The sequence below is a fragment of the Ochotona curzoniae genome, unplaced genomic scaffold, assembly GCF_017591425.1.
Source record: "Ochotona curzoniae isolate NIBS_2020 unplaced genomic scaffold, NIBS_Ocur_1.0 contig_3350, whole genome shotgun sequence".
Taxonomy (NCBI): domain Eukaryota; kingdom Metazoa; phylum Chordata; class Mammalia; order Lagomorpha; family Ochotonidae; genus Ochotona; species Ochotona curzoniae.
Genome location: NW_024465827.1, coordinates 1 through 60,664, shown reverse-complemented (window position 1 = coordinate 60,664; position 60,664 = coordinate 1). Strand labels below are relative to the sequence as shown.

Here is a 60,664-nt window from a genome sequence, read left to right as displayed (position 1 = left end):
CTCTATTTAGATTGCACCAGTAGGAATAATCAGCCCAGCCTGGCTTTTCCCTGATCTGGTCCACATGAGGCATACAGGTGCTCTAGCCCTGCCTAGTCTGGTCTACCCCCATCCCAGCCCTAGCTTTCCAGTGGGAGTAGCTGTTCAGCAAGGGAACCCTCCCTTATTCCCCTGACAGTTCTGCCCCCTCCCTTCCTGGTTCTCACATGTGCTGGTTGGGCACTGCGGTCACACCTAGTACAGGCAACCTCACCTTGGCATTCTGTGTTGTGTACTGCTTTTGTTGCGGACAAACCTGGCTTGAGCCACACTCTGTTCTGGCGTTCAGATTTGCCAGTGGATGACGTGAATTCAACCTGGTCCTCCCCTGACCCCTGCCAGTTGTATGCCAGTGGGACACTTCCCTGACCTCTTGGCTGTTTCCTTCCATGCTTCTTGTGCTTATCCGCCATGTCTGTGTCCTGCCAGAGGAGTTGCCTGGGCTCCTCCATCAGAACCCCTCCAAGTGCCAGATTCTGTGCATACCAGTGGGTACATGAGCCAGTACCACTCAGTTTGCCTCCCGCCCTAGCAGGAATAGTGGCTTTTCCTGACCGGCCTTCAACCCATTCTGGTTCTTGCTGTCGGATGTTTCAGCCCAGCCACGGCTCAGCCATACCCACATATAGCTCATATATGGCTCAGTTGGTGTTGAGACCTAGCCTAGTCCATCCCACATCTACCCTGGTCCTCCAGAACACCAGAAGATGTTGCAGTCTGGCCCGGCCTGGTGCATCTTATCCCAGTCCACACTTGTGCCAAGGGAGACTACAGGTCCAGACCACCTATTCACCAGTGGGAGCTATAACTCGCCAGGGGAGCTTCCCAAGTTTCTCCCCCTGGTCCCCCCCCCCAGACCCAATTCTCATACATGCCACTGGGCTTTAGGCCAGTGCCTGGCACAGTCCGGCCCTCCCCCTTGGCTTTGCATGAGCTGGTGAATGTTGCAGTCCGGCCCACCCCACACCCCACTCAAGATGCACACTTGAGCGCCACTGCCCTGACTAGCCATCAGTTCAATCTGTGATCAATGGCAGGCTCCCCGGTTACACCTAGATTAGCCCACCATGACTCCATCTCTTGAAGCAACCTGTAGGGCTAGAATTTCCACAGGGTTTGGCCAGCACATCCCCCACAGAATCTTCCCCCAGATATGGTTCTCCAGCGTGTTTGTTAATCTCATGGCCCTGCTTAATGTAACCGGTCTCCGCTGGGTCAGCTCTGTTTCTAGCTTTGTTATCCACTTGGACCAATGGGTATTATGGTCCAGTTCGATCCTACCCACTTCATACTCAGTCCTCACGCAAACCAGTGGGAGCTGCAGCCCAGCTGGGGAGACTCTCCATAACCCCCACCAGACCTGCTCCCCTCCCTAGTTCCCATGTGTGTGAGTATGTACCGCAAGCTTGTTCAGTCTGTCCCACCTCCCATTAAGCTCCGGTACTTATCAGTGGGCATTGAGGCCTAGTTCGACTCAACCAACCTACTATCCAGCCCGCATATATACTGGCAGGCACCTTTCTGTTTAGCCACTCTGCCCCTGTCCTGGTTTCTTGCTCTCCAGTGGGAATAGTTACCCATGAAGGAGGTGGCCACTATCTCCCTACGAGGTCTCTCCAACTTCTGGATTGCACACTCTCCAGGTGGTTCTAGCATTTGACCTAACAGAATTTGCCCCCAGTGCCAGTGTCTGCCATCTGATGATTTGGCAAAGCCCTACCAACACTTGCCCACTCTAATTTTGCTTGCACCATTCAGAAGAGTCAGCCCAATCAGGCCCTTCCCCGATCTAGCTCACATGAGGCCCGCAGGTGTTACCCCCATCTGTTTCAGCCTTTGCCTTCAATACTGTGGCACAGTATCCCTACCTCCTGTAGACCAGTTGTTGTTAGAGCCTGGGTTGGAATGACATGTGCTCCATCCTGATTTCTATTCTTTTTATTTTGAGTTGAAATTTGTTTGGCCCTGCCCAGTCTGCCCCCTTCCAACTGCAGCTTGGCCCACTCCACATCCTGTTTTAGGATGCTCCTTCGGGTGATGCTACCCTGACTTGCCCAGACTGCCATTGGTTCCTTTACCTATAAGTGATGACAGGTGCCATGGTCACTTCTAGCTTAGTCCCTTGCCACCCCAGCTCGTGAGCTAAACTGCGGTATGTGTATTTCCACAGGGTTAGGTCCACACTTCCCCTGTAGAGTTTACCCCTGGACCAAATTCTATCGTGTGCTGGTAAGTGTCTTGAACCTGTCGAATATGACCAGTCCATTGTTTCACCACCCAGTCAAGTTATGGTGCCCAGCTAGACAGGCCCCTCTCCATAGTTTGGTGTGGACCAGTTTGTGGAAGTCAGTGCACTCTATTCTAATAGCCATTCTCAGGATTCCTAACTTGTCTGGTGTTTCAGTCTGGCTCAAATAGATCTTATGGGTGCTCTGCTTCAAACGTTCGGGTCTCAGTCCCATTCCTGCCCCAAAGTTTCATGTCCCTGTTACTGGGAATCACCAGGAATTCATGTCTCACTTACACTAAAGCTGGTCTTATTCATCGGTGTCCCTAAGCAGCTATTTCCATATCATAAAAATCCCAGAGCTCACCACTTAGTGCACTGGCTGCCCAAAGCCAAGGACTCAACCACTGCCTTGCAGAGGTGGCTTTGGCCTGAGTCCCCAGTGTTGGATTCTGCCAGGCAGGGAAGCCAAACTCTTAAAAAGAAAAAGAAAGAAAAGAGAAAGAGAGGAAGAGAGAGAGAGAGAAAGAAAAAAAGGCCTTCTGCATCAAGAGTAATATAGCCAGCAAATGCATCCTTTATAAATGAAGGAGAAATAAGATATTCCCTAGATACACAAAAATCGAGAGAATGTACCATCACCAAAAAAGTCTTACAAGAAATTCTAGAGTTCTGTATAAGAAGCAAGCATTATGAAAATGCATGACACAATCAAATATACTAACAGACTAGGGATGCTCAGTAACAAAGCAGGCATCAGTTCTTACCTATCAATACTAACCTTGAATACAAATGTATTAAATTTTCCCAGCCAAATAAATAAAAAATGCCATCCTGTATACTTACTGAAAGAAACTGCACACTTCATATTTCACATAAATACAGTTATGAACTGAAGATGAAGGGCTGGAAAAAGAGATAACAGGAAAATAGAAACAAAAAAAATAGGAGTAACTATCCTCACACAACATAAACAGACTTTAAAGAAGAAAATATAAAAAGAGACCGGACATGGTGCTCTGATAAAGAGAACGACTCAACAAGAAAGCAAAACCATTGTTAATATATTTTATTAAGAATATCATCAATATTTTGGTATGGATGGCACTGTAGATTGCTTTAGATAGGAAAGAAAATTTAATGATACAAATTCTGGGAAAGCAACTGTCATGAGATATCACTGAAAACATACTGGATGAAATCATTAAACACTGAGCCCTGCATATATTTGTTGTTTAAATCAAATACTGACCTTCTTATGGTGAATATTATATCAAGTTAAAATCTTTACTGTACTAGCCTGTTATGGAAGCAGCATTTGAGTTCAGAATCCTTTGAGTTCATTCAAAATTGTCGAAAAAGGCTAATGTTTCTTTTGTTTATGTGTAAAACAATGCTTATGATGATTTTAAAATAGCAGGGATTAGCTCAATCTAAATAAAAGCAATTATCCCCATGTTTTCAGGTGATACATGGAAATTTTTTTATGACATTATTGAAGTGGACTATATTTTCCAGGAGCCTTTCATACCTGAATCCATTTTCCATAATAAATGAAAAATTTATCATTTCATTAAAATGTTACAAAACTGAAAAAGAATGACATTCACAAGGGAATTGCTATAATCATCTCTTTGTAAGAAATCTCCCCAGAGGCTTGTTATCTTATGGAGCACAAAATCCCACAGCTATACAAAGAGAGTGAACGCCTTCCTTATTTATTCCTGTTGGGTAAAATAGGCATCAGCTTTTATAATATCTGGGATACTTCAAATCAAACAAACAAGTAAGCAGTAAGAACCTATAATAAGACATAAAGCCGCTAGATACAGAGACAATATTTAATCCTGAATCTCAATTGGATTCTGATGAGAAGAGAAGGTATATATTTATGTGTATAAATATATACATATATATTTTTAAAGATAATGACATATCACTTTAGACTGTCAATATTCATTTAAGGTGGGTATTTTAAAAATTATGTATTAACTGCTTCATTTAATCTTTGAAAAGTTATGTGCAAATTATATCTATGTACAAAATTACATACTAAAATCATATAAATAAATTAATACCTTTCTTTTTAAAATGTTTATTTATTTAACTTGAAAATTAAAGTTAGAGGAGATGGAGTGAGATAAGAGGAATGAGATCTTCCATCTGCTTGTTCACTCCCCAGATGAAGGCAATGACCAGAGTTGAGCTGATTGGAAGCCAGGGATAAGGAGCTTCTTCAAGGTCTCTCATATGGATTCATCTGGAAAAGACCTTAGGCCACCCTTGCTGCTTTGTGTAATCACAAAGGTGGATCAGGAAGTGGAGCAGCTAGGAAATGGACTGTGCCCCTATGGGATGAAGGGACTGCAGGCAAAAGATAAGCCTAATATACCACCTTTTCAGCCCTGATGTTCTTTAATATTAACACATGTGGTTATAAATTAGAACATTGAGATATTTTTAAAAAATGGTGTTCTATTTATGTTTCTGGACATCAAAGTTAATTAAAATAAATATTCAGTGGCATAAATTCTTGAGAATACTGCAGTGTAATTCAGGCAAGAGAAGAAAATTCAGTCCTATGCAGACTTATTGTAGAAAGACAAGAGTATTGTTACTATTTGGAACAACCTGAAAAAAAATTATTTGGTAGATATAGAGTCATAACCAATGAGGTATTTTATGAAAATATCTGATGCACTATTAAGCACTGCTTAAGAAAGTTTCGTTATATACTACAATAATATTCCTGACACAGAAAAGTTGATAAGGCAGATTCTAAATATTTAAGCAATGACTAAAAGACTTGTACTAATTATCACAGTGGTCCAGACTGTTTCTACCTGTTTTGTACTATCTAGTGTTTTCCAAATTTTTATAACCAACTCTAGTAAGAAATATATCTTACATCATAATTAGGGTCATACAAAGTATATACTTAGTCACATTTATAATGGACATAAATAGATGAATAAAATAACATGTAACTGTTCAAATGTGCAGTTACAACTTATAGTAAGGAAAAAATAACATAAAATCATGGCGTTTATATATCCATGCCCTAAGAATCATTCATCATCAGGATGGGAACTCTCTTATGATATCTTGTCTTTCCATTAATGAACATGTTAAGTGGTACTTTTTGTTTTATGATGAAATTGTTATCTTTGCAAAAGACTTTCTATGGTTTAAGGAATTGACACAAGGAACAGTAAGATGTGCTAGTTTAAGACAAACAGAGCAATCCTCCAGGAGCTCAATGACTTCTGAATCCACGTGAATACATCAAAGAATCCAACAGGAGCACACCCAGGACCTGAAGATTATGAACGAATTTAACGTGCACATGAGGTAAGTCACAAGGACTGGGTCTGAAGCACGTATTCCTCCAGTTCATAAACTTTCTGGAATAAAGTCACTTGTGAAACTTCCTCCCAAAGAACACTTTATAAATAATTGCTGTATAGAATTCTTAGGAAAAAATGTAATTTTGCTTGGCAATTTTTTTAGAGTAGATGCAGAAATCATGTTTTCAGGACAATTAGACTCATATTTTTTCATATCTATGAGTCACTAGAGCTAAGTTGCAAATCAAACCTCTACATGACTCCCTCTGTTTTAAATCATTAGATGGGCCACCAGAGAAGCTCAGTGCTGACAGAATCCTTGTTGTCACCTGGATCCACCAATAAGGCAAACCAGAGCCATGCATCCAGGAAATGCAAGTTCTCCACACGTCTTCATTCTCTTGGGCTTCTCTGACTATCCCTGGTTGGAAATGCCCCTATTCGTGACGGTGCTCGTGGCTTATGCGTTCACACTCCTGGGCAACATCTCCATCATTGTGGTGTCTAGGGCAGATCCTCGTCTTGACAGTCCTATGTACTTCTTCCTTTCCAACCTCTCCTTCCTGGACCTGTGTTTTACCACAACCACCATCCCTCAGCTTCTGCGGAACCTCTGGGGACCAGATAAATCTATCAGTTATGGAGGCTGTGTGACCCAGTTTTACATGTTTCATTTCCTGGGAGCCACGGAATGCATCCTCTTAGCTGTCATGTCCTTGGATCGTTACCTTGCCATCTGCAAGGCCCTGCGGTACCCAGCAATCATGAATAAGCGACTTTGCATCCTCCTCGTGGCCATGACATGGCTGAGTGGCTTGGCTAACTCCTTACTTCAGGCATCTCTCACGCTCCAGCTTCCACTTTGTGGTAACAACAAGGTAGACAACTTTCTGTGTGAGGTCCCGGTGATGATCAAGATGTCGTGTGCTGACACCACGTTCAACATAGCTCTGCTCTCTGTCGTGGGAGCGTTCTATTCTCTTGTTCCCTTGTCACTTATCCTTGTGTCCTATGGGTTCATTGTAGCTACTGTGCTCAGGATTCGGTCCTCAGAAGGGAAGAAGAAGGCGTTTAACACATGTGGTTCCCATGTCATTGTTGTGTCACTGTACTATGGGCCAGCAATTGTTATGTACGTACAACCCTCCTCTACTGTTTCCCAGGACAAGAACAAACTCATGTCTCTTTTCTACAGTTTGGTGACTCCTATGCTTAATCCTTTTATCTACACTTTGAGGAACAAGGACATGAAAGGGGCAATGAGGAGGCTTGTAATCTCATTGTGTCATCAGGGAACAGAAGAACCATAGCTATCATTGTGCTGTGCACTGCCCACATGTAATTGTGCATATCTCCTGTTTTGAAAATACCTTTCAGCTTAATCTGCAAAGTGTTAGCATTCATTAGCACCTATGCTAACTACAAGTACTCTTTTGTGGACATTGTTGTAGTTTGTCTGATATCATTTTATGTATGATTCTTAACATTGCATTTTCCTGCAATTAGCAAGAGAGTGAGGATCAACTCACTAAGTTTGTATCCAAATGGAGAGTCTATTGTGGTAATCCTAAAAATTCACAAGCTAGTTACATACTCATATAGTCAGACATAAAGCCAAATCCCATGCTTTTATGTGTTATTTAGAAAAAGAAATAGAAATAATTACATTGAAATTTATCATTTTACTGTTGTGGATATAATCTGAGGTTAATCTTTTATTTGAAAATCAATTCTTCTTAAAAATTAGCAAGAAGCTTAAATGAGTTAATTGCTCAAATTTTTAGGTGGGTCTCTCAAATCTATATTCTCTCATCTTTTGCAACTAAGACAATTAAAAAACACTATGTTCTCTCTCTTTTCTCCAAAAATCAATAAGTTTCCTTCTCTTAGATGTATCCTACTGAATTAAATCTAGGACACCAATGAGAAAAATAAAAAACTTGAAATTCAGAGAAACTTCTTTGTTGCCACAGGTATTAAGTCACCCAACCATTAATGTGGAGATAAACTACCCAGAATTAGAAAATTTGGAGCATTTTACACTTAACTGAGAGATGGAATGGTTCAGTTATTGAGGATTCAGAACATTACGTGGTTAGCAGAAGAAAAATAGGGGATGTGGAGGATAATATAGAGAACAAATGCAAAAATAAATTGACAATGAAATTATCAAGCTTGACTTAGAAATGAATTCGAATGTATGATAATGGTATGAGAAATGATTATTATGGTTATGTTATCAACAGAGTATAGTCTTCACACTATGAACCTACTGAAAAATATTTTAAAATTCACATACAAAAAGGATCTTTTTATAATAATCTTTCCCATGTGCAGGCATATTTGATGTGCAGGTCATACCTTATCTAATTCCCTTGCATCTCCCTAGCCTTTTTTACAAACTAGAGTTTTTATCAGCTATTTTAAATAATACATTCGATGCCATGTGGCCTCTTTGTATCAAAATCTTCATTACTTATGTTCAGAATACTATTTTGAAATACTGCCCTTCAATTTTGATGTGCATGCAAAATTAATGAAAGCTATAACAAAGAAAGCATTTAGAGACATATAGTAGAGGAAGATAGACAGTGAGGAAGTGTGCATGCAAAATTCATGCCAGCAGGTGTTATTAGAGTTCTGAATGTTGTCTAGCTTCAATGGGGTTTTCATTTTTATGTCGCTGACAGCTAATGAGCCTGAGCATTTATACACATGTCTATTACTCATTTAAATGTGTTCTTTAAAAATTTTTTTTATGAAGTGACAGGTGAAATGATTCTGTAGGGCACTTGTGTGCTTAACTCTGCGTGACTAAGCAACCAGCAATTTGTATGGAGAACTGGGGGTTGTGACCTGTTGAGCCAGGATGAACCAGAGACTCACTTGGTCATCCTCAGAGTTGGGATTTGGAGGATACTGGATTGGGACAGGCTGCAGCATCTGCTACCACATTGCAAGCAGGGCCACAGCACCCACCAACATTCATGAGATGGGGACTAGGATCAGGCCTGATAGGGGCAGGGTGAACACCCCTGCAAGGCTGCAGCTTCCACTGGGGAACAAAATAGCTGCAGCTGGGTCAGGCCATGACAGCCAGCATTGTAGCACTCTTAGCATTTGTAAATGCTGAGTCTTGGTGCAGGCCGGGGTAGACCATGCAGTAACATCTGCTAGCATGAATTAGAGGCAGGACAGGGTGTGAGCTGTACTCAGATAGACTTGTCTGGAACACCTGTCCACAATAGCTGAGACAGTAGGTGGGCTGTGACAGATAAGTAGAAATACTCACCATTGCATGCCATACCTGGGGCTGGGAACAGTCTAGGTAACAGAACTCTGAGGCTTTCTTGCTGCGCTGCAGCAACCAATGGTGAGTATTAGGGAGCCAAGGCTGTGGGCAGTCCTGGCTATAGAAAGCTGACGCACCTGTTAGCCTGTATGTGGGCTGTGTCTAGGAGTAGGTCAGACTAGGATAGGCTCCAGCACTGACTGTTGCTCATGAGAGCCAGAATGGGTGTTTGACAGACCAGTCTATGCCACAACACTCACTAGGTTATACGAGAACCATGTCTGGAGTGGGCCAGCATGGGCTAGGCTGTATCGCTCATCAGTGAGAGCAGGAATGGGTAGGATAAGTGGACTAGGCTTTATTACGTGCTGGTGAGTGCCAGGAATGGAGGCTGGTCATTTTGGTTTGGCCATAGTGCCCAATGGCACATGTGATGTCCATTACGAAGAAGGGGCCTAGTTGAGGAAATTGGGGGGACTCCTAGGGACACTTTCCACTAGCAATACAGGAGAGCTGGTGCTGGAACAGGCCAGTCCCGGCACTCATTGGCATTTTGTGAGCCAGATCTGGAGCTGAGCCTAGCTGTTTCAGTGCACAACACATTGTTACAAACAAGTAGCAGGTCAGAGGGCAGACCAGGCTATGTAGGGTTGTAACAACCACCAGTTCTAATGTGGTCTGGGCTGAGCAAGACTGAGTACCTCTGGCAAATGCTGACACTGGAGTTGGCCATCTCATACTCGCCCATGATGACTGAGTCTGTGGTGGACTTGTCTGGGCTAGGCCCCAACAACCATCAGTTTGTGTGAGATAGATCTTGGAACAAAACGGACCAGGCAGTTGCACCACCAATACGTGTGTTGGCTGGTGCAGGTAACAGTCTGAACCTGACCCTGTATTAGCTGGTGCACACAAAATAATCAAGCCTGAGTTCATGCCAGGTGAGATATCTTATGGGACTCCCCAGCTAGACCACTGCACTCAGACAGCAGCCACAGGAATAGTCACAAGATTTGTGAACTGACCTTGTAGTATATTTATCAAGACTGAGTCTCTTCAATTGTTGATGCTTGTACAGTGTACAGCATGCCCATATGCACATGAAGGATACAACAGCCAGATCATCTTGGGTAGCAAATGACATCAAGTGCCTCATCAGTGGATGGAAAGTAAAACAGAGTGGATAACTCTTCTTAGTTAAGCTTGCAGATTTTCTAGGTCTGTGGATGCATTAAGATGGACTTGATGAACCAATAGACGTTGGAAAGATTTTTACAGCACTTGTGCAATGAGGCAAGCATGTTTTCAGAATTATCAAAACCACTCATGTAACACCCTTGAAACATTCTACCACACACTGAGGTTTCTGAGGCATCATTGAATGACTGTCCCTCATCCCCAGGTACTGGTGCAGTTTGACAGCAAAGAGCAGCTCTCTCCCTTTCCATGCCTGTGACATATAGAAAACATTTGTCCCTTCAACCTTTCTCCATACTTACACCTTCCCTACACTAATTGGACCCACATAGGCATGCGCCACTCTTGATCATGTAAAGGATATTAACAATAAATTAAAAAGAGTCAAATCTCAAAATGTTAATTTCACTGATACAAATTACATTTTTGTAATTTGTTATTTAGGTATCACAAATCAGAGAAAAATGTAACATTTGTGTTTTGGGAACTGACATTTTACTAAGCCCAATGGTTTCCAGTTGCATCTATTTTATTGCAAAAGACAGATTTTCACTTTTTTTCATAGATTTGTAGTATTCCATAGTGTTTTTATACCACTCAGTATGATGTTGGTTCTAGCTTTATCATATAGAGGCTTTATTACTTACGGTTGCTTTGCTTGTATGTCTAATTCATTGAGACTTTTCCTTTGTTATGAAGGGATGCTCAACTTTTTTTTTTGCATTTATAAAGATAACCATTCATGATTCATAGAATGCAGCTGTAACCATCCAGCTATGGTTTTTTCTTTGATGAAATACTTTCATTATTTTTCCAAAGTCATTACTCTTTATTGATTTGTTTAGATGTCTATAAAAATTTATTGGCATGTTTATTTTTAAAGTAATTTCTTACGTTCCTTTTGTATAACATTTTCTTTCCATCCCTAATGTATTTTTCTCCTTCTGAATATTATCTCAAAGACTGATTCATTTACTAAATGAAAAAGGTAGAGCAGTGGACACAAGCCCTGTTGTAAAAGGAGAATATAGCAGCACATTTGGTGCTGTAGCAGAAGAACAGAACTAACTGGACAAAAACCCCAAACAAACAATGACAGCAAAAAATCTTGATGAAGGGAACCAACGAACATTGAGAGGGTGACATCATCCTTGGATCAGTGAAATCAGCAGCATTTCAGAATTATCCAAACCACTTGGACAGAATCCTATGCATATGTACATATTGAGGCTCTGGGTTGATATGAGATGGCGGTTCCTCACCACCTGGAATGCTGAGACATGTGGAAAGTTGTGAGTGGTTTCCCCCTTTGTTTCTCCTCTTCCTCCAGGAACAACAAGCAGAAGTAGCCAATTTGGGAGCAATGAATTAACCGTGTTTTCCCTAAACCTCCATCTTTCCCACCCTGATCAAACATGTAATCATTATTTTTAAAAATTAGTTTAAAAGTTTTGAAAGGAAGGAAGAAAGAAAGGAAAGAAGGAAGGAAGGAAAGAAGGAAGGAAGAAAAGAAGCAAGGAAGAAAGAACCATCCCCATCATGAGTATTATATGCAGTAAAGCAATCAAGTAGACGTGAAAAAGAAATAAGATATTCCCCAGATACACAAAAATCAGGAGAATGTACCATCACCAAACAAATCTTACAAGAAATTCCAGAATTCTACATTAGAAACTAGCATTATGAAAACGCATGGCATGACCAAACTTACTAAAAGTTTAGGGATACTCAGTAACCAATCAGGTATCAGTTCTTACCTATCAATAATAACCTTGAATACAAATAAATTAAATTCCCCAAGCCGAAAGAAAAGAATTAACTAAGTGAATGAAAAAAAGACTCTCCTATATACTTCCTGAAAGAAGCTCACTTTATATTTCACATAAATATGGTCATATGAAGGGGTGGAAGACAAGGATAACAAAGTAGAAACAGCAACAACAACAAATAAAAGTGCTTATCCTTATACAACATAAAAAGACTTTAAAAAAGAAAATATAAAAAGAAACAGGACATGGTATTCTGATAGATATATCAATTCAGCAAGAAGATAAGACTATTGTAAATATATTCTGTCAAGAATGCCATTGATATTTTGATAGCAGCTACACTGAATCTGTAGATTGCTTTAGATAGGAAAGACAATTTAATGATACAAAATCTGAGGAAGCAATTGCCATGAGATATCACAAAATATTGGATGAAATAATTAAATACTAAGTTATACAAATAGCTGTTTAAAGCAAATACTGAACTTAATATGGTATATATTACATCAAATTAAAATCTTTACTGTGCTAGTATGTTATGGAAGAAGCATTTGAGTTCAGAAGCCTTTGAGTTCATTCAAAACTGATAAGGCTAATGTTTCTTTTGTTTATGTGTAGAATAATGATTATTATGAGTTTAAAATATCAAGGATTGGCTCAAACCTAATATTCTTAAAAAATGCAAATAATATAAAATAGGATGCTGATAGGCAAAGCAATTATTCCTGTGTTTCAGGTGATGCATGGAAACTTTTTATGACTTTATTGAAGTAGGCTATATTTTTCAGGAGTCTTTAAGACCTAAATCCATTTTCCATAATAAATGGAAAAATTATAATTTCATTTTCTTGGCACAAAACTGAAAATGAAGGCCACTCACAAGGGAACTGCTTAAGTCATCTCTTCCAAGAATTTCCCTTGAGGTTTATTATCTGTATGAAGTACTAAGGCCCCCAACTTTATAAAGAAAGTGACTGTCTTCCTCAATTATTATCATAGGGTGAAACAGGCATTATACTATTTGGGATATTTCAATTCAGACAAAGAAGTAAGTGATAAAAATTATAATAAGACATAAAACCACTGAATAAGGGCCAATATTTAATACTGAATTGGATTCTGATGGGAAGAGAAGGTATATTTATATGTATAAATATATACATATACATTTTTTAAAGACAATGACATATCACTTTGGACTGTCAATACTCATTTAAGGTGAGTATTTAAAAGTTAGAAAATTGATTCATTAACTCTACTTCATTTAATCTTTGAAAAACTATGTGCAGATTGTATTTCTTTTGTGCAAAATTACATACTTAGAACAAATTAAGACATTTTCGTTTATTAAACTTGAATGTCAAAATTACAGAAAGATGGAGTGAGAGAAAGGGAGAAAGAGATATTCCATCCACTGGTTCACTCTCTACATGTCCACAATGGCCAGAGCTGAGCTGGTTGGAAGACAGGAGCCAGGAGCTTCTTCATGATCTGCTGAAGGCTCAGAGGTTAAGGCTTCGGAGAATCTTTTGCTGCTTTCCAAAAGCATAATCAGGGAAGTGGAGCTGCTGGGAGAAGAATCAGTGCCCATAGGAGATGCCTGCCCTGAATTTCAGAGTATTAGCTTCATATACCTACACACTGGCCCTCATATCTTTTCATATTAACACATGTGTTTATATATTAGAACACTGAAACATTTTAAAAAAATAATACTGATGTCCTCTTTGCATTTAGGGGCACTTTCATTAATTAAATATAATGCGTATTGTCCTTTGCAAACTATTTCTGAAAAGACAAGGATGTTGTTAGTAATTGGAAACAATTTGAAGAAAAATTACTTGGCAGATATAAACTCATACTCAATAAGATATTTTGTGAAAATAGCTGAAGCAATAATGTGCACTGCTTTAAAATATTTGCTTTTACATAATATATAATGAAATATGCTATTTTATATTTATATATTTATATGTTATATTAAAATATATTATATATTGCATATCATATACATTTAGAATATTACCCATGTACAGCAAGGTTGATAAGGCAGATGCTAAATGTTTCAACAAGACTAAAGGATATTTGTATTAATTATCACAGTGTAACTGACCACAGGTTTTCTACCTGTTTTCTACTGCCCAGTGTTTTCCAAATTTTTTTACAACCACTTGCAGTAAAAAATACATTCTTACATTACAATTCAGGTCACACAAATGCAAAGTCACATTTATAAAGGACACAAATAGATGGATAAAATAACATGTAACTGTTCGAATGTGCAGTTACAACTTAGGGTGTGGAAGCAATAACATAAAATGATATTGTGATTAAAAGTTTATAAGTTCCATACCAAACAGAGCAATCCTCCAGGAACTCAATGACTTCTGAATCCACGTGAATACATAAAAGAATCCAACAGGAGCACACCCAGGACCTGAAGATTATGAACGAATTTAACATGCACATGAGGTAAGTCACAAGGACTGGGTCTGAAGCACGTATTCCTCCAGTTCATAAACTTCCTCCCAAAGAATACTTTATAAATAATTGCTGTATAGAATTCTTAGGAAAAAATGTAATTTTGCTTGGCAATTTTTTTAGAGTAGATGCAGACATAATGTTTTCAGGACAATTAGACTCATATTTTTTCATATCTATGAGTCACTAGAGCTAAGCTGCAACTCAAACCTCTACATGACTCCCTCTGTTTTAAATCATTAGATGGACCACCAGAGAAACTCAGTGCTGACAGAATCCTTGTTGTCACCTGGATCCACCAAGAAGACAAACCAGAGCCATGCATCCAGGAAATGCAAGTTCTCCACACATCTTCATTCTCTTGGGCTTCTCTGACTATCCCTGGTTGGAAATGCCCCTATTCGTGATGGTGCTCGTGGCTTATGCGTTCACACTCCTGGGCAACATCTCCATCATTGTGGTGTCTAGGGCAGATCCTCGTCTTGACAGTCCTATGTACTTCTTCCTTTCCAACCTCTCCTTCCTGGACCTGTGTTTTACCACAACCACCATCCCTCAGCTTCTGCGGAACCTCTGGGGACCAGATAAATCTATCAGTTATGGAGGCTGTGTGACCCAGTTTTATATGTTTCATTTCCTGGGAGCCACGGAATGCATCCTCTTAGCTGTCATGTCCTTGGATCGTTACCTTGCCATCTGCAAACCCCTGCGGTACCCTGCAATCATGAATAAGCGACTTTGCATCCTCCTCGTGGCCATGACATGGCTGAGTGGCTTGGCTAACTCCTTGCTTCAGGCATCTCTCACGCTCCAGCTTCCACTTTGTGGTAACAACAAGGTAGACAACTTTCTGTGTGAGGTCCCGGTGATGATCAAGATGTCGTGTGCTGACACCACGTTCAACATAGCTCTGCTCTCTGTCGTGGGAGCGTTCTATTCTCTTGTTCCCTTGTCACTTATCCTTGTGTCCTACGGGTTCATTGTAGCTACTGTGCTCAGGATTCGGTCCTCAGAAGGGAAGAAGAAGGCGTTTAACACATGTGGTTCCCATGTCATTGTTGTGTCACTTTTCTACGGACCAGTAATTATTATGTATGTGCAACCCTCCTCCGCTAACTCTCAGGACAAGAACAAGCTCATGTCTCTTTTCTACAGTTTGGTGACTCCTATGCTTAATCCTTTTATCTACACTTTGAGGAACAAGGACATGAAAGGGGCAATGAGGAAGCTTGTAATCTCATTGTGTCATCAGGGAACAGAAGAATCATAGCTATCATTGTGCTGTCCACTGCCCACATGTAATTGTGCATATCTCCTGTTTTGAAAATACCTTTCAGCTTAATCTGCAAAGTGTTAGCATTCATTAGCACCTATGCTAACTACAAGTACTCTTTCGTGGACATTGTTGTAGTTTGTCAGATATCATTTTATGTATGATTCTTAACACTGTATTTACCTGCAATTACTAAGAGAGTGGGGATCCAAATGGAGAGTCTGTTGTGGTAATCCTAAAAATTCACAAGGAATATATGCTACTTACATGCTCATATAGTCAGGCATAAAGCCAAACCTCATGCTTTTATGTGTTACTTGGTTAAATAAATACAAATACTTTGCACTGAAATTTATCATTTTACTGTTGTGGATGTAATCTGAGGTTAATCTTTTATTTTTCAAAGTCCACTCTTTAAAAATTACCAGGAAGCGCAAATGAGTTAATTGCTCATATTTTATTGCTGCTTGTTTCAAATTTTTTCCTTCATCCTCCAAAACTAACAGAACTAAGAAACAACAAAAGACTCTTTTCTCAAAAAAGCAACAGGTTTAACTCTTCTATGTATCCATAAATTAATTCTAGGCCATCAAAGGGGAAAAATAAATGACTTGAAATCCTGAGAAACTTCTGTGTTACCACTGATATAAAGTCGCAACTGTGCTGAAATGACCTACTCAGTCATAAAAATTTGGGTTATTTTGCAAATAATTGAGCGATGGAATGGTTCAGTCCTTGAAGAATCAGAACCTTATGTGGCTAGTAGTGAAAAATAAAGGAAGTGGAATATAACATAGAGAAAAACACAAAATAAATGAAATTGACAATCAAATTATCAAACATCATTTAGAAATTCTAAGGTTCAAAGTGTGGTAATGGTGTCTGAAAAGGCAATTTTGTTGATCTTTTCAACAACATGTATTCTTCACATTATGGGCTTGTGGTTGTATTGCAATTCTATGCGAGGTGCCTTTCTAGTAACCTAACATTGCAGCTGATGTTTACTATAAAAATCTGCTATTCTTACACGCCGATGTGTATGGAGTCTTCATATAACCTCCCCTCCTCTGTGTACATATATGGTCCACTTCCAAATGATGAGTACATAATCCACTGATTTATATCTCACAAACTTCTGTTGCTGATATGCTCATTTTAATTGAAAACAATTATAACAAGCTATTTCAATATTCAGTTTGTGCTGCATTGCACAAATTGTGGGCAGTGATATGCATTTCTGTAGGTGCAGGGATTCATTCCTCTGCATTTTCCCTCTTGTTATTTTTCCCTGTATTATCACGGCAGTATAGTCCCTTAGTAAAAGTTTTAATTTTATCTTTCTGCCATTTAGACGTATCAGGTTGACAAATATAGGCAAAGGCAGAAAAACTAGTGTGTTGTATTACTTCAAGGCAGCCTTGTTGCTCTGATTCTTACTCTACAAGTGGTGTAACACACCTTCCCACCACCACAAAGTCCCAACACAACAGCAAGAGTGGCTCCTTTTCTTAGTCATAGAAAGTCCTCCATGTTTCAGTTGCTTACTGATAATGATTAGTTTTTAAATAAATAGGAATTCCTTTCTTATCCTGGATCTTACCCATTATCTTTCTATTGTACCTCAGAGTCCAACCTCACATATGACAATTTCCCTCAAAGAGAATTTTTTTGATAAAAATACACACCTTGGTGATAGACCCACCGCAGATGATAGATCAGAATGAAAGCAATTGGTGACATTGTCCCAACACACATACAGTGCTCTTTGGCAAAGTAAAGGGTTTATTAATGTCAGGCATTGAAGATCATCTCTGTCCAATTAGTAGCTAAACACTAAGGTACCTGAGTAAAAACTCCCATGGTCACATTCCACAAATGTGCAGATTAGTTCAGGGAAGTCCCTATTTAATCAATAACTCCACAAAAAATTACGTAGTGTACGTAGAGCTAATGTGGACCCATGGGGAGGGTATTATGACAGATATTTTAACAAACTATAAATACCCACCATTTGCCCTGCTCACTCCTATCCCTCCTCCCCTCCAATTCAATAATCGCTTCCTCACAATCACCCAACCTTCACAACATATGAGCCAATCCTGTTTGCACATGAAGAATCTATCCACAAAATTTCCATTTATATTATGTAAAATGCCAAATTTTTAATATAAAATTCTAATGCTGGCAAAGAATAAGAAAGTGTGGGGGCCGGTGCAGTGGTCTAGTGGCTAACGTCCTCACCTTGAATTCACCAGGATCCCTTATGGGTACCGGTTTGATCCCAGCAACCCCACATCCCATCTAGCTCCCTGCCCGTGGCCTTGGAAAGCAGTTGAGGATGGCCCAAATCCTCAGGACCCTGCACCAGAGTGGGAGACCTGGAAGAGCTCCTGGCTCCTGGCTTCGGATTGGCGCAGCACCAGCAGTTCCAGCCGCTTGGGGAGTGAGCCATCAGAGGGAAGATCTTCCTCTTTGTCTCTCTTTCTCTCTGTATATCTGACATTGCAATTAAAATAAATAAATCTTTAAAAAAAAAAGAATAAGAAAGTATGGTCAACTGATAAAAATAATAATTATAAGCATGTATATTTGTTTCTAACAACTGTCAAACTGAATTTATGATGATCCATGGGAACAATAATTCCACAATAACAGTTTAACTTACTTTTTTTATTAGAAAGGCAGATTTACAGAGAGAAGTAGAGACAGAGAGAAAGATCTGCCATAGGCTGGTTCATCCTCCAAATGCTCCCAACAACTGGAGTAAAGACAGTCCGAAACCAGGAAGCAGGATGTTCTTCAGGTCTCCCACACAGCTGCAGGGTGGCATGGGTTTGAACCATCTTCCTGTTATTTCCCAGGGTATAAGCACGGAGCTGGATGGGAAGTGAAGCACATCATAGGATGTGCTAGTGCTTGCAGTAGGAAAATAGGTCAATTGAGCCAGCACACTGGCCCCAACAACTGAACACTCATATCCAACTTTCAGTCACAGAGGTAGCAACTAGACAGAAGATCAGCAGGGAAAAGAAGATGTCAACGTTAAAAATGAACTAGGCTATTGGCGTCCTTCTTAGAAAGTCAGGACCTACTCCTAGGTCTTGCAGGGTATTTCCTACATTTTCTTGCAAGAGTTTGAAGGTTTCTGGATGTAGGTTTAGGTCTTTTATCCATGTAGATTGGATCTTAGTGTATGGTGATAGATGTGGGTCTATCTTTTTGTTTCTACAGGCTATCAGCAGTTGAGAACAGAATAAACAAATGGGACCTCATCAAACTAAGAAGCTTCTGTACAGCAAGGGAAACAATCAACAAGTAAAAAAGCAACCCACAGAGTGGGAGAAGATCTTTGCACACGATATAGGCGATAGGGGGCTAATTTCCAGGATATACAAAGAACTTCAAAACAACCAAAAAACCAAAACAAACAAGCCACTCAAGAAATGGGCACGGGAAATGGGCAAACATTTCACAAAGGAACAAGTCCAAATGGCAAACAAACATATGAAAAAATGTTCCAGCTCCCTGGCAATAAGGGAAATCCAAATTAAAACATCGATGAGGTACCATCTAACACCAGTAAGATTGGCCCACATAAACAAGAACACCAACGACGCTTGCTGGCGAGGATGCGGGGAAAAGGGAACCCTACTCCACTGCTGGTGGAGCTGCAAATTGGTACAGCCTTTATGGAAATCAGTCTGGAGAACACTCAAACAACTCAAAATCTGCATACCATATGACCCAGCAATAGCACTCCTAGGAATATATCCAAAACACCTGTTTTACGACAAACCAACGTGCATCCCTATGTTCATTGCAGCACAATCAGTAATTGCAAAAACATGGAAGCAACCGAAATGCCCATCAGCAGAAGATTGGATAAGAAAGCTTTGGTTCATCTACTCCATGGAATACTACTCAGCTATTAAAAAAAAACAAAATGCAGTTCTTTGTGGCTAAATGGGCACAACTGGAAACTATAATGCTAAGGGAAATGAGCAAATCCCAAAGGTTAGATACCACATGTTTGCCTTGATTTAACCTGTAATTTTTTGTGTGGTTGTTTGTTATTTTTTGAACCTGTCATTGACACTGTCTCAACCCAGATGTTTCAAAGAATGGAACTTGCATTATTTTTAACATATTGTTTACCCAATACTATGTCATTCAATTAATTCCATAATGTTGTATATTGATACTGAGGTCTTGTTGGGGCTTTTAACTGACCGGATCTTTACTCTGTTAGCCCTACCTTCAGACCAGAGAAGGTCTCCCCAAGAGGCCACTGAACTTATCTGGACAATAAGACGCTGAACTTTATGCTAGGCATGTGTTTGCAAGGAATGAATCTCAACTGAACTTGAACTATGGTTATGCAACAAGGTGGAGGAATCCACCATGGGGGGAGGGGTATGGGAGGGGAGGGGGGAATCCCCAGCGCCTATAAAACTGCACCACAATGTAAACAATAAAATTTAAAAAAAAATTTAATAAAAAAAAATGAACTAGGCTAAAAAAACTGAACTAGACTTAGTAGAGAATCGTAGAACATTCCAACAAACAACAATGGAATACACAAATATATCATTGCACATGAAATATTCTATGATATAGATAAGAATTAGACCATAAGACAAGTAAAAATCAATATAAAACTATTGAAGGGTCAGTGTTGTGGCACAGTGCGTGACACCCACCCCGTATCAGAGTGCTAGTTTAAGTACTGGCTTCTCTGTTACAGTCCAGGCACAGAATGACGACACAAGTACTTCTCTCATTCTTCCTTTTGCTATCTCTCCAAATGAAAGATCTGAAAAAATAGAAAGGAAAAAAAAAAGAAGTTAGAAAAATCAGTAACAGAAAAAATACATTATTAACTAAACAATAGTTTTTGGTCATGGAAATTTAAAACACAATTATAAGCAGTAAATGACTCAGAAGAAATCATAAGAGAAATGCACAATTTGAGAACAATAAACATGACACATCTGAATTTATGGAATCCAGTAAGAGTGGATCATACAAAAACTTTTTTTTAAAGAAAAGTTCATTATTTATTTGTCAGTTTTCATTTTTTTTTTTTTAAAGCATGTCTGAGGCTTGGAGCACAGTGGCCTAGTGGCTAAAGTCCTTGCCTTAAATGTGCCCAGTTCTAATCCCGGCAGCCCCGCTTCCCATCTAGCTCCCTGCTTGTGGCCTGGGAAAGCAGTCAAGGACAGCCCGAAGCCTTGGGACCCTGCATCCGCGTGGGAGACCTGGAGGAAGTTCCTGGATCCTGGCTCCAGATTGACACAGTACCGGCCATTGCGCTCAACTGGGGAGTGAATCATCAGATGGAACATCCTCCTCTCCGCCTCTCCTCCTTTCTGTATGTTTGACTTTGCAATAAAAATGAAATAAATCTTAAAAAAAAAGTGTGTCCGTGACTGTGCATAAAACTGAGGTGACATAATAATATGTGCAAGATAGTTTTACTGTATTTTTAAAGTTTCTATTAACAGGAAACTTACATGCTATAGGAGAAAACTTAAGATGCCAAATATAATAAGAGAATCTTCACTTTTTTTGAAAATTAAAAAAGAGTATTATGTAGATAAAGTGAGTAGTATATTTCCATTGGGTCTTCTGTGCTGATAATTTAAGCTTAAATCTGATAAAAAGGAGTTAGCCATGATCAGATATGGGGAAATACATTTTATATAGCAAAAGTATAGCTAATTCAGAATTCCTAAAGCCCAAAATGGCCTTGATTTGTTTCTATGGAGAATCATGTTGACTATGGTCCCAGCAGAAAACCAATGGTATAATCCAATCAGGCCATTAAGGGAAGTTTAGCAAAGGAAGCATTTACAAAGGTATAGGCAAGATTTAGGAACTCCAAGTATGTATGAATTGCCCCTGTACCTTTACTACCCAGGTGCCAGACATATTAGGAAGCCTGATGCCAGCATAGGCCTGAAGTAGCAAAGGGTGAAGGTTAATACAAGAAATCAGAAAGAAAGTGTAACTGCTGGGACAATTGGTGGAGGGGAAAATGAGGAAGGAGTAAGAGGAAGTAGATGGATCAACCTTTAAGCTTATAGAACTACGTCATGGAAAATTATAAGTAATAAAAAAAGAGAAGTATATCTGTATGAATATGGCTGTATCTAAGAGGTATAATCGATACTAAGGACGTCATGCAGTCTGTCTGAGAGGGTGTTGTGGGCCTATACATCTCAGTATCTGTTCTCTCATTCTCTAATCCTCAAATACCGAATTCCAATAGTTGAACCTAATTAGAAGCAAGATATCAAGGAATCTTCAATTCATCCTCTATAGGCGCAATTCATAAATACAAAAACATATACAAGGATGGAGAGTGAATTTGGGGCTGGAGAATGGGTAATGAAAAATACCCAGCACATGTGTAACAGAGATTAAAGTGACTATGCCCTGTGGAGATAACTTGTAAGAGTGAAGCCTTTCTCCTGACACCTGCTATTTAACATGATTGAATTTGCTTTTCAAAATAACGTAGTCATGGACTATGCAAGGTTTTTCTAAATTGAATTTAATTTTTATTTTCATGATACACTTCCATAGAGTCATGGATTTCCCTTTCTACCCTTCCTGTTCTCCCTCTCCTCCACTGATTTCTAAATATAATTAAAGTAGTATTGTCCTTCAGTGACAGTCAAACTCCATCATTCCATTTAGGTGTGTTGATACACTGTAGATATAGACAATGCTGGAAAGTCCAGCATCCTATTGTCAAGACATATTAAACAATTTCACTGGAAGTCCTTCTTTTATTTGGAAGTAAAGTTGTGTGCTGTGACATATCTTCACTTCTCAATATGCTAATCTCAATCACACAGTTCATCTAGGCAGATATATGTGTACACATGTTTACCTATATATCTATTGAGCTTGTGTTTTGCATGAAGATTGGATTATATCAGAAAGAACATGTGATATTTGTCCTTTGGCGATTGGCTTATTGAGCATAATGGTTGCAAAAGGTAGAATTTCATTGTTTTTAAGGGCTGAATAGTGTTCCTAGAGTAGTATAATAGTTTTTTTTATCCACTCCTCTTTGAAGGGCATCAAGGTTATTTCCACATCTTTTCTATTGTAGATTGTGCTGCTGTAAATATTGGATTACAGATTCCTTTCTCATATGCAGATTTCATTTCCATTTGGATATATTACCAGAAATGGAAGAGCTGGGTCATACGGTAGATCAATTTTCAATTGTCTTAACATTCTCCATACTGAATTTCATAATGGTTGTATTTTCCTACCCTATCACCAACAGTGAAGTGTGTACCTTTCTCCATACATCCATACCAGCAGGTGTTAGTAGAGTTATGCTTTTCATAGCTTGACTCTATTTCACGTCCAGCTTTTTGACAGTTTCAGCATTATTGCAGCAAGTGTCTTCCAAGTCTGAGATTCTTTCTTGTTCCTCACTCATTCTGTAATTGAGGTTTTCCAGTGAATTTTTAGTTTGCTGTATTATTTTCTTACTATCTATTATTCACCTTAATTTTGATTCAATATTACAATTTCTTTTGTAACATATTCCTTAAATTTCTTCAGGTCCTGTATGTGCTTCCCATTGTTCTTAGGGGGCTTTGTAACAATTTTTAACTTATATATCCAGCGATTCCTTAGTCTAACTCTGAGACTGACATCAATTTTTGCACCTTTTTGAGGGAGATATCATTAACCTCACTCATTGTGCCTATGGCCATTCTTTTGCACTTTGCCATGCAACCTTGTTTACTGGATTCTTCTCCTTGGGGCTGTGTTGTCCCCACAGGTCTATGTTGTCCCCACAGGTCTACAGACTGATGTTATTGGTCCTCTTCAGTGCCCAGTTCTTCATTTGTTGTCACTTGCACCACTCCCTACAGCAGGTTTCCATCCTAGGCTTCCATTTCATGCTTACATGATAGTACCGCAGCCCAGCTCCAGGTTCACCACTCTTCAGCTGCCGTGATCCTCACTGTTACACACTTACTGTTTCTCTCACTCCAGGTTTCACAGGTGTCCAAGATTAGGGAAACACTGGCTATGACTTTGATCAAGGTCTCAAGATTGTCAAAAGTGTTAGTTGCACTGATATTCTTTTTTTCCTCTCTACTTGTCAGTAGGTCTTGGGGCAACCTGGACCTATTTTGGATGGAATTCATGAGATGCCAAGGTTGTGTTATTTTTCTGGTAGAACCAGTGGGATACATTGAGCCTGAATTAAGTTCCTTCCTTTCTTAGCACATGAACAGCTCACTTTGGCCCTCCCCAGAGCCTTTGCCACAGTATTCAAAATGACAGCTGATGTGACACTGCTGAAAGCTGGGCTGTAACGTCCACCCTGTTCCTACAATGGCTGTTTTAGGTATGCCACTCTGTTTCTGCTCATGGTTAGATAAAACAAACAAACAAACAAACAAACAACACCAGGACCCACATCCATGGCTGGGTTCACCTGCTGAGTTCCTAGTGAATTTCCCTTTCCATTTGCTGCTGGTGGAGCTCTGACCACTGCTGTGCCTTCTGCACCCTCTCCCATTGGCCTGTCCTCTCCTATTTCTTGGGATTGCACCCTCTTTCTTCTCCTTGGCTAATCCTTTTCCAAATGTTAAAATTGTCTTCTTTCTATTCAATCATCTTGAAACTACAAATTCTGTATCTGTTTTAAAAACAAAAATACTTTCCACATATCTGACTGCAATTTTATGGGTTATCTCTATGAGGTGAATATTATTTTACCTGTACAATAAAAAATCATTTTTGGATAGGCTTAAATGGAAATATCACCTTGTTAGTAGTTATTTACATTATACTAGCTTGTTTCAAGCTTTTGTCCTGGACATTAAAAAAAAGTGTGTGAAATAACCCATGGATGCTGTTGGCATGGGGAAACTGGAGCACAGAAACAAGAACAAGCACAGAATACTTGTGTGCAAATTCAAAACAAATTCCATCCTTTAATTCTAAAATACAGCATCTTTTGCATTCAGTGAAGTAAAAGTTTTCTTGCTCAACAATTTCTTAAAAGAAGTCTTTTCTGTTGGGGAAGAAATACACAGTCAGTTCAACAACTTTTTTTTTTCTTCTCTTTCCAACTTACTCGTAGTCTTAGTCATTTTACTTTTATAGATAAAAATAATTAAATCTATGTGCTTTAGAATCTCTCTTATCTGAGGCATTTCCTAGAATCATTTATTCTTATTAACTCATCTCTAACTTTTTTAAAATTGGCTTCCAGTATAGTGAGGGAGCAAGTCAAGTTATGTAAAACACATCCAAATAACAGACACTACCAAGCTGAAATCAATAAACTAATTATGCCTGAGTAGCATTTCCATAGAGATCTCTTCTCCAGAGAACTTTCTCTGCTAAGTCAACTGGGATAATGGTAAATGGTCTGTTTGAAAACAATACCCAAGAGGTCTTAAGAATAGTGTACAAATAACACACTCAGAAAGTTTTCCCGGTATTTTCTACTGTTTTTTCATAGGGTTTTCTTTTCCCCTTTTTCTGGCATCTTTGAATCACCATTTCATAATTCCTTTTAGTTGAAAGATATTTTTCAAAATAAGGTAAGTTTTGCTCGAAATCAGGCATTCTCAGCCTAGATTGGATCATGGTGGCCAATATATTTATGGAAGACAAAGAGCATTCCCTTTTATAGAAGTTTTGCAAAGCTTTTGGAAACATCTGGTTCAGTGGTTCTGGAAATTACTAAATTTCTCTTTTAATCAATCCTTCTAGCTCTCAACTTTAAAATAATTTAAGTTTTACATAATAACCTATCCAACAAATAGTGAAGTGTTAAACCTTTATAAAGACCTGCGAACTTTTACATTTATGGTCGAATTTTGTACAGACTGTACATGTTTAGAGGGTGAAATATAAGATTTCAGCACGTACATGGAATATAAATGAATCAGGTGAGAGAGACGGCCTTTCCACTTCCTTTTTTTCTCTTTGTGCTTGTAACCTAGCAGCTCTTCCTTTCCAGTTTCTTATTTAGTGCATAATTCATCACTGTGAACTACTGCCATCCCACTGTACCATGGAACATGCAAACCTGTTATCTAACTGTGTTTTGGTACTCATTATCATACTTCCCTTTGTTTCCTCCCCTATACCCTCCCAACCTCCAGCAATTACTTGTCTAAATGTGGCAGGATTTTCTCTTAACTTTCATGCATAATGAGAGAATATTCACTGTATCAATTCTTTTTACAATGCTTAATTATATACAAAATTTAAACAAGCCACAAATAAATATACTATGTGTGACAAAAATGAAGAAGATGTGAAAAAGTTAAATGCAAATGAACATAAAACAGAGATGTCAGCAAGAATGGGGTCTTTTAAAGTGACTTTAAACATTGGCAAATAGAGACCAGCATGGTGGTATAGTAGGCTAATCTACCTATAGCACCAGCATTCCATATAGGTACTGGTTCATGTTCCAGATGCTCTACTTCTGATTTAGTTCCCTGCTTATACCCAGGGAAAGCATTGGAGGACGGCTCAAGTCCTTGCACCTGTAAGCCCATATGGGAGATCTAAAGGAAGCTACCAGCTCCTGGTCTCAAATCAGCTTAGCTGTGGTCCTTGTAGATATTTAGGGAATAAACAGCAAATGGAGGACCTCTCTCTCTGTGTCCCTCCTTGTCTCTGTAGATCTGCTTTTCAAATACGATAAATAAATATATTTTTTTAAATTCAAGAATACGATATTGTGCAGTGAGATAGAAATGGTACACAGCTTGAAGTACGTGGATGGAATTTAAGACTTAAAAGCTATATAATGTGAAAATGCCTGGTACAGTATCCTAGTGGCTAAAGTCCTGGCACATGCCAGAATGTAATGTTTTACTGGCCCTGCTTGTGGCCTGGGAAAGCAGTTGAAGATGGCCCAAAGCCTTGGGACACTGCACCCATGAGGGAGACCTGGAACACACTCCTGGCTCCTGGCTTGGGATCAGTTCAGATCTGGCCATTGTGCCCACTTGAGGAGTGAATCAGCAGATGGAAGACTTTCCCCTCTGTTTTTCCTGCTCTCTGTATATATCTAACTTACCTATAAATATAAGTAAATCTTTAAAAATATGAATATGACATGGAAAATTTTTTTTAAAAGTATAGGATTTTAGCGTTTGAACTCAAGAATAAATCACATTGATTATATACGTTTTCTCTGGCATCTCTAAGGAAATATTTAGAAAAATAAAGGGACTAGGTTTGATGATGTAATTAGTGCAAACAATTTTGCATAAAAACAAATCTATTAACATTGCAGGAAGCATATTGAAGTGAATATTACTACTAGAACCAGTTATTATTAAAGTAGTCATATAAGATCGAATCTAAACTTAAGTTTGAAAAAATAGAAGGATGAGCTTTAGTGGGACAATATGGAAAGTGATTATAATTGTTAAATGAATAGAGAGCAGGTGTCTTTCATCACGAGATTTAACAATATGGAGAGATAATAATTTTTAGAATGTTCATCTTAATAATCAAACTAATTCAAAAGCAAACACAAAATTCTACCTGGAGAATTACTTAACCCAAGATACATCACTACTAAATTTGGTTTGTTCATACAGCATCTTGACTATTGCCCAGGCCAAAAAAATGTATAGGAAGTCATACTTATCCAGGAAACATCCCTAGAGTACAAATGCTTTCTCTCCAATAGAGAAACTCTAAATTCAATGCTTCACTGTTTTACTTTCTATATTTAAGGCAGTGGAAATTTCTGATCTTAAAATCTCCACAGTTACTTGCAGAAAGTAGAGCCAATTGTTGCAATGTTATAAAATACTAAAATTTTCTTTGTCATAGGATTTTGAAGTTATTTATCTAATGTACTTAAAAACGTATTAGAAAGTTGTCACAGGAGTCATTACTACTTTTTGCAATAATGTCTTAGTGTGTTAAAATTGCAATAGAATCTGTATTAGCATAGTGTATAATCAAAGGGCAAGCTATAACTCTTTTTTTTTTATTGTTGTTAACATTGTATTATGTGATACAGTTTTATAGGCACTGGGGATTCTCCCCACCCCTCCCATACCCCTCCCCCCATGGTGGATTCCTCCACCTTGATGCATAACCACAGTTCAAGTTCAGTTGAGATTCATTCCTTGCAAACACATATCTAGCATAAAGTTCAGCGTCTTATTGTCCAGATAAGTTCAGTGGCCTCTTGGGGAGACCTTCTCTAGTCTGAAGATAGGGCTAACAGAGTAAAGATCCGGTCAGTTAAAAGCCCCAACAGAACCTCAGTATCAATATACAACATTATGGAATTAATTGACATAGTATTGGGTAAACAATATGTTAAAAATAATGCAAGTTCCATTCTTCGAAACATCTGGGTTGAGACAGTATCAATGACAGGTTCAAAAAATAACCAACAACCAAACAAAAATTACAAGTTAAATCAAGGCAAACATGTGGTATCTAATCTTTTGGGATTTGCTCATTTCCCTTAGCATTATAGTTTCCAGTTGTGCCCATTTAGCCACAAAGAACTGCATTTTGTTTTTTTTAAAAGCTGAGTAGTATTCCATGGGGTAAATGAACCAAAGCTTTCTTATCCAATCTTCTGCTGATGGGCATTTCGGTTGCTTCCATGTTTTTGCAATTACTGATTGTGCTGCTATGAACATAGGGATGCATGTTGGTTTGTCGTAAAACAGGTGTTTTGGATATATTCCTAGGAGTGCAATTGCTGGGTCATATGGTATGCAGATTTTGAGTTGTTTGAGTGTTCTCCAGACTGATTTCCATAAAGGCTGTACCAATTTGCAGCTCCACCAGCAGTGGAGTAGGGTTCCCTTTTCCCTGCATCCTCGCCAGCAAGCGTCGTTGGTGTTCTTGTTTATGTGGGCCAATCTAACTGGTGTTAGGTGGTACCTCATCGATGTTTTAATTTGGATTTCCCTTACTGCCAGGGAGCTGGAACATTTTTTCATATGTTTGTTTGCCATTTGGACTTGTTCCTTTGTGAAATGTTTGCCCATTTCCCGTGCCCATTTCTTGAGTGGCTTGTTTGTTTTGGTTTTTTGGTTGTTTTGAAGTTCTTTGTATATCCTGGAAATTAGCCCCCTATCGCCTATATCGTGTGCAAAGATCTTCTCCCACTCTGTGGGTTGCTTTTTTACTTTGTTGATTGTTTCCCATTGATCAGCAGAAAACTCAAATTTTTGTCACTCTGAAGGTATCTTAGATATGCATGTGAATATCATTCATTTTAGAGATGACACCACTGAAGGAAAAGTATTTAGACAAAAATAATCTGTTTCAAAATCTACTGTACTCAACTAGTTAATTTTATTGTTTCAACGTGCCTTTTAACTGGAAAAAAATATATAAACTGCGAACACAATGCAGTGTCTGGTTGAGCATCTCTGGGCCTGAGCTGGGGAGCCAATTTCTCTTCTGACAGTTGTTTCCTAGAGTTGGAAATGTAACAGCTCTTCAAAATGTTTGGGGAAAGGGAACATTGTGAAACAATTATGTATTGATTTCAAATTTTTTACACCTGTATAAACTTCTTTAACTTTGTTTTCACATTTACTATTTGAAGTACCTTTATATACAATCAATGGATCTCTAATAAATATCCAAACTGTTACATTTATAAAGCATAATAAGCTACGTCGATGAAGAAAAGCCACACAATACCCATAAATTAATTTACTCAAATGAGCAAATACCGAAAGTTTAAACTACATATCTATGTGAAAACAAGACATGTACTTACAAAAGAAAATATCTGAACAGAGCAAAAGCTTGTTCATTGTAGATGGATTATGAATTTATATGATTACTCCTTCACTGAGAATTTAAAGTAAGTAAACTCTTAAGCCCTGAAGTAAGTAAATTCTTGCTTAATTTCAAATAACTTAAATGAATTTGTTTAAATTCACTATTTTCTCACTTTCCATAGAGATGACTACGATTATTCAAATGAACAGTTGAAGATGTACAAGGCCAGTCTGATACTCTCCTTTTTATCTGGTTATTGCTGCTTCCACGTTTTCACTCTTACTGAATTTTCAATAATGTCTTGTAGCTGTGTTTCTGAAAATGTGTCATCTAACTTCAGGTGCTCATCCCATGTCAACTTTATCAGAAACCTGGAGGTACAAGCCAATAAACCCATAGGAATAGCCTCCTCACACAATATTCATGACCTAATTTGACAGCCATTGTTTCACACATTTTCAAAATAGAGTCACTTCTACTTTTCAATTAATCCTAAAATTCCAAAACTTGAGGAAGTGGGAAGAAGTTAACATATATTCAGAGGAAGAAATTCAGTTTCAGAATAATTTGATTACTTAGGGTAATCACTTTTAATTTTTAGTGTCATGAGAGGATATTAGGTTATCTGATTAGGTGTAAGATATTTTATATTATTTTCCACACAAATTATCACAATTCATCTTCTATGAATGGGTGGCCAGTGCATTTATCATTCCTCACAGCATCAGTTTTTCTTTCACTTCCCTCCTGTAGGTAAAACAGAGAATCATGACAATGATGAATGAAAGCCACCACCCTGAAGAGTTCATTCTACTCGGCTTTGCTGACCGACCTTGGCTCCAGCTCCCTCTCTTCACTGTTCTTCTCATCACATACCCCATGGCCTTGGTGGGAAACATCGCCATCATCCTGGTGTCTAGGCTAGACCCCCGGCTCCACAGCCCCATGTATTTCTTCCTCACCAACCTCTCCTTCTTGGACATGTGTTACACCACCAGCATTGTCCCTCAGATGCTGTTCAACCTGGGAACCTCTAAGAAGACAATCAGCTACAAGGGCTGTGTGATTCAGCTTTATTTATTTCACACCATGGGGGGCACCGAGTGTCTGCTCTTGGCTCTTATGTCGTTTGATCGCTATGTGGCCATCTGTAGACCTCTGCACTACACCCTCATCATGAATCAGCGCATCTGCATCCTGTTAGCGTCTGTTGTGTGGCTCAGTGGAATCGCCTATGCAGTCTCAGAGGCCACTGTTACATTACAGCTGCCTCTGTGTGGTGTTAATACATTGGATCACTTGCTGTGTGAGATCCCAGTGCTGATCAAGACAGCCTGTGGTGACAAGGGGACTAATGAACTCACACTCTCTATCGTGTGCATTTTCATGTTAGCTGTTCCTCTATGCCTAATTCTTGCTTCCTATGCTAGTATTGGACATGCTGTATTTAAGATTAAATCTTCTGAGGGAAGGAAAAAGGCCTTTGGGACATGTTCCTCTCATCTCATTGTAGTCTTCTTATTTTATGGTCCAGCAATAAGCATGTACCTTCAGCCTCCTTCTTCCATCTCAAGGGACCAGCCCAAGTTCATGGCTCTCTTCTATGGAGTGGTGACTCCAACACTCAACCCCTTCATCTACACCCTCAGAAATAAGGATGTGAAGGGGGCATTAGGCCACTTGGTAGGGAACATAATCTGTTCAAAGTAACGCTAGTAGACTTCAAATAAAATTGTTTTAAAATTAGTGTAGATTTGTGTGAGTTTGTTTCATAATTTACTTTTGTTTTACAATCAAACTTCATGGTACATATTTTTCTTGAAAATATATTATGCTTCTTATATTTTTTGTAATTCTGATAGGCAAAGATTGTATTCATATAATGTTTGCTACTATAGGCACTTTGTTTTTTGTAAATGTTTTTAAATATTTTCTTATGATTGGAACATTTCATTCCTATGCCCTTTGCATATCAATAATATAAATTTTCTACTTTAAGCTAATCATTATAAATAGTATGACAGGCATCCAAGGATAGACTTCATGTCATGTCAGATATGAAATATTACATCCTTCCCTGTGATTTTTTCCAAGTGTAAGTGAACAACTTGATTAAACAGCACATTCTCCTAGAAACAATCTATGCTCAAAAAGAATCAAGAATCTCATAAATTTATCAACCTGGATGTATGCAGATATGCAGATATACTTGATTTTCAAAATATCATTATTAAAGAATGTATCTCTATAAGCTACTCTAACTTAGTCCTAACCATACAGTATTTTACATTCTGAAATCATATGATACCTTTAAGACTAAGGGTCACGAACTATAGTTTGAAGGAGCAAAGATATGGTAATTGACGCATTAAGCATATTGCTACTATTCATGAAATAGGAGATAAGGTATATAAGTAGGATAAGAATGGCAAAGTCTAAAAGATTGGAAAACTGGAATATACATAAGAGTTTGATCTAGCAGCCTGACTTGGTTGATTTCATACATGCAGGTCCTGTGGGAAATAGAGAGCCACTGACAATGCTTGCTTTCAAGTGTAGGAATTGAATACAAGATGGAGATTTTGTCAAGGATTTTAATAACAGAAAATTATTTTGAGAGTAGAAGTTTGGAGGTGCCGGAGGCCTGCTTCACCTGAGTTCAGTTTGAGGAGTTCAGAGTACGTGGAGTTGGTAATAAGGAAAGACACGGACACGGTCACTTGATGCTCTTTCATAACAGCTCAAGAAGCTGTCCTTTTTTATTTACCCAGCCACATCACAAGCTTCTGCACAAACATTTACTTGTTCTATTTTTACTTCATGACTAAGGGAGGCATGCATAGATATTTGATCATTATGTTTTCACTTCCTGGCTAAGCAAATGCCCCTAAAGATAATTCTGCAAAATACTGTATTCATATTCTTCAAAGCAAGCCATTGTTCATTCTTCAGTAGTAGCAGTGGAGCAGCAGCCAGGACTCCAAGGCAAAGGCACATGCGATTACCTGCTAATCAGTAATACATTCTTACCGCTTTCTATTTCCACAACTTGTCCATAATATTAATGGGAGAAATATGTTACAAGGGAAAAAAACATAAAAATCCAAGACAAAAGTATCAAATATTAAATCCCTCTACAATCATAGGCTTTATAATCCATAAACAACCAGACAATAATTAAAAACATATCTCCATAATATTAATAAAAGCATCTTTTAATTCTTCTAGACAAAAATTATGTAACAGTCTAAAACAGATGTGTTTGCTATGCTCCAAAGAAATTGCAAAAACAAGATAGCCTTTAAGGTCACAGTGACTGTATTACTGTCATAGCCATTTCAGCTCATATTCCTATCATTTTCATTAATTTTTAGGCTATTTATCAAGCCATTTCCCAGAAGGCGTGCTACATGTCTGAGCCAGATTCCGGGACAATAGGTAGGTACTCAATAAGGTGTCCAGAACTAACATGGGCTTAAATGTGCTCCGTGTGTAAATTGTTAAAGGCCCACACACCAGGACATTATCAGCAACATTAACTCTTAAGCTCACATTGGTTGCAAAACCCATCTGAGATGGACAAACAACAATGCCTTAATATTTTGATTACAGAATTCTTAGTGGGGTGGTTGAGTGTCTGTGCAAAAGGGCATGAGACTGCGTCAAGGTGGTCGGAGAGCCTTGCCAAACAGCTGAAAACTCCTCTGAGCTTTGCCAAACAGGGGAGCTGTTGTCTTCATACCTTTGTGTCATCCTACCCATTGCATGGACCCTAGCAAGCAGGACTATAGAAAAAAATGAAGTTCCAAGGAAGATGATTGGTGCTGGGTAGCACCAAAGCCACCAGCTGCAGCTTCAGCATCCCATCTGAGTGCTGATTCACTCTCATTTCTGCTTCCCTGCTGGTGTGCGTTGCTAAGCAACAGACTTGAACTCCTTAGACTCCTGCCACCATTGGGGGAGATGGATGGAGTTCCTGCCTTCTGGCTTTGGCCTGGCGTGCTGACTATTGTGGCCATTTGGGGAATAAACCACATAGGGGGGAGGTGGATCTCTCTCTGTCTCGCCCTCTCTGTAGGTAAGTCTGCCTTTCAAGTAGATAAATGAATCTTCTTTTTTTAATTCTAAGGAATATCTACTATTCATAACCAAGAAAAAGTGGGTTGCCATCCACATTCCCCATACTGATGCCTTTGGGTTTCTGGGAACACCCTTCCCCCCTTCCCTCTTCCTTCTCCCAGATACAGGAAGATTAAAAAACATTTTTTAAACAGTCCATCTCATTCCATTTCCACCATTTCTGGCCCTTCCCACACTAATCAGAGCTCTACCTGGGCATACGTCCTTCTCTACTGTACAACATTACCATAAACAAATGAATATGAAGTAGATTTCAATTTCAAAAAGAAACAATAAGCTTTTAGGAAAGATAGTATGACTCATATGCTTATGAACAAATTGATTCTTTTTTTTTTTTGAGACATTCAGACAACCAATAACAGGCTATTAAGATATTTTAGGATGAAAATTTTCTGCATATACCACTTTTGGCAAGACTTCACTCTGGGAAATAAAATTCTGAACAGCGGTCATTTGTATAAACACCTGGAAGCCTGAGTTTGTAATTCTTTTTCCTCAGAATTCTTTAGTGACTGAATAATATTAGGGGGAGCATTTATAATTTTGTATTTTTCCACATTTACACATTTAGGAAATGTGTTGTTAAGAGAGGAGACCGCAGGAGGTTACAATTAGGTAACCGAGAAGGAAGAGCCTATGTGAGCAGACTGGTTCTCAGAAGAGCCGCTGGGCACCCACAGGGGTCGCTTCTCGGAAAATGGACAGAGCCCATCACAGTGGAAACCGGTGAACTGCAAGGCGCCCTGAGCTGTGCAAAGCACCTGGCTGGAGGTCAGAAAAGCCTTGGTAGGGAAAGCAGCTACCCCACTGACACCTGGCATTATCTTACATTCAAGGCTTAAGCAGCCATCCAGGTGAAGCTCTGGTCTGCCAGGACAGATGTACCCCCATGGCGAGCGTCCTGTCCTGGGGAGTCCTCTCCACCCTTATCCTTAGGAACACACCTGCTTCTGCCCCACTCAGGATAGAACAAGGTGGATTTTCGGGCCGTTTCCAGAGAAAGGACCGTGAGGGGAGTCAGGAGCTAAACATGCAGCGGAGAGGACCCAAGGTTTGGGAGGAAACCTGCTTTAAATTTTCTTCTGAAATTTATTCTCTTGCTGTTACCATAGTGGTTCCCCCCACCACCCGGAGCAGACAGCAGGGTTCAAGGCTTCGCTGGGAATCTCGTTTCCCCGCCTCAGCAGGCATTCAGCATGTCAAATTCTTACTTGCAGCGAATCCCTGATTTCACAGAAAAGATTCTACAAGAGATGATACGAACTAATAGCTAAATGTGACCCTAACATGTGACTTACAGGCCACATTAATGAGGTTATTAATGTGACTTCAATTTAGTGAGGGTACTAAATTATTTTAATTTACCAAATAGGATAGGTCACATTAATGAGGTTTAATAATTTTAAAATCATAATAAATATAGTAAATTGGATTGCTAAGTGTGCACACAAACGTCTACTAATACGTATTTGTGTCCAGTGTTAATAGATAGTGAATATGATAATGTGGCTAATCATACCTTCCATTTACACCAGCACTATTACTCTGATCATTACATCACACAGCTTTACAGTAAGGATGCTACTGCTAAACACAGAGGTTTAGGTCATTTCCTGGTCTATTTGGGGAAATTAAAAAAAGGTCACTAAATTTTTGTTTAAAGATTTATTTTTATAGCCAAGTCAGATATAAACAGAGAGGAGGAGAGACAGAGATTCTTCCATCCAATGATTCACTCCCCAAGTAACCACAACGGCAGCTGCTGCGCCAATCCAAAGCCAGGATCCAGGAGCCTCTTCCAGGTCTCCTACACAGGTGCAGGGTCCCAAGGGTTTGGACCGTCCTCGACTGCTTTCCCAGGGCACAAGCAAGGAGCTGGATGGGAAGTGGAGCTGCTGGGATCAGAACCGGCGACCCCAGAACGTTCAAGGTGAGAACTTTAGCTGCTAGGCCACGCCGCCGGGCCCATGGGTCACTAAATTTTTAAATGAATAATAGCATACAAAGTTCTCCACAAGCATTTCACTTGAAAAGGAATGTGGGTTTTTTTTTTTATACAAATATCTATGAAAAACCTTGACATATGATCTACCAAGAAACTAGCTTGAATGTAGCAGCTAGAACTGAGTTTAACATGTTTCTACTACGTAATTCATTGTTATTAATGAAATGTCTGGTAAAATGACTGAAAATAGAACATAGTAACAATGTTTTATAGCAGATGATTAGCACAAGCTTACATGTCAGTGCTATGAGTTGACTAGTCAGTTATTAAATGCAGTATTTCCTGTGATTTTTATTCTGTTATGCTGATACACAATGACCATATTAATATAAATGAAACAGACTCTAACCCCCTTTAGTTTGTAACTAACTGTGAATATTCATCTTAAAATATTAGCACCTTTTTTCTATCTTCTATCATTTTATGTGACCAGTAGGAATTGTCAAATCATACTTTGCCATCTTAAACTGAAAATTAGAATAGAGAATTCAGCCTGGCCAGTTCCAGTGGGGAGCTTCTGGTGTATAAACTAGAAAACAAATGACCACAATATGCCTTGGTATCTCTGATTTTCTAATAAAATAAAAATAAAATTTAAAATATGATTTATATAATATCATATGATATGAATATGGCAGAATTGTATATGTTTATGTATGTTGATCTTGCTTTTGTTAATTTTAACAAAGTTGAGGATAAAAGGCAGATGATAAGGAATAAGGATATTACAGAGCATAAGGGGTCACAACATAAGAGTTTTGTAGTGCAATATGATTCAAAGTAGGAGGTTCAAAATACTTAATATTTCAAAGGTGGTTATTAAGTGATGTTTCACTCTGTATGGTTCCAATAATTTGCCAAAAGTTCTCTTGTTCCTCTTCATTTTGGGGATGGTAGGTTAAAGTCAAGGGAATATACCCACATGTCAGTGGCATACCTAGTTGCAGATAAATGAAGAGACACAGACACAGAAAAGACATATCTGCAATCAATACAGTTTAAAATCACAGAGGAAACTGAAGGAAATGTTTGGGTTGTGATTATGTTTCAGTAACTTTGGAAACAGCATTTAAATCATTTATACCTAAATATCATTTTAAATGCATTTTTTATTACTTATCCATATTTATATAGCACCTGTGTGATTAAGTCACTATATATTCAAGGATAAATTCATTAGCATTTCCACTTTAAAACATCAAAAATAGATTGAGATAATGTTATATATTTATGGGGTGCAGTGTGGCATTTCATTAAATATATACAATGTATACTGATAAATCAAAACAATGAACATGTCCCTCTGCTTTTTAGTACTTTGTGATTGGACCCTTGGAGCTCCTCTTTTATTTGCCCAGAAAATACATCACATATTCTTCTGTGATATAGTCACCCCACTATGTTGTGCATCGTTAGAAGTTTTTATGAAAAATGGTATGTAGATTCCTTAGAAAACTAAAACTGGAACTCCCATATGATCCTAAGTACACACTCAAAAGAAATGAAACCATTTTATCAACCACGCTTATGGATAAAGAAACCATTGGTGTATATAAACAGAAAGGATTATTATTCAACCATAGAAAGATGAAATCTTGTCATATGTGGCAAAATAGATTGAAATTGAAGAATTTATGTTAAAGGAAATAAGCCATGCACAAAAATTAAAGTATACCACATAGTCTCTTTGTATACTGAGGCTTAAAAAAAAAACGACCTGAATGTTAATGAGTCACTGCTAGAAGCTAGGACCAGTAGTAGAAGGAAGTTAGAGGGACGTTGGATAACATAGTTACAAGGTAGAAGTTTTCAATATTATATACATAACTCTAAAAGACTTCAAAAAATACACTGAGAGTTTCACATGATTGATGCATTGCCAAGATAATACTTTGTATTGAATTAAACCTTGTTCTTTATTTCACTACAGTAGCATATTACTCAAATTTAAAGGAATGCATTACACAGTCCACGTATTTTAGATGAAGATAACACATTAGGCAGCAAAACTATTACCCTCACAAAAATAGTTATTTATTTGGAAAATATATAAATTGACTTTCATAATATGCTTAGCCACAGATATTTAAACTCAAATCAAGCTTTAAAAAAAATAAACTAACATTTTTCCAAGTGACAACATTTATTATACAATTTTTCCAATATAGTTCAATTAATTCATCAAACACTCATTACTTTCAAGTCATTTCAAAACATAGATTTTTCTTCTGTCTCAGATGCTTGACATTATTCCAAGCATCGAGTTCACTTAGTCATATTTAGCCAGAGACGTGCATTACCTTAAATCAGCGTGTTCACATTCTGTCCATGTCTTATTACTTACCTTTGGGGGAAGTGGAGTCCCCTTAGACCTACAATAATTCATTCAAAGAGAGTGACTCCCGCAATGTAATGACTGCCTCATGTACACCACCTCATTTTTTAGTAATGATCAATATTATCAAACCAAAACCCGAGGCTTAGACATTCTAATCTTTTAGAGTCACATCATCAGAGCCATACCATAGCTCAAGAATGAATAGCAATATTGGAGAAAAACCTTTATATTTGGGGGTCTGCATTGTGTTGTAGCCAGTTTGGCTGCCACTTGCAGTTCTGGCATTCCATAGGAGCACTGCTTCAAATCCAAGTTGCTTCACTTCTGATCCAGCTCCCCACTAATACAACTGGAAAACAATCAAAAACTGGCCCAAGTTCTTTGGTCTCTGCATGTATGTGGGAGAACTAGATGCAGTTTCTGTCTCTTCGCTTTGGCTTGGTTTGGCCCCAGCCATTACAGACACTTGGGCAGTAAATTAACAAATGGAATTTCTCTCCCTTCTTCTCCCTTTCTTTGTAATTGCCATTCTATTAAATAAATGAATCTCTTAAAATGACTTAAGCTTTACTGTAAATTGAAATAAAGATGAAAAACAAAAGTATTTATCCTAAAACATGAAGAGAAAGATTTTCTACAGTTCTTTTTTAATTGAAAATGTTTTTCAATCAGAATTGCACATTTCTTCTGTATCAATATCGGCACCAAATTCCATAATCGTTTTAAACTAAGAGCACACTACTTTGGTTTCCATTAATATTCTGCTAGAAAGCAAGTTCACTGTTGCTATGTGATATTGACCTTACTTGACTGTGTTCTCCACACGTGAACACTAATAAATCAGATGGTGCTTCCTTCATATCTGTAGCCAAGAACTCCATGGTCTGGTTAGAGCACCTGCTCCATAAATGTTGCCAAAGGAGTGAAAGAGCATTTGATCCATGAATGAGCAGATGGTTGATGAGAAGAAGCTCTATTGTGCTGCTACTAACACAAGTGTGCAGACTTACTCTCTCCCCATTAGTCTCTTTACTGCCCCTCTTACATCTTTGTTTCTCAGGGTGTAGATTAAAGGGTTAAGGCTAGGTGTGACCACTGTGTAAAAGAGGGCAATGAATTTGCTTTGATCTTGGGAATTTTCTGTTGGTGGCTGGAGATATATACACATGACTGGAATGAAAAACAGGGAAACAACCATAATATGGGCACCACATGTCCCAAAGACTTTCTGAAGTCCTGTGGTTGACTGCATTCTCAACACAGCCCTGGCAATGGCGCCATAGGATGTGAAAATGAGAAGCAAAGGTATTAACACAAATATAGAACTTGTAACCATGAGTGTCAGCTGATTAGCATGAGTATCTACACAGGATATTTGCAGCAATGCTGGGACTTCACAGAAGAAATGATCCACATGGCGATTTCCACACAGGGGCACCCAGAAGGTAAAGAGGGAATGAAGGGCTGAGTTGGTAAAACCACAAACCCAGGAAGCCACAGCCAACAGGTGACAGAAACGAGGGTGCATGATGACACTGTAATGCAAAGGCCTGCACACAGCTGCATAACGGTCATAGGACATCACCACCAGAAGGACACACTCTGTGGCCCCCAGTGCAAGCACAAAGTAGAGCTGAGTCATGCAGCCAGCATAGGAGATGGTCTTGTCTGGGCCCCAGAGGTTGACCAGCAGCTGAGGGATGGAGCTGGTGGTATAGCAGAGATCCAGAAAAGAGAGGTTGGAGAGGAAGAAGTACATGGGAGTGTGCAGGTGGGAGTCCAGGTACGACAGGATGATGATGAACAGGTTGCCTATCAGTGTCATCAGGTAGAATATCAAGATGAGCACGAAGAGAGCTACTTCCAGGTGAGGCCAGTGTGAAAAGCCCAGCAGAATGAAGTAGTCTTCAGAACTACTGTTCATTTGTGCCATCTTCATTCATTTCTTGTTTTCTTAGTAAAAAAGACATTCTAAGGCTCAAAGGGAAACATGCACAAGAAAGAAATGCCAATTAGAATGTTCTGTTACTCTTCAAGTCCAGAACTATTTGAACAGTAAGAGAAACTATAAGCTATATTAAATAAAAGATTCCTCAGTAAAGAAAAGAAATTGGATGAGTGTTTGGATCAACAATGCTGTATCCTATCTCAGAATACTTCACTTATAATTCCAGCTCTGTTTTCAATTCTATATTCCAGTTGGCATGTGGTGTTGAAGACAGCGGTAAGGTCCAAAGATATGGGCCTTATCACACACATGATAAGTCTGGATTGAGTTTAAAGTCCTAGCTTTAGTCTGACCAGTTGTCTCATTCTAGACATTTAAAAATTAATGGCGGTCCCGGCACAATTGCGTACTGGTTAAAGTCCTCGCCTTTAACACGCCGAGATTGCATATGGGTGCCAGTTCTAATCCTTCTGCTTCCCATCCAGCTCCCTGCTTGTGGCCTGGGAAAGCAGTCGAGGACAGCCCAAAGCCTTGGGACCCTGCACCTGTGTAGGAGACCAGGAAGAAGCTCCTTGCTCCTAGCTTTGGACTGGCCCAGCTCCAGCCATTGTGGCCACTCAGGGAGCAAGCCATCAGATGGAAGATCTCCTCTCTGTCTCTCCTCTCTGTGTATCTGCTTTTCAAATAAAAATAAATAAATCTTAAAAAAAAATTAATCAGCAGATGAAAGATTCTCTCTCTTTTTCTCCTTTCCTTGCTTCTACTTCTCTTTATCATTCTGTCTCATTTATCATTTGCTCATCTCCTAAACAAACATAAAAAGCATCTGAATAGGGCCTGTGCAATAGCCTAGCAGCTAAAGTCCAATCCTTGCATGAGCCAGGATCCCAGATGGTTGCCAGTTCTAATCCTGGCAGCCCTGCTTCCTATCCAACTCCCTGTATGTGGCCCAGTTGAATATGGCCCAAAGCCTTGGGACCCTGCACCCATGTGGGAGACCAAGAAGGGTCTCTGGACTCCCGGCTTCGGATTGGCGCAGGCCATTGCAGCCATTTCAGGAGTGAATCAGTGGGTAGAGGACCTTTCTCTCTGTTTCTCCTCCTCTCTGTGGATCTGACTTCCCAAGCAAAATAAATCAATCTTAAAAATATATATTTAAGTAAAATAATGAAACAATGAATAATGAAGACAAAGTTATCCCATACACAAGAAAGCTAATCACTATTCAATAGAGAAATGATAGCATTCTAAACACGTAAAAGTGTGCAAACACTACCAAATTAGAAATTTGATGAATGGGTTATTTATACAGTGTATAATATCTCTTCAGAAATTTCTTGTCAATGAAATAGTGAAAAATGCAACCTTTATGATAGAAATACCCAGCATTGTGGTTATGAACAGATCATAACCAAGTGATCAGCGTTGCTATCACCATGGCTAGGACAAATCAACGTGATAATATAGTATCATGAAGCTACTGATGTGTGCTCTGAAGAAAGCATGATGTTACTTTGGTAGAATTCTTAAAACACACACACAGTCTCTCTGTAACAATGTAGAAACATGCGAGAAACATGAGCCAACAGCCATTGCTAATACTGTTCAAAAATATAATATTCCATGAAAAGAAAGGTTAAGTACCTGGCCCAAATTAGACATTACCACTGAGACATGCACCTACTGTGTAATCTTGGACATGAAATAAATGGATGCTAGTGAAATACTTGAGGTAGCTGGAAATGTTTTAGTATAGTATCAGTTGCGTGATAATATTCAACTTACTAAACTTAATAATTGAACCAAAGTTATGTGCATCTTGATTTTTAGATAATGAATGCTAAGATATTCAAGAGTAAAAGACCATCAAAATTCAAAACTTCCTGTCAAAATATTAGGTAAGGGATGATAGGTTCATAACTAGCTAGGTACATAGAAAAAAGTAAATTGATAAAAATTTCCAGAAAAAGATGTCTGCTGATGCTTATTTTCATTAAGGGGCAATGTTAGTTCTTTGCATACTTTTTGAACTCTGGAATGTTTGAAATTTTACCACAGTGGAATGAATTACAGGAAATAAAGATAAAACTTTTTCTTCTGTTTCATGCAGACATTTCTATTATCATAGAAAAAAATAACTGCCACCTCCTCCTCATTCATGTGTAATTGACACCTGAATAAACAGCACTTGAATAAATTCTTAACCTGCTGGAGGAAGAGACATTTTCCATGAAAATAGTAATTGTTAATCAGTTCATAATATCTGCTTTCATTCAGCATATTCAGACTCTTTCTATGCTTACAGGAAAAAAATGGGAATATTATAAATTCTATGTGTAAATGAAAAGACAGGATAAAGACTATCAAATTTAGTACAACTCTGATGCTTACACAGAAAAAAAATATACTTCGTTTAATATAGATAATCCTAAATAAATACCAGATTTTCTTGTATGTGATATGTTTATTTGTACTCACAACTTATTTATAAACTGAAAAATAAAACATGAACTTGGATGCTTATAAAATGATGCACAGACACATACATATCAACTCATGGGTATCATGATATGGACGAAACTGATCTGAAACATGTGTTATTAGAACTCCTTGGAAAGATGTATATATGTAACTGAATTTGAAAACAAAATATTCTGGAAGATAAAAATTGAAACATGAGTCAAAGATGGAAAAGCACAAAAAATGAAGAGGAATCTGATTCGGGTATTTATTGTTATAAATTTGTATGACAAGGTATCTTGACAACAGGATGCTAGACTTTCTGCCATTGTCCATATGTACAATAAGAGGATACACTTAAATAGCAGAATGATGAACTTCTGACTGTTTATGAAGGACTATATTATGATAATAATGTAGGGGAAATCAGCTGGAGAGAGGACCTGAAGAAATTTCCTATGCAATTTCTTTTTCTTTTGGAATATGAGACAGTATCTAAATCATGAGATCAAATTATGATCAGTGTGCATTTTCTTGTTCACATGAGAAAATAATTCTAAATATCTAATGAAGCACTAATGTGCGTTTTAGTCAATATATCAGTTTTAGCAAATCTTGTGTTACTTTCCTGTCAATAAAATAAAGTGCATAACACTGATGGATATGACGCTTTCATTTTTCTTTGCTTCAGGATTTCAGTCTTTCATAAGAAACATTCATATTGACTTGTGTGAAACATTTGTTGTGATAAGACATTAACTTATTCTTAAGTGTCCATTTCTCCCTGGATTATTTGCCTGCTCTAACCTTGTCACATCCTTATCCTTTCCACTGCCATCGCCAATGCTTATCTCACATTTCTTATTCAGTTGTAGCACAAGAAGAAGGAAGTCACAGCAAAAAGTCCTGTGGTTGCCACTTCCTGGGGAGAGGGGAATCTCATAAGGGAACGTTTGCGAAATTACAAGTTTTATGAGAAAAACATGTCAAGCGTGACTAATTGGTTGGGTTTCAGCAAGAAAACTGGGAAAATAGTTTGACCCCAAGACTACAATCCTGACTTCGGATTCGCACCTAATTAACCAGTTATTACACTGAACTATTTATGTAATCCAGTTAATATACAGAACAAAAAGAGAGTGCATTTTCAAATAAGAACTTCTTAAAAAGCTATGGTTAAGTCAGAAACAACAAGGTTTAAGTGGAAAAGCATGAAGCTTGCTCGACTTAGAGTTAACTGTCATTTGCAGGATGATAGAAATTTTCCAAGAGATTCTCAAATTTTATCCATGATGGAGATAGTGTATCATGAGATATATGGACTCCCAAGTTGTGCCTTCCTATGATGTATAATTATCTTCATTCTCCAAAAGTAATCTCTGTGAATTAGTTCGTTAACTAAAGCAAAGTCACAGCTGAGAGACACATTTATGTATACAGTGAGAGGTTAGAATGTGGTCTACCACAAGGGAGCAAAGCATACAAGATGCCAGTGGTGATTTATGATCATGGCTCACTCTAACTGCTGTGTAGATCAGGCATTGTTTAGTGAAAGGTGTCCACATCCCCCCATCCCCTTATCACCAGACAACTTTTTTTTCTTGTCATGCTTTATTTCTTTTGTACTCTTACCTGCTGGTTAAGCGGTACTTGAGCAACTCCTTTCTCTTGTGCTCTGTCTACATTCCCTGTGTGCTGTCTTCCTTTGTCCTCATCATGTGTGTGCTGTCACCTGTTCCCTGTTTCTCTTGAAACTGCTAACAGAAATGGCTGTTCGCCCCATACATTCTACTTCACCAACAAAGGGAAACAGAGACTGAAAGTAACCACTGTTACCATCATGCTAAAAAGAGAATTCCACGAGCCTAATAAAATAGAGAAACACACCTTTTAGAATACTCAGATGTCAGAGGCATCGCTTCCTATTTTAGAAGAAATACTCAGTGGAATCAAGGATGTAGCTTATTTTCTTTGACTGAGGCCATTGGGAGTTTAAGTCCCAAGGTGTTAATTAATTTCCTCCAAGGAATAGTCTTGGTTCAAACAACATAGGAATGGCTTTAGCATGATACTGGGTTGCTGTACCAAAGTGAAACTCAATCTGTAGTCCAGTCATCATTGAGAAAATGCATTTTGGGCTGTGTTTCCAGGAAAATTAATGACTTGTCTTGAGTTACCTGAAATTCCTTCCCCAATCCCCCATCCTGCTAAGGGGTAAATTAAAAAGGTAATTATGTTTCTTTCTGTCTATATAAAATTTTAACATACATTATGTTCAAGATACCTGTCATTAAAACTTATAAGACTTGTTTGTTGTTGATGGACTTTAGTGCTGTAATGATAAAGGGGAAGGAAAGGAATGTGAAGGGTGGAAAGGCAGATCCTGGAGCCTATGGAACAGTACCATGAAAAATAAAATAAAAATATATATAACTTATTTTTAACATCTCAAGAAATATGGCAATTTTAATTTTGGGGAGAAAAGCCCAGGGAGTTGTTCTAATTGTTTTCTTAGGTATCCCTCTGTCCTGGGCTTGCTAACGGGTGCCTGGTTAGTCATCTGCGCTGTATGAATTTGCGCATCCAACTAAAGTGAATAACTGAAATATTCAGAATATAAAAACATTCAGAAAAAAATCATTTCATCTGTATTAGATAGGAGCAAGTGCAGATTTTTGTCATTAATACTTTTTTAAAGATTTTTTTTTTAACAAAATCAGATATACAAAGAGGAAGAGAGAGAGGAAGATCTTCCATCAGATAATTCACTCCCCAAGTGACAGCAATGGCCGATGCTGCGCCGATCCAAAGCCAGGACCCAGGAGCTTCTTCCAGGTCTCCAATGCAAATGCAGGGTCCCAAAGCTTTGAGCTGTCCTTGACTGGGTGCTGGATGGGAAGTGGAGCTGCCAGGATTAGAACCAGCGCCATATGGGATCCTGGTGCATTCAACGCTAGAACACTTAAGCCGCTAGGCCATGGCTCTAGGCCCTGTCATTGCTTCTTAAAATACACATACTTTGCACTGAATTTCAATCTTATTAGGCATTATAAGTAATCTAGAGCTTGTGTAAAGCACATAGAAAGATGAGTGTACATTGTATATAAATATTATAAAATATTAACTTTTCGATTTTTTTTAGTTATTTTCTTCCATTTTTCCCTATCTTATCATAGTAGTATAGTCCCTTAATAACTGTTACAACTTTCTGCTAATTAAGTATATTATGGCATTGTAGGGAAAGACAAAGAAAATCTAATATCATACTGCAAACATGTATTTAAAGATCCCCTGGGCAGTCCTACTTTTACTCAGGAACAGAGATGCACTGAGCATATCTTTACTTCCCAGCATGCTAGTCTCCATTAGTAGTTCATCTATGCAAATATATGAAACACTGGATTACCTATCATATCTTATACTCATGATATTTATCTATTTTAGGTTGGCTTATTTCACTAAACATGATGGTCCATTCTGTTGTAAACAGTAGGACTGCATTCATCTAATACCTCTGTAATATTCCAGAGTAATTATGCTACAGTTTATCCATTCATCTGTTGATTGGAATCTGAGTGGTCTTCACTGCTGTGAATTGTGCTTCTATAAGTAAAGGGTTGCAGGTTGTTGCTGTCCCGCAGTGATGGGCTTGGTGCACAGAGTCAATAATAACACACGTGGACCCTGACTGATGGGCCAAAAGCCAAAGTTTATTAGTGGCATCAGACTTTATACACTGAGGGTCATATGGGAGTAGGGAGGAAGTATGGAGCTTATCAACAAAACCCATCAACTGTTTCTATAGTTTTGTTTGGAACTCCTTTTTTTTGTATATTCCACCAAGTGTTTTCATACACTTTCTGTCCACTCAACTGTTCTTTTTTTTTCTTAAGATTTATTCATTTATTAGAAAGTCAGATATACAGAGAGGAGGAGAGACAGAGAGGAAGATCTTTTGTCCAATGATTCACTCCCCAAGTGAGCGCAATGGCCGATGCTATGCCAATCCGAAGCCAGGAACCAGGGACCTCTTCCAAGTATCCCACACGGGTGCAGAGTCCCAAGGCTTTGGGCCATCCTCGACTGCTTTCCCATATGGGATCCTGGCGCGTTCAAGGCAAGGACTTTAGCTGCTAGGCCATCGCACCGGGCCCCACTCAACTGTTCTTACACAAATGATATCCAATCAGGTATACAAAAGATAGCCATTCAACTGTAATCCTGTGCTCCCTGACATCCTAGGGTCACAATGTCCCCCTACAGCAGGTTGCTTTCTCATATGCAGATTTCACCTCATTTGACTATATTTTCAGGAGTGGAATAGCTGGCTCAAATGGTACATCCAAGTTCAGTTGTCTGTGCACTCTCCATACTGACTTAGAGAGTGGCTGAGCCAATCTACACTCTGATATCTTAGACTCTGAATAACAGTGGCATGCAATTTCCCACCCCCTTGCCAGCATTTGCGTTAGTTGATTTCTGCATCCTTGATTGAATGAGTCCTCCTGTTAAGAAAAAAATATAATACTGGAATTAGTATCTGGGAATCCTAAAGGATGACTCCAGTACTTTCTATGACTATAATGACTCCTCATCTCAGAAATATTGGTGACATCCAGACTTTAAAAATTAAGACTTTCCAAGAATTACACACAAAAATCTCAGGGTGAGCAGTACTGACTTCAGTACATGGGATAAACACAGAAGTATCTTACTTGTTCAAGAATATTTTGTATTTCCTGAATATATGAAATATATATCAATGTATTCCAATATGAAGGCTATCTTAATTTTCAGAAGTTATTGTATAATGGAAGGCACATACTACTCTTTTGAAGGTGAAAGCGTACTTTGCCTTGGTGTGAAGCATGAACAATCCTGACATTATGTTAACTATGCATGTGATGCCTTATTTTTTTTTTAAGATTTATTTTTGTTGGAAAGGCAGATTTACAGAGAAAAGAGACAAAGATCTTGCACCCACTAATAACAAGAAACTTTGCCAGAAATATAGGCCACAATTTTCCAGCCCACCTCAGAGTTGAGGATATGAATACAGATATGAGACAATGGCACAGTAACCTCCTACCAGAATGATGTACTTCTTACTTTGTCATGAAACACTCCCTCCCATAACTGTTGTAATTTTTTATTAAATTTCAGAACTCAAGAAATCTTGATTTGACAGTCTTTCTCAGGTTAATGGTGTTACTAACCATGGAGAGGAAAATTTTTTTAATTCTCCACATCAGCATTTTTGGTGAAGTCAAGTATGTTTTTGAAAGTTTAGATTATGAGCGAGCATTGTGACACAGCAGGTTAAGTTGTTGCCTGTAAGACCGGCATCTTTTATTAATTCAGGTTCATGTTATGGCTGCTCCATTTCCAGTGCAACTGTATGCTGATGCACCTGGGAGAGCAGTGAGAGATGGACCAAGTAATTAGGCACTGACACCCATATGGAAGTGTTATATCGAAACATCACACAGAGTATTTGAGACGAGCATCACAAGCTGATTGACAGGTGCTGATTCTGCCTTGTACTATTAAGCAGGATGTGGTAAACTAATATTGTAGCCAAGGCTCAGGTTAAGAAAGGTCCCACAGACCACTCCCAGAGGCGATGGAGAGTTTACAAGGAGCAACAACTGGTATCTGCAAGCATGATACAGTACCTTATGCTAACCTGTCACTTCAAGAGACCTGAATAAAGTTCCTGGCTCCTGGCTTCAGCATGACCCAGTTCTGGCTATTGTGGCCATTTGGAGAGAGAGCCAAGAAAGAGATTGGTGTTTGCTCAGCCAGTGGTAGCTGCAATTGATCTAAAGCTGTTATAAAATATTAGGAACAGTAGATATGGTGCTAATTTGGAAAGTCAGGGCACATTTCTTTTTCATAATACAAAACACACTACAACTCCAAATTGTCCAACAACTGGCAGTATGATCCTTCTCAAAGGAATAGTTTGGTAGAGAATTGAAAGAGCAAACTGAAATGTAACTGAAATGTAAACAAAATATGCATTATATCATTTCAACAGATCTTTTAAAAGACTGTTACCAGTTATTCATGGTCTAGATTTTGAGTGACATTGTATCTAACCTAGAAGGACAGGATATTTTTAGGCCACTGACAGGGTTATATAGAAAGTGATTAATATGCGGCTGTTTTTGTAGCAGTGTGGATTAAGCCATTTCTTGTGATATATGATAAGGTAGTTAGCTGAGTTACAGGTCACAAACCGTAGAATTCTACTCCAAATATTATAATCCTACTTGGCTATCAAAACATCCCCTTTCCCAGGATGCTTTATTTTCATTCAGGACCTGGGGGAAAATAAAAAAATAAAACTCCCACGTGACCACATTACCTCATGCAGATGCTGGGAGGTGTTTTATCTGAGACCAAGACTACAATTAAGTTACTCCTTTCTAATTCCCCTCACCAGCTCTTTTCACTCTCTAACCTACCCCATTACTCAAGGATGCCTGTGAACATGTAAGTTTGCTTTCTCAGTTTTTGAAAAAATGCTACCAGTTTGTGTATCTCAAATGTGCCTATAGTTAAAATGCCTCTCTGGGGCCCGGCGCGGTGGCACAAGTGGTTAAAGGTCCTCGCCTTGCACGCCTGGGATCCCATATGGGCGCCGGTTCTAATCCCGGCAGCCCCGCTTCCCTTCCAGCTCCCTGCCTGTGGCTCGGGAAAGCAGCAGAGGACGGCCCAAAGCTTTGGGAACCTGCACCCGCGTGGGAGACCCGGAAGAGGCTCCTGGCTTCGGATCAGCATAGCATCGGCCGTTGCGCTCACTTGGGGAGTGAATCATCGGACGGAAGATCTTCCTCTCTGTCTCCTCTCTGTATTCCTCTCCGCCTTTCCAATGAAAAAATAATAAAAATAAATCCTTAAAAAAAAAATGCCTCTCTGAGCAGAAGGAAAGGACCTAGAATAAAACCTAGTCTTCCACCTCCCACACTTCATCTTAGGGATGTCAACATGTAGCCTGAAACAATGAGACCCACAATGCATCATCATGTTAAGTGGATCTTTGTCACAGCAGTACATGATTTCTAAATTCTAAGTCTCTCACCCTTTCTTCCCTTTCTTCCCGTTCTTCCTCCCTCTCAATCTCACTAATCTCCTGATTAGCAAATTAAAAGGCAATTGTGGGTGGATTTGAACCTTAATGTCAACAATTCCAGCCCACACAGGTGACAACCTGTTGGTATTAAAGGAGTTCCAAAGTAGCTAGTTTGTGAATACCTAGTGAAAATTCATTAGTTTTCTTTATATAGTTTATAAGGCTTATTATTAATATTATTTATAATGTTAATATTTCATAAGGCTATTATTATTTATAAGGTTATTATTTATACAGTTATTATTAATATTATTACTTTTTACTGTGAGAAAAGGCAATACGTAACATTCAGTTTTGTGAATGGTCTTCATGTGATCAACCAGCTTTGTCTTAATAGCTTTCCTTATTAACATGAAAGTATAGGCCAGGATAGCTTTCCACCTGCTAATTTCTGCTCTGCAACAGGCATGGGAAAATCAGGGTGGGAATCCACTTCCCATCACAAAGGGTAGGACCACCATCACTGATATGTTTACCTTCAGTGGGACTTTTAGAAGACAAGCACCAGACCCTGCCCCATTATGATGAACATCAGAGCTGATAGCTTGCTACCTGTCCAATTATCCAGCATTTTAATGAATGGGTTTCCCTCCACAATATCCAAAGTTGTTTGGATGCAGGAGTTTCTGGATTTGAGTTGAAACTCTGGCAGCTGATTTTAGCCATTCACTGTATTTTTGTCCTTAGTATTTCAAACAAAATTTGTCATCTTGGCAATAGGTGGTGCCTCCTTGATGTTCGTATGTAATGTTGGTGGCAACAGCATTCAAGAAAATTTGGAGGGCTGTGACAATACCCTAGTTTCACGTGTATTTGCCTCTTGTGGACTAGTCTTTGTGACAGCACTGTGTTTCTCTGAAGTCCAGTTAGGGACAATGCATAATAACCAAGGTAAACATGCAGGACTTCCCACAAGGCTGGTTACTATAAGCAGCCTCTTCCAGGCTAGAGATTCTAAGGCTCCAAGTTACTCATTCAAATCAGATGTTTAAGGAAAATTACGCTGTTGGAGAATTATGTCTATTTTTGTCTTCTCAGGATCTACAAAGCCTTTCCAGCTGTATGTATTACTCTACATTCATTCCTATAAACTGACTGTTGAGGGCAGAGTTTCAGAGACTAGCTACGAGACCCCCAATTCTCATAAGCTGTGTGGCACAAACAGAAGAAGTATTTAGAAATGACCTAATGTTTAAAAGGAAAGGATGCTTAAGAGTTAGAAACAGCCCACACAATAAGCTCATTGAAGCAGTTGCTGTAAGCAGAACTCAGTGACCTCAGAAACAGCCCAAAATGTGTTCTGGTCTGGACAAAAGGCACACTGCACAGAAGAGTGTTTCAGGTGTGGAAAGCCAGTGCACTGATTCAAAGAATACCGCCGTGGCTTCAAAAGGCAATGCCCCTTCTCTGAAGGGAGGAGTTGCTTTCCCTTGGCTCCTAGCCTCATCTCAGGAGTGAGACTGTGAACCCAGCAGGTTTCCATAACCTAGACATTCATTGCTGAGAGCCTGGGGTGACACTAATATCATGCATAAGAGTGTTAGTTGCTAATAGCCAAATTAACAGCAGAATTCATAGTACTAACTTCTCATGCAGGGCCTCTCAAACGCTTAAGGAAGTTAATTGTAAACCTCACTCTCAAGGTTGCATTTTGCTTTTGTGGGTCAAATAAAACATTCTTATTTGTCGCCAGTTTCTGCTCTTGACTATTGCCCAACTCCCTTGCTTGGAAAGAATGTGATATGTTCCCAAGATAATTCCCAAAATTAATTTCCTCTACATCTCAGTTTATGTTATAGTGTTAGCAGTTCTGAGGCAGATCACAATTTACATGCTCTTCACACTGAAATAAAAAATACAGTAGACCTTCAAGCTTGGAATCAGGGAATACATGAATGAACTACAACTTCCGTGCCTGTCAGAGTTTTCTGAGAAGATAACGTTTCCTTATTGGAATCAATAAAACAAAGAGCTAGTTGTCTACTTGGACTCCTGATACATTTCTCAGAAAGTAGTCTCATGTCAGACTTACTGTAATACTCCTGTTTGCCTAGTTTGAAACCAAGTGTGAAATAGATCATGATCAGGAGCTCGGGGCTGTAAGAAGGTAAGATTCTAATCCATCTTATTGTGCAAAATCTTTAGAAGTATACTGACATGAAACCCAGAAGCCACTTCATGGCATATAGTATATTACACTTAAAGGATGTTTTCTTCTGCAACATACTAAATCTAGAATCTCATTTTTATTTGCCTTTGAATGAACTGGCTCTTTCTCAGACGTAATTTGAGAAATATGTGGGCAGTCCTCCCCCCAGTGTGTGGATAGTCCTTCCCCCAATGTTTCAAAGATAATGTTAATTTATTTGGTAATCCTTTTCCAGAAGAACCTAGAGGAACTTCAATTAAATAGAAGAGCAATTCTATAAATGTAGATGATATTCTCATTGTTTGCTCTTCCGATGAGGACTCAGTTGAAAAGTCATCTGATCATTAAATGTTTCAGCAAAATGAAGACAGTTTCCCAATGAAAGCTTAGGTTTCTGAATAAGAAGCCAATACCAAGGATATATTTTGACCCTAGGTAAGTATGTTCTTTAACGGAAGACAAAGAAAGCTATAGTATTTATAGGCCTCTCAGAGATGAAAGAGTAGTGAAGTACACTTCTGGAAAGGAAGAACTTTTAGGATGTGTTCCAGGAATAAAGTGTCCTAACAATGTCTGCTTTCCTGCACAGGAAAGCAAAGGAAGTCTTCCCAAGAGTTAAAGAGCTGTTAACAGAAGCTCCAGCACTAGGAATTCCTAATCTGGACAAGCCACTAACTCTGTAGCAAAAAAGTAGGAGACAGGTTTAGAAGTACAGGCTGAAAATTTGGGTCCACTTCCATGACCATATCTCCATTTCTTTCCATTTGTGAAAAATAACACAAGTTGGGAGAGACCAAGATGAATGAAGGTTGTCGAAAACCTAGAGGCAGTCTCAACTCCTTGTTTATCTTAGAGAAGTCCCCAGAACTGTGGTTGCAGACCCAAGAAAAGATCAGGAAACACCTATCCTGGATATCTGTCCCCAGATGGAGCTTCCCCACTGACCTGGGGCTGCTAGAACTCAGGTCTGCATTCCCAGAATCATCATTGTGAAATGCTCATCCTTGTCGTCACCTGTGCCCCAGCCTGGGTACACAGCCCTGTGGGGACTGTCTCCCATGAATGTGACAGGGTGCACTTCTACCTGGTGTTTGGAATTCCCCAATGTGACAAAGTCCACTCCTCACCCCTTCCCTACCTGAGATCTTCCTCTTCATCATCACAGCAGTGACCACAGCTCCAGTGACCACAGCTCCAGTGACGACCAGGCCAGCGATGACTCCCCACATGGGCACAGTGGATTGAGGAGGCTCTGAGAGGGGAAGCAAGAGTGAAGGGTTCTGACCCCAGGACTCATCCCTGATTTGCTGAAGGCTCTGCCCCCCTGCCCTCCTTACCCCAACTCAGGGTGAGGGGCTCTGACATCCTAGTCTCAGTCCTGTCCCCTGCTAAAGACTCCATCCCTCCTGCCCTCTTTACCCCATCTCAGGGTGAGGGGCTCAGGCAGGCCCTCATGCTCTATGTGGCAGGTGTATCTCTGCTCCTCTCCAGAAGGCACCAACACAGCTGCCCACTTCTGGAAGGTTCCATCCCCTGCAGGCCTGGTCTCTATCAGCTCCATATCCTGGGTCAGGTCCTCGCCATCTCGCTGCCAGGTCAGTGCAATCTCCTTGGGGTAGAAACCCAGGGCCCAGCACCTCAGGGTGGCCTTCTGGTCAGAGACAGGATGATGGGTCACATGTGTTCTGGGGGCATCTGGGGAAAGATTTGGAAAATTCAGGCCCTTTGTATTCTTCATGTAACACTAAAGCTACACTCAGTGACTGTCCTGAGTGTGGACTGGAGCACTGATTTGTGGGGGTTGTGAAAACTCCAAACTCAGGATGGGGAGAATCTAATTTTTCCAAAGTTCCAGAATCAGGTGAACCAGAGGCTCCAGGTCTCAGGAGAGGAAAGGGATTTGGTCTTGCCTTGTGTGTGTGTCAAGAGACTCAGAAACCCTGGAGTGAAGCCTCCCAATGCAATGATTTGAGGCCCAGGTCAGGCCTGGGAGTGGTCACAGCTCACACTACATCCCTAAAGGTCTTTCTGGAATATTCTATCCCTACCTCCTGATACAGCCCGGGTCCCTACAGTTATGAAAGGGAAAGGCAGACACCCTGCGTAGTTCCGTGGTCCTGGCCCCACAGCCCAAGAGGACGTGCTAGCAATCTGGACGTCACCAGAGGTTCACACCGGCCTGAATCTCCCCGCCCCCCTTGCCAGCCTTATGAAAAGAGAGGTGGGCAAGGGCAGCCCATCCCAGCCCCACGCACCTAAGCGTTGCACCATCTCCTGCCCCATCTCCAGGTGTCTGTGCAGCCACTCCACGCACTCGCCCTCCAGGTAGGCCCTCTGGCGCTCAGCTTCACCTGTTGCCTCCCACTTGTGCTTGGTGATCTGAGCTGCCATGTCAGCTGCAGTCCAGGAGCGCAGGTCCTCATTCAGAGCGATGTAGTCAGCGCCATCGTAGGCATACTCCTGATACCCAAGGAGCAGGCGACCATCTGTCCCGACCTCGCAGCCATACATCTTCTGGAGGGTGTGAAAGCCTGTCCCCGGCTGGTGATCAGCCCTGGCCACGCAGCTCCGCCCCTGCCCTCACCGACCCGCGGGGATTTCAACCAAAACCGAAAACAAAACCCAGTCCCTCAGGCTCCTCCCACCGAGGGTCTCCGTGGGGCGCGCAGTCTCGGGGTGGGGGGACCTCGGCCCTGGTGACCCCTGGAGCGACCTGGGCGCACTTGGGGAGGGGTCGTGTCACTCACCGGTTTCACTCTGGTTGTAGTATCTGCGCAGGGTGTTTAGGTTTTCGTGGCAAATCCTTGAGTTGGTCTTGGCGAGCTGCGTGTTCCAGTCCCAGTACTCCGGCTCCACCTGCTGCATCCATGGTGCCCTCGACTCCACCCTCGGGTTCTCGGCGTCGCTGTCGAAGCTCACGAACTGCGTGTCGTCCACGTAGCCCACGAAGATGAAGCGGGGCTTCCAGTGCCCGGGCTGGAACATGATGGCCTCAAAGTAACTGAGAGAGTGGGCGTCTGGGGGTGAGAGGAGATGAGAGATGACTTGATCCTGTGCATGCCAGGTGTGCGGCGTCTCTGAGCAGGACTGACAGGGAGAGGAAGGGTTGAGGTGAGCTTTGGGCAGAAAAGGGGCTGAGGCAGAAGGGAACGGGATAAACGTGGAAAGGAGATGTGAATCTGAAGTCAGAATATCTAGAGCAGACATGGGGCCTGCACGGGGCAGTTGATGGAGACATGATTCAGACACCTCCCTGTTTGTGTGCTTTTCCCTTGAAGGTATTCTTCCCACCAAGTACTCACCTACCCCCATCCCTCTCAAAGTCAGGATCTCAGCCATCAGCAGCAGGAGATTCTGGGTCCCCAAGGCCAGCATTCTGGGGATCTGGTGAGATTGAATCAGGGTTGCTGTAGACACGCAATGAAAGTAGACAGTATGGCCTTACGTGGTAGCCTACTGCTAATTTTCTCACCTTGTTAAGTGCCCAGATCCTATAAAGTTGCCAGTTGTAATTTTGGTAGCCCCGCTTCCTGTCCAGCTCCCTTCTTATGGCCTGGGAAAGCAGTCCAAGATGGTCCAAAGCCTTGGGATCCTGTACCCGCATGGGAGACCTGGGAGAAACTCATGGCTCTTGGCTTCAGAACCGCTCAGTTGCAGCTTGCGGACTGAATCATCAGGCAGAAGATCTTTGTTTCTCTCCTCTCTGTATATTTGACTTCCTAATAAAAATAAACAAATCTTTAAAAAAAAAAAAAAAGAATACCTTTGAAGTACCCAACCATAGCTCCACTTCCCAGCCACAGAACTCTTATATCAATGGTTGTGGATTTTGTTCTGGCTTCTCTCCTCCAAGCACAGTGCCCTGTGATGTTGCCTTCCTAAGGCTGTGCCCAGGGCTGAATGAGAGAATCATTTAAGTCACCCAATATTGCGCAGTCTCACTTTTCTTTGTTGATTGTTCTTCCTGAGCTGAACTCCTACCCCTTCCCTGTGCCTGGGATTCTTCAAGAAGGAAACACCTCCAGAAACCTTGTTCCAGATCAGGAGTGGACTTGGGGAGCAGAGGAGGAGAAATAGGGGCTTCCCCTTCCCTAGGGAAGTGTTGTCTGAGATCTCCCTAGTCAGAGTCCCCTGTGGTTGCTCAACTCCACAGGTACAGCACAGATGTAAATCCCCTAAAGGATCAGAACCCTCCTCTGTGGAAAAGGTGAGTGGGGGCCCTCTATACCTGAGACTGTCTGAGCAGCCTCGTAGCCACACTACCAGAGCCCCAGGTGCACTTTCCCAGACAGTGCACCTGTGCCCTGGGTTATCCTCCTTCTCCCCGACCCCAGCCCTGAGCTTCTGTGTGTGAGTCCTGACAGCAGCCCAGAGCGGGTCCTTCCAAGTCCCCCAGGAATGTGACCCAGGAATATGTCTCCTTGCACACCCCTCTGATAAAGTTTAACCTATATAATAACAACAGTAAAAGATGAACAACTGTATATTAAACCATACTAGCTATAATGATGCCTCTATGACCTCTGTGATTATGACTCTGAGTGTGCTCTGATGCTCTATTCCCACTTCTCATGACACTGTGAGTTGATACTGTACCTTGTGTGATGAGATGAGTGAGGGAGCTGACAGAGATCCTATGATGCAGTGCTATCAGATAAAGCAACTGACATGGGACCACAACACAACCACAGTATATCTGAAAAGCAGAATTGATATTGGCAATTGAATCGCAGCTTGCAGAATTAAAAAGCAAGACCTACATCTGTACCGTTATACAAAAATCAGCTCTAAATCATACAAGAACCTAAATCTACACCCAGAAATCATCAAACTATTTAAGGAAAACATAGGAAGTACTCTCCACAAAATAGGAATGGGAAAAATTTCTTGGAAACTCACCAAAAGCCAGACAGTCAGCCAAAATAAACAAACAGGACTACATCAAACTAAAAAGTTTGTGTACAGCAAAGAAAACAATTAACAAAATGTAGAAGCAACCAACGGAATGGGAGAAAATCATGGCACATTACATCATTGATAGAGGACTAACATCCAGGATTTACAAAGAGCGTCAGAATCCAAGGACAGGAAAAAACAAAGAAACAAACAAAAGCACAACCTTGTGAAGAAATGGGTGAAGGAAATGAACAGACATTTTTCAAAAGAACAGATTCAGATGGCTAACAGACATATGGAATGATGCTCAGGCTCCCTAACTATCAGGAGGATACAAATGAAAACCACCCTGAGGTTCCACCTAGCTCCAGTGAGACTGGCTTATGTTCAGAATTCTAGTAACAACACCTGCTGGCATGTATGTGGGGAGAAAGGCACCCTCCTTCACTGCTGGTGGGAGTGTAGGCTAGTACAACCACTATGGAAATCAATATGAAGAGTGCTTCGAGGACTCCAAATAAATCTGCAATATGACCCAACTATCCCACTCCCGGAATATATCCAAAGGAAATGAGAAATGCATATAAGAAGGGGACTTGTAAACCTGTATTTACAGCAGCACAATCTACAATAACAAAGACATGCAAACTACCCAGATTTCTATCCAAAAAGGAGTGGTTAAAGAAACTGTGATATATCTACCCCATGGAATCTTAATCAGCCATTAAAAGCAATGAAATTCTACCGTTTGCAAGTAGATGGTCCCAACCAGAGACCATTATGCTCAGTGAAATAAGCCAATCCCCAAAGGACAAATACAATATAACCTTCATGCATTTTTGTGAGATTAGTAACCTTTTTGCTGCAAACCATAGTTTTGATTTTTTTTTTATTTTCATTTATTTCTAGTAGCTTCTTTTCTCTTTTCAAATTCATCACTGGCTCTTGGATTACACAATGGCATCATTTTACCCAAGAGGCTTTTTTATCTTCTTTTTCATTTCTTTACCCATGTGTTGATTATTTATTGGTGTGTTTTTTGACTCCATATGCTATAAACTTTTTGTTTTAACTTTGTACCTGTTGTTGACTTTGTTTCATGGCTTCTCATTTAAGGGAATACTTAGTGACAACGTAATAGAGACTGTCATATTCAAATGTGAAGACACAATGCATCTCTACATCCAAATAAAACAATGGACTCCCAGTGAAACTGTTGGACATATCTAGAGAATGCGGTGCTGGACTGTCTGACATTGTCTGTACCACAAATGTTAGGACTCATTTAGTGAGTGCATGACAGACTGATGGAATTATGACTGCTTGTGAAGGACTATACTATTTTAAAATATGGGAAAATTAATCATGAGATAGGAATTTAGGGAAGGGGCAGGAAAGACCCAGACCCTAGGAAATTGCACCATAAAACATTAAAAATGAAACCTATAACTTTACATTAAAAAGCTCATTATTATGTGATATTATTACTACCAATGCCAGGACAAACCAACATCCTTTGTTGATGTGATGCTCTGAACAGGACATGATGACACTTCAGATACAGTCTTGAAAGATGAGACAAGCTCAAAATGAAACAAAGCAGTTTGCTGATATTCTTCAAACACAGACAGGCCAATGAAGATACAAGAAATTTTGAAACTGGTTCAGATTAGAGGAGATCAGTAAGACATGATATCTAAATATGTGATCAAAGACGTAAAAATACTATGGATATAATTATTAAGATGTTAGAGAAAACAAAATACAGATTATTAATCAAATAATATTTTAATAATACTTGCTGTCTTTCGTAAATAGAAACAAATGACATAAAGTAATGTGCTGTTCTGGGAGCAGCAGTGTAGTACATCAGGCTAAGCCAATTTAATTCCCAGCTGCTCATCTTTACCCAATTTCCTATTTATGGCTTGAGAATGCAGAGCAAGTTATCCAAGTCCTTGAACCCCTGAATTCAAATGGGAGAACAGGAAGAAGCCCCTGGATCCTTGCTTTGTACTGGTTCAGCTCCTGCAGTTGAGGCCATTTGGGGAGTGAACCAATAGATGGAAGACCTTCTGTCACTTCTTCTCACTCTCAAATTGTAATCTTCCAAATAAAATATACTAGATCTTTTAAAATAATAATGATATCATTCTGAGACAATAAATGCTGAAATACTCGTTATTAAAGGAATGTGAATTCTGTATATTACTCTCAAAAGAGCAAAAATAAGTAAGTGATAGATGCTAGATCAAACATCCCAGGTAAAAAATATTGATGCTAACTCTAGGTAAGTGATGAGTGCTTTGTGCTGCTTCTTTAATTTTTTATACATTTGAAATTGTATCATAATATAAAGTTCCAATGGTTATTAGTAAAAATACTTGAAATAGCTTGAAATATTTAAGTGTAGAATCAATAATATGATAATATGGTATCCACACTCAATTTGTTAATTTCACTCATTGAGCAGAAGCTATGTAAAATTATGTTTTTGCTTTTAGACAATGAACACAAAAGTACTCAAGAGTAGAACACCAAGACTCAAACTTCCTGTCAAATCATTTAGTAAAAGATGACAGGTACATAACTAGCTGAAAAGAAAGACATAAAAATAAATTGGTGATAAAATATTCTAGGAAAAATGTCTGTTGATACTTACTTAAGTTAAGGGGCAAATGTTCTTTATATATTTTGAATTCTTGAAATTTTGATGTTTAATCACAGTGGAATAAATTACAGGATACAAAAATAAAATAATTTTTCTGTCTCATCCAGACATTTGCCTTGTCATAGAAAAAAAATAACTGCCACTTCCTCATCATTCATACTAAGGTGACATCTGAATAAACAGCATTTGAGTAAATTTGTAACCTAGATGGGGAAGACAATTTCCACGAAAGAAATAATTGTTCATCAGTTCATAATATCAGTTTCTTCAGCATATTTAGATATAGCCATTTATATATGTGTTGGAAATACAAAAATGGCAATGTTAGTAATCCTATGTGTAGATGAAAAGACAAGATGAAGACTATGAAATTCAGTACAGATCTTAAAAATGTTACATGGGACAAAATGAATTTAATTTAATTTAGATATTACTAAATACCATAATCTAGTATCTTTGATGTGTTTATTTGCACACATAACTTAATTTTTAAACTGAAAAATAAAACATAAATTGTGATACCAACAAAATGATGTAGACATATGCATATAAATTCGTGATATCATGATATGAACAAAACTGATCTGAAACATGTTCTAACTGACATGCTCTATCATTTAAAGGGATGTATACATGTAACTGAATTTGAAAACAGAAAATATTCTTGTAACGAAGAAAGTGGGAGCCTAGGGGAGAGGAAGAGAGGAGTCGAAGGGAACATTAGACAGAAAGGGGGCTGAAGAGGAAATGAAGGGAAGAAAAGTGCAAAGAACCTAAGAATCTGAAGTCAGAATGTCCAGGCACTGGGAGGGGTGAGGTGCGGTGGGGAGAGGTAGAGACCTATGACTCCTTCCCACAAGGGCTCCTTTCCCATTGAGGCCTTCTACGTCCCACTAAACACTCACCTGCCCTCACCTCTCTAGGAGACAGGATCCCTGCTACCAAGAGGATAAGAAGGTTCTGAGATTCCCAGGCAAGCATTCCATGGATATAACGCCACTGAATCAAGGCAGCTGCAGACACACAATGGAAGCACACGTACAAGAACCTGAAAAGCAGCTCCACTTACCAGCATATATTTGTGGGTCTGGGACTTCCCCCTGGCCCTTCCCATCCAAAGTCCAATCCTTTATCATATCCTTTATCATATTTTTTCTCTGAAGCTCAGCCAAGGGAGAACTATGAAAGTTCCTAATGGAACACAGCCACTTTTCTATTTCCTAGTTCCTCTCCCTTAGCTGAACTCTTACTCCTCCCTTGCCCCACACGAATCTGGAAGTAAATTCATCTCCAAGGACCATATTTGCAGAGCACCAGCATGCCTGGGGAGGGCAGGTGACACTGGGGTTCTACTTATATTGGGGAAACTTTGAGAGTCCCTATGAGAGTCCCTGAGTCCAGGGTCCTGTGATGCCTCAGCCCCATTTATAGCACAGACTTGAACCCCTTGAGTAATCAGAACCTTGTCTGTGAAAGAGGTGAGTGCGGCCCCTCCACACCTCAGCA

General features: G+C 39.5%; 5 protein-coding genes across 5 annotated transcripts; 3 read left to right on the top strand and 2 right to left on the bottom strand.

Annotated features, from left to right (window-relative positions):
• The first annotated feature begins 5,972 nt into the window (after nucleotides 1-5,972).
• LOC121156324 (olfactory receptor 2B11-like) lies at nucleotides 5,973-6,923 on the top strand. The gene has a single exon (XM_040979948.1). It carries the CDS (start codon nucleotides 5,973-5,975, stop codon nucleotides 6,921-6,923), a length of 951 nt encoding a protein of 316 aa, XP_040835882.1.
• Nucleotides 6,924-14,671: 7,748 nt separating this feature from the next.
• Nucleotides 14,672-15,622, top strand: LOC121156315 (olfactory receptor 2B11-like). Its single transcript, XM_040979938.1, has one exon. The coding sequence runs from the start codon at nucleotides 14,672-14,674 to the stop codon at nucleotides 15,620-15,622; it is 951 nt and encodes a 316-aa protein (XP_040835872.1).
• Nucleotides 15,623-30,181: 14,559 nt separating this feature from the next.
• On the top strand, nucleotides 30,182-31,123 carry LOC121156314 (olfactory receptor 2B11-like). The gene has a single exon (XM_040979937.1). It carries the CDS (start codon nucleotides 30,182-30,184, stop codon nucleotides 31,121-31,123), a length of 942 nt encoding a protein of 313 aa, XP_040835871.1.
• A 7,779-nt stretch (nucleotides 31,124-38,902) lies between these two features.
• Nucleotides 38,903-39,839, bottom strand: LOC121156313 (olfactory receptor 2J3-like). Its single transcript, XM_040979935.1, is given in 2 exon segments — nucleotides 38,903-39,823; nucleotides 39,825-39,839. Coding segments are annotated over 2 exon segments (936 nt in total).
• Nucleotides 39,840-46,606: 6,767 nt separating this feature from the next.
• LOC121156312 (HLA class I histocompatibility antigen, alpha chain G-like) lies at nucleotides 46,607-60,171 on the bottom strand (the record flags this gene model as incomplete). Its single annotated transcript, XM_040979934.1, has 6 exons — nucleotides 46,607-46,809; nucleotides 52,730-52,843; nucleotides 53,011-53,286; nucleotides 53,847-54,122; nucleotides 54,339-54,608; nucleotides 60,064-60,171. Coding segments are annotated over 6 exons (1,136 nt in total), but the record flags the coding sequence as incomplete, so codon positions are not given.
• Nucleotides 60,172-60,664: the final 493 nt, after the last annotated feature.

What these genes read in the sequence shown, in the direction of transcription:
- LOC121156324 (XM_040979948.1), top strand. Translation starts at nt 5,973, where the DNA reads ATGCATCCAGGAAATGCAAGTTCTCCACACGTCTTCATTCTCTTGGGC.
- LOC121156315 (XM_040979938.1), top strand. Translation starts at nt 14,672, where the DNA reads ATGCATCCAGGAAATGCAAGTTCTCCACACATCTTCATTCTCTTGGGC.
- LOC121156314 (XM_040979937.1), top strand. Translation starts at nt 30,182, where the DNA reads ATGACAATGATGAATGAAAGCCACCACCCTGAAGAGTTCATTCTACTC.